This window comes from Lactuca saligna, chromosome 7, assembly GCF_052625555.1.
Source record: "Lactuca saligna cultivar CGN05327 chromosome 7, ASM5262555v1, whole genome shotgun sequence".
Classification (NCBI taxonomy): Eukaryota; Viridiplantae; Streptophyta; class Magnoliopsida; order Asterales; family Asteraceae; genus Lactuca; species Lactuca saligna.
The window spans coordinates 153,223,364-153,295,452 of NC_136423.1; the positions used below are offsets into that span (position 1 = coordinate 153,223,364).

The following is a 72,089-nucleotide window of genomic DNA, read 5'->3' on the forward strand; positions in this document are numbered from 1 at the left end:
AAAAAGTAGATTTGCTATTTCTTGCATTTAATTAATCTATTTACCTTGATAGCTTGGATATTTTTTTGGCTAGCACTTGTGTAACCAAATGTTACAGGGTGCCAAGCTAATGTATTCATTGTTTCTGTTGATTGGTTCCATAAAGAATATGTTAATGTTCTTCTCAACAATTCACCTTCAATCCCCCGCATCTTTATTACAAAAATTGAGAAAGATAACTGTTAGATTTAGCAAGGGCAAAATGGTCATTTACTTAATGAGCATGAAAAGCATGAATAGTTAAGGTGTTGTTTCTTTTTCACGTAATGGATACAAAAAACATCTCTTTTTAAGGTTTTGCTCATCTAACCATAATTTATTTGGCAAGGGTAAAATGGTCATTTACTCTTTCATAGGTGTGCATGATGAAACAATTGTATAGAATCACTAAGATTTCAAGGTTTTGCTTTACCTCAAGTAAGGTGGGAACATAATGTTCATCTGGGATGCAATTGTGTTGCTGTTGCTCTTTCTTCAATATAATAATAATAATAATAATAATAATAAGAAAATAATATAAGAATTAAGAAATAGTAGATGTTAAAAAGTAAAATAATAACATGAAAGCATAAAAAATAGTAATCATTGTACACTTACAAGAGACTCGTTTCCTTTGCTCAAGTCTAAAAGTGGTCGCCTCTATTTTTTATACAGAAAAAAATATATATATAAGAAGGGTATTTACGTCTTTTGCACAAAAAAAAAGAGAGCCTCAAAGGGAACTTAATCTTAATCAATCTTTACCTTGCAGTGTTTGTTAAAGATGGGGAAAACAACATGATCATAAGCAACAACCTCTGCGTGTCTTCTAACCAATGTAATCCACTGAAATCATGTGATTATTTAAAGTTAACTATAGTTGAAAGCCTGAAACTAATGATATAATGATTTAGACGAATAAACCTAAGAAAAGGTTAAAATTACGAAAATGACCTGGGATCCTTTCCGCCATTTGTCTTCAGGTATGTCAGGGGACATTTCTGGATTATAACGTTTTTCTGTGGCATCATCAATAAAGCTGAATAAAAATAAAAGAATACTCAACTTCAGTTGGTCAAAAAGTCAAATGAAATCAAAAGATGCCAAAGTAAATAGTAAATAGTAAATACCTGTCCACAAAGCTTCTTGGAGATGACATTATATATCTGTATATATAACTGAAATTATATAGTGGGACACAACTGCAAAGAAAAGGGACTTCAGATACTATAAGTGTTCTTCATCAAATATAAAGAGAATCAGACATTAACATTTGAACAGGTGAAAGAAACCTGTCAGAGAGGAGTATGAATATCTGATTATTAGTATCTTCAAGGGCTGCTTTGAATAATAGCTTCTCTGCTTCAATCATGGTTGGTTTACCCCAACCCACCTGTACAAATCATGTGTTGGATTATTTGATAATGTTAACATGAAAGTTTAACCAGAATTTAATTTAACATAAATCTGATGAGTTACCTCAACACTGTTTTTCAACTGTCGATTGTAGAAGAAGGCTGATCTTGTAACAGATTCATCGAATACAAAACCAGGCTTAGAGTGTATGTAAATGGTGAAATTTTCAGGATCTGCATTCTGTAAGCTCATCAACTTTAAATGTTCGATTATGTGTCTTGAAACAATTTTGTGATTAGGGACATATACATATATATGAAGTTCACATGGTTTGCAGACAAAAATTAGGGTAAAAATCTGTAGAAAGCAAATGCCACAACAATTATGCAGCCTGAGCTATTAAATCTAATATACAACCAATGTTAAACATTAATCCAGTAGCATTGTGTGCAAGAAGACAATGATTGAGCTTATGAGTTCATATCATCTGCAGTAAGCTCAAAAATGTAGGGAAACATCATTGGCACTCAAATTCCAGAAGATAAGTGTTTACTTATAGAATTTAGTCGTCAGTTGTCTGAACTATATAGTAAACCTAACAATCAATATGACGCAGAAGAGCATAAGCTGGAGTTAATTATAGATTCAAAACATCAAGCGTAAAAGGTAATGTAAGAAAGTTAGAAACAAACGAACCTTAAAGAAGTTGTGCCATAGGAAATCAAGAGGAAGATTATCTCGAACAAGGAAAAGGAAAGCAATCTTCATACGATAATCTTCGAGGCGAAACTCATCAAAACCGAATTCAGTAGATACAGACGACGACTGAAGCTTGAATTGCGAGAAGAGTCCGAAAAAGACGACGAAGCAAAACAGTACCAACAATGAGATCACAAACTTGGAAACAAACGGCGGAATCTGGCGTCTCGAAGCAACGGCAGCAAATCTCTTCTTTGCCGTCATTATCTCCCCGTAAAATCCACCTTCTCAGCGAGAAATGCGGAATCGATTGATAACCGATAGGAACGTTGAAATTAAAGACGAAAGTCGTTTGTGTGTGTGAAATGTAGGTGGAGAGTAAATTGATGGCAGCGTTTAGGTTTGGAGATTGAAAATGGATGGGAGAAAACGGCAGCGCCGACTGCGCGGCGGCGTCGCTACGGTGGCTTGAGTTTATCGACAGAATCGGACAGAAAGTAGGAGAGAATCGGTGGCACGTGAGCTGTTATCATGTTTCCTTCATTCAAATCATTTTTTGGTGAGTATAATCATCAATACATCCAACCGGTTGCTAGATACAAAAAAAAAAGGCAAAACCGATTCCAATATTCTTTTAAACAATTTATATAATTAATTAATTATATTTATACATTGTTTGTAATGAAAATTTCTGATTTGTAAATTCAATACTATTTGTTTCTTATGAAATGTTTATCATTGGTTTTAACTAAAATTAAATAACCCATCATCTTAAGGGGTTTGTCTTTTAATAAAAAAACTCAAAAAATAAAAAGTTTACTTTGATGCTAACTTTTTTTTTTTAACAAAAACTTTGTACCCAAAAGTTACTTCAAATAAAAGCATACAATAAACTTTTACCAAACATGTCCTATAACTTTTATAAATAAAATAATTTAGGAAATTTGAACACATTTTGCAAAATCCTAAGGCACCATGAAAAAGTCTTGAGAATCTACCACTATCAAGTATTAACCAATACATTTTTTCTTTTATACCACAACAGTTTGATACACTTTACAAAGGGTAAATTTGACAATTCAAATAATAATATCTTTTTTTCAATATAATGAGAGCAATGAACGCTTTGCATTAATCAGATGCTTTCATCACGAATGCCACCATAACTCCTAACACCCCCCCTGCAATCACCTGTTTCAAACAAGTTGAACGAGTTCATCATAAGGTAATCCATTACCATATCTTTTGTTTACTTTGATGACATGGATGCCAAGTCATGATTACATGGCTTATCTTTGCCATGTCATCCATTATTGACTCCTTTAAAAGTAGAATGTTGTAACAGAAAAAAAAAAAAAAAAAAAAAGTAGGATGTTTTTTCTTGTAAATAGTCTTTGACTATATGAGTTAGATGGAAGAGAAACCTGTAATGGAGTATGTCCAAGAGAATCACGAAGAGGTCTGGATGTGGATAAAGGGTGTTCAGGAGGAAATTCACACACAATTTGGTTTAAAACCTGCAAAAGTTTAACAAAATAAGATTTCAAATTATAATTTATTATGATTTTTTTAGTTTCTGATATGAAATTAGTTAGAATTTTACTTCAGCTTGGCGTCCAGCATGGAGTCTGACTCCAGATGCATCATACATAACCTGAAAACATTTTCAACATATGAATAAGAAGAAATTGTACAAAAAGAAACACAAAAACTGGAGATAATCATCAGAAATTTTGCTGAAATGGAAGAAGAAGAAGTACATACAATAAAAGCTAAGACAACAGCAATGGCAAATGTTGATGATTCAATTCCTTCATGTAGACCTATGGATACTGCAAGTGCCACCACAGTTGAAGAATGAGATGATGGCATTCCACCTGAGCCAACAATCTTTTTAGGATCCCATCTTCTTTCTTTATACCTGAGCTTCTAAGATTGACAAGTGAAGAGGTCAGTAAATGCATCAATGTTACTCATGTTCTTATTAGAGATCAAATTGATTGGATGCCAAAAGTAAGGGTTTACAAGAACAGAAATAGCATAACAGAAAAGAAAGTAAGGTGTTGTGTTTAGCATGTTTCTGAATCGAGCAAAATCCTCAAGGTTTGAATTTAGCTCTAGCAAATTGCAAATCGCAAATCAATTGCTAACTACATGATTTACCTATCTGTTTCTAGGCTAAGATCTGAGTTCAGCTGCATAAGAGAAACCATAAAAACTGCGAAAATTTGGCAGGTTAATGCTAGTTCAGATAAGATACTTCAGAAAAGTTGAAATGACAAAATAATATGAAGTTCTGGAATTACATGAAGATCTAGTAGGAAAAGTAAAACAATTCAATACGTGTAAAGGAAGATAAAGGTTCCGAATCGATGGAGATCGAACTGACCAGGTGGTGATGACCTTGAGGAATTGGGCAATAGCAAAGGCAAGGAAGGCTGACAACAGTGGCACACTGTAGGAGAGGGCCTGAGCTGAAGGTGAAGGTGTCGCTGCCGTCTCCGTCGCCTTGCTAGCGCGGTACGCCGCGTCGGCTATGGTGATCACTTCGTCCATTGATATTTTCAAATCGATTCACACTCGAGAAATTGCTCCAATTCTCCAACAGAGAGTTGTTGATAAAATCGAAAAATCAACGATCGAATAGAGTTTGAAATACTTACGAATTCCGTGGAGGCGGCCGGACGGCGACGTTGACGGTGGTGCACTGGTCAAACAACGCCTGTTATCCAACGAAAAGGCCGTCTTCGGCTATGCCGTCCCCTACCCGTCAATTATAAGATCCAAAGGTACTAGTTTTGATGCGTTGTGTACAAGTATGACAACGCAGAGTTCATGTAGTTTGATTGGTGGAATCTTTGTCCTTCTGTTACTAGGTCCATTATGTTTGAATTTTAAACGTTACTTTATTTGTTTATGTAAAATCTAAATAATTTAAATTGTATATTAAACAATATAAAAAAAATAAGGTCCAAAGGTATACATACAACGAAGGAGTCACCGACATACGTGGCCAGGAACTACAATCGTGCACACCATCTTAGTGTGTCATGGTCGTGTTGGCTACGACAACAGAGGCAGACGACCAATGAAATTTCGAGACTTGCATTCGACCATTCAGCGGTCATCTTTTTGTAGTTTTTAATTTATAATTTTTTTTACAAACTCAATGTCTATATAAACACAATAAAACCTTCATATTTCATCAAATCTTACATTCTCATTCTTTAAACCAAAAAGCGTAAGGATTTCTTTAAAATTTTTTACTCGGATGATGACAGAGAATTTATCTCGATCTTCTTCAACATTGTGCAACACTTTCACGATGAAGAAAGTTCAAATGTTGCACATTCGAGGCGGTCGTCAATTGTGATCGTGAAGCCATATATGACTTATTGATATGCGATTACTTTGCCGATAATTGTCTTTACAGTTATGACTCGTTCGAACGTCGTTTCCATGTAAATAAGGCTGTGTTTTTACTTATTAGTAATGCATTAGTGGCTCGTTATGATTTTTTCAAACAAAAATTCGATGCTAAAGGAATAATGGGTTTTAGTAGTTTACAAAAATGTGGATGTGTTAGGTATTTGTGATTCGATATAACATTTGATGCATCCAACGAGTATTTGAAAGTATCTGAGAGGACCGCAATTACTTATGTAGATTGGTTTTGTACATGTGTGTATGAGGTTTTTCACCAACAATATTTGTGTAACCTTACTCCACGTTATATTAAGAGATTATATTCGGCTCATGAACAAAGACATGGATTTTCGGGTATGCTTGGTAGTCTAGATTGTACGCATGTGGCTTGGGAAAAATGTCCAACAACATGGTGTGGTATTCACTCGAGGAGATATATGTGAACCAAGTATAATCCTAGAAGCTGTTTGCATCTCAGAATTTGTGAATTTGGCATTCGTTTTTTGGAGTTGCGGGGCTTAACAATGCCATTAACGTTCTTGGTCAGTCTCCCATTTTCAACGATATTTGGATCGTTAAAGCATCTGATATGTCGTTCACGGTGAACGAGCATTCGTACAAATACGGTTACTACATTTGTGATGAGATATACCCGAATTATTCTACACTTATGAAGGCATACTCGGTTTCTCGAAATGAAAATATAAAACTATTCACAAAAAGACAGGAATCAACAAGAAAGGACATCGAAAGGGCATTTAGAGTCCTTAGACATGACATATTGTAAAATATACTACACGACTTTGGGATAAGAATATGATTAAACGAATGATCCAAACATGTATTATAATGCATAATAGGATCGTCGAAGATTAAGGTCGGACGATTTGCATGTATGACCCGGATGACATAGTCATCCCGATTGAAGAGTTTACGCCTGGAACGACTGAATTTTTAGCACGAGTTGTTGAAATTCATAACAGTGAAACGTATTTTAATCTTCGAGAAGATGTCGTAGATCATTTGTATCAACTCAGCATAAACGAAGATTAGTTTTTTTAATGGTTTTTTAGTGTTTTTTTTTATTCTAGTTTTTTTAAGTAAATGTAGTTTTTTAAATTAATGTAATATTTATTTATTGAATAAAAAACTAACTAAAAAAATTTGTATGTATGTATGTATTTTTTTGTATTTAAAAGTTGTATTTTTGAATTAAAAAAAATAAAAAAAATGATGTGAAGTGGAGTTATAGTGGTGGATATCTCATATGTTTAATGGTAGCTAGTTGTGATGATCTGACACCCACCATTATACTGGTTAGTAATGAGTATAACGGATGGTATAACAACTTAACCATATTCCATAAAAATGAGATAGACTGCAGTTTCTAGGTAAGCAATTAAAATTTAAATAAAAATACTCAAAATTTTATAACTTGGAACTTTCTTTATGCAAAAATTTAAATCATTGTTTTGGTAATAAAATTGAAATATATTTATATATAAATCATTTAGAAAATTAATACAACATGTTGATCAATTAACTAACACTATGCATGTTTGTTGTCGATTGTTGGAAAAATGTATTAAGATAAATTTATAAAAGTTTCGTTGTATAATAAAACCTAAAAACTAGAAAGAGAATTTTGTCTTGAGAAACTTCTGAATTCTAAAATATAGGTTGAATATGATGTAGTGTAGTACAACGAATGTCATACCATCACCTCATAGGGATGTCAACGGGGGCAAACGGGACGGGGAGTGCATCCCCCACCCCCGCCCCCGAAATTTCCTCGTTCCTTTGCCCCCGCCACCGCCCCCGGAATGTTCAGCCTTTCTACCCCTGCCCCCGCCCCCGAATCCCCTTTATTACCCCTGCCCCCGTCCCCTTCCCCCGCCCCCGATTGATTTTGGGCTACCTTTTTTTGTGCTAAAAGAAGTTGTTATTTAGGCTAAAAGAAGCTATTTTTAGGTAACAAATAATTATTTATAGTAAAATTTTACATGTTAAAAATAAAAAAGTTATAGCATTTTAAAAATTATATTAACAATTTAAAAACATGTTTTTTTGATGAATTTTGGAAGCTCAAAATCATGTTATTGTTTATTATATTTATATAATTAATATATGTAAATATATGTGGAATTTATTAACGGGGTCCCCATGGGGGTTTCGGGACGGGATTGTCTACCCCCGCCCCCGCCCCCGAAAATAAAACGGGGGTTAACCTTGCCCCCACCCCCGCTCCCGGTTTTTTTTAAAAAAAATCCCCCAAACGGGACGGGGTCCCCACGGGACTTTTTGACATCCTTATCACCTCATGTTCATCACCGGAGGAGGGGGTATCTTGGGGATTTCAAATAAAAAATTACTAGAAAGAGAATTATAAGGCAAAATTTTTGCAGTTTGCGGGCCACATCTGTAGACCTCTGCAGTAGAAGATGAGGATCAAACGTCTACAGTCTGAAAAAAGAAGATTGTTTGTTTTTTTTAACATTGGCGAACTACTAAAATAAACTGAAATCTAAATAAACTGATTTTTTTAAACTTCAAAGTGATTTTTTAATATTTTTTATGACTGTGTTATAAATAATTAACGAATTTATATCAACTTTTATGTATTATTGTATAAAAAATAAAAATAAAAATGGTATGAATCAATGTATATATTTGATAAAAAACCAACTTTGGTTGCAAAGTTATAACTAAACATTATAATTAGTAATCAAAGAATTTGATACATAAATAGATAAAAATAAACTTTAATTTTTTTCAATTAAATCCATTAAAAACGTACCATGCATATTTTTTCGAGAAATTGACGATACTGTATTAAATAATGTTTTACAAAATTTAGCAAAAAAATATAAGAATATATTATGATTTTTTTTTATATTTATATAAAAAACTTGAACGATTATTATTGTAATAAATCTTTATTTATAAATTTGTCAAAAATATCATGTTTGTATTGTCGAATGTTTTGTAATTTTTTTTTCAAATTGTTTATTATTAATAAAGTTGAAAAAAATATAAATTAAAAAAACAACTTAAAAAAATAAAGATATATATATGTTTTTTTAGGCTAGAAGATGTTAGAAGACTCTGGTCCACATCTGCGCCAAGAAGAGGGTGCGCATACATTTTTAGCTTTGCAGTCTTAAAAAAAACAAACCGTATGCAAAGGCTAATGTCTGCGCATGGTCTGCGTGGTGCAGACAGAAGAGGTCACGCAGATCTGTAGACAAAAAACAAAAACTACCTTAGTTTATTTTCATATAAAATTATAATATACGCTATAGTTTTCATTTCATGAAAAAAAACTTTATAGTTTGAAGCTACTATATGGGTGATAGTAATACATCAATAGAAAAATTAATAAATTTAAATGGTATTGAACATTTGGTTTTTGGAAATGTGAAGAATTATAATAAAACATTAATAAATACTATATTGAACACCCTCGTACCAAACATAAAGATGTTTATGCATACATGAGCTCTGTATCAGTTATCCTGTTGATTATTATATCTTAAAGGACAAAATTGCAAGTTTGGTCTCTGTGGTATGTCAAAAATTGGATGTTTGGTCCAAAAAGTTTTGGGGTTGTACTGGTGGTCCAAAAGCTTTGATTTGTTGTGGAATTGGTCCAAAGGCTTAACAGCCGTCTACCCCCTCCGTCTGTGTGAGGGTATTTTTGTCAATTCACGCTCATTCCTTTGATATCTTATTAAATTAAACCTCATCATCCTAATTAATTGATACCTGCCGCCAAATCCTCTGTGCATTTCGTCGATCGACTCTCCTGTCACTTTCATCTTCATTCGTTACCCAGAAGCCCTAACCTCCAAGTTGAGTTTTTTATTGTGATCGGTGTTATTTCAGTGTATGAACATACCAATGTGGAATATAAGGCTCTTAGACAAACCGTTCAACGCAAAGGTGGCTTATGGTAAGGATTTTGTAATTTCTCTGTACATTACATGTTTTGTATGTGAAATCATGCTTCTGAACTTATTTTTGTTGTTGGTTTGAAGATGGCCACCCAACATTATTTACCATCAAGCTATACCATGGAGGTGAGTTCACCAAGTTTCCTGATGTTCAATACATTGACGGAAGTGTGAACTATGTTGACATGGTGGATATAGACACGTTTTCAGTTCATGAGTTGGATGCTATCATGAAAGGGTTCAGGTACGGTGTTCCTCCTGTGATTTACTATCACTTCCTTGTGCCTGGTGGAGACTTCCACTTTGGTCTTAAACCCTTAGGCAATGATGATGATTTACGAACTTTTGCCCAATATGTGTGTGATCACAAAATCATGAGGGTATATACTGAACATGGTGAGACAAAGTTACTTACCTACTTTATGAATCCTAAACCTGTTAAGAAGGTAACTATTGTACAAATGGATGAAATAGATGAAAATGATGACAATGAAAACCACACAGCTGAGGTACAAGAATTTCCAAGCCCACCTAGATCATCCCCTGTTGAGGTTGAGGTACAACCATTACATGTCGAGGTTCATGATAGACAAAAAGAGCTTATTGCCAATGACTTTATGGAGGCAGCTACAGAATTTGATATTGGTTTGTATCAAAAGATGTGACAATCAAATGCAGATGTTCATGAACATGTACAAGTAGAAGTGGAAGAACATGTTCAAGATGAAGTAGAAGAACATGCACAAGTAGAAGTAGAAAAAAATGTACAAGATGAAGTGGAACTGGATCATGGACATGAGGCTGCCGTGGAAGACAACTTGGATAATTACATGGATAATTACATAGACAACAACACGGATGATTACATGGAGACTGAAATGGAGCATGACAATGGGAGCAAATCTGATGGAGAAGATGGGAGCATATCTGATAGGGGAGAGGGTAGTCACTGTGATGAGGAAAATGATAGTGAGGATAGTGATTGGGTGGATGAGGAGAATATCATTCCTGAAGTTGAAGTCGATATGAGGGATTTCCACATGAACATTGACACTGAAGCAGAGTTTTTTGAGAAAAGACTAAGGAATAGCATGGAGAAAGATAGAAATCAGGAGCACGAAGATATGGAGTTGGATGTTATTGATAATGATGAATGGGATTCAACAGATGATGATTCCGAGATGGGCAAGAAGAGAAGACAAGTTATTAAAGAATTAGGTAAGGAAAAAAGGTGTTCTTTAGGAGAAGTTCATAAACCAACATTTCGTATAGGACAAAAATATAAAAGTAAAAAAGAGTTGAAAGACAAAATTGCCCATCATGCCTTGGAAACCAGGAAGAATCTTTTTATTAAGAAAAATGATAAACTTAGGTTGCGGGCCACATGCAAAGGAAAAGTAGTATTCAATGAGGGGCAAGTGGATGGACCTACCACTGGGAAGAAAAGTAAAGGCAAAAGTAAAAAGACAAAGACAAGTACTGAACTGTCTTGTCAGTGGGTTTTACAAGCATCTAGGAAAAGTGAGGAAGAAAGTTGGTGTGTGAAAACCTACCAACCTGAGCATTCATGTCTCAATACAAGAAAGGTAAGAACGGCCACAGCAAACTTCATCTCTAAACAGATTATGGATCTAGTGGAATCTAACCCAACTGTGCCAATCAAAGCTGTACAAGAACTACTTCAGAAAAGATATCAGGTGAGCTTCTCCAAAGACAAGGTATTTAGGGCTATAGCAGATGCCAAAAAACATGTGATGGGAGACTACACAAAACAATATGATGTGCTGAGAGATTACATATTAGAGTTGCAGTCCACAAATCCTGACACAACTGTGAAACTGGAACTGGTTCCAGAACCAAATCTTGTAAATGCAACTTCAAGATGTTTTCAGAGAATTTATATTTGCTTGGGTGGAATGAAAAAGGGGTTCAAAGCATGCTTAAGGGATTTTATTGGTTTAGATGGGGCCTTCATGAAAGGAGCTTACCCAGGGCAGATCTTGACTGCAGTTGGCTTAGATTCTAACAATGGTATATACCCATTGGCATACGCCATTGTTGAGTCTGAGAGCACACAAAGTTGGAAATGGTTTCTAGAGTACCTGGGAGATGATTTGGACCTGTCACAACTTTCAAACTTCACTTTCATAAGTGATAGACAAAAGGTAATAGATTTCCTTGATGTATTTTAGTTTTCTTATTACACTTGTATTATACTAACCACAGTTTAATGACTTTGTAGGGCTTAATTCCAGCCATTGCACAGTTGTTCCCGGTTGCTGAACACAGATTCTGTCTTAGACATATCTATGAAAACATGAGGAAGAGATGGAGAACTACTGAGTACAAAGAAAAGTTATGGAACTGTGCCAAAGCCACAACAGTGCAAGAATTCAATCGTTTGATGAAAGAGTTTAGTGAATATGACATAGAAGCTTATGAATGGTTGAAGAAGATCCCACCACAACATTGGGCTAGAAGCCATTTCACAGGTAGACAACTCTCAATTCAGTGCTAAGTTACACAAATTTGTTGTATGTTGTTCTACATAACAATTATCTTGTAGGTAGACCAATCACAGACATGCTTTTAAATAACCTATGTGAAGTGTTTAACAGTAAACTGATAGAAGGTAGGGATAAACCAATAATCACATGCTTAGAGTACATTCGGGAGTACATGATGAAGAGGATTTGCAATGTGATAAAGGTTCAACAGAAGTGTGCAGGTCCATTGACTCCAACAGCAACAAAGATCATGGAAACAAACACACCAAATGCTTCTAACTACATAGCCAGGTGGAATTCCTCAGACAAGTATGAAGTACAAGGACCATGGCAAGATCAACATGTTGTTGACATGGGCCAAAGGTTATGCAGCTGTAGGAAATGGGAATTAACAGGAATTCCTTGTAGGCAAGTGATTGCAGTCTTATTTGATAAAGCTGACAATGGTGAGGATGTGGGTGAACTTTACACTTATGTACACAAGGTGCATTGGCTTGAAACCTGGAAAGAGGCTTATTCCTACAAGGTAGAACCAATCAAAGGTCGTATCATGTGGCCTGTTAGTGATTGTCCAATAAAGATCAGCCCTCCTCCACATCGTAATCAGCCTGGTAGGCCCAAGAAGAAGAGGCAAAGATCCATGGAGGAAAAATCTCAAAGTCAGAGCCAAACTCAAAGTCAAAGTCAAACAATTGGTGCTAGTGGTATAGATGGTCATGGTCCAGGGGGCAGTGGAAAACTCACAAGGAAGTTCATTACTGTTACTTGTAGCAAGTGTAAAAACAAGGGGCATAATGCAAGAACATGTAAGGGGCAATGAGGAAATTGATGTGTTGTCTTGTTGGATTAAGATGATGTAATGTGTTACTTTTGGGAACCATTGTGTTGTTCTTTTGGGTGTCTGTTTAATGGTTTTGATGTTTTTTGGACAACTTTACCCTCCGTTTAGAATGATGTTTTTTTTGGTCATGTAACAAGAATTTGGTATGTGCAAACAATGGTTATTAACTTTGGATGTTCTTTTGTTTATGCATCATTGTCCTTTACTTTTTAGCATCTTTATGTTACTATTAGGTTATGTTAAGCATTAACAGTTTGTCCCATCACTGCTATGTCTAGTAGAACCAAAATATTTGGATGTTTGAAACAAATAACTTCATTACCCACTAACCATAACAATGCATTCACTTTCATGTCCAAAAGAGTACATTCACAAACATAGCAATTTTCCCAAATCTACCACAAAATAAACCACTAAAACATGGAAGAACTACTTCATCAGAAAAAAAACAAACCCAAAAAAAACCCAGCTACATATCAGGTACAACTTTAGTTTTGATTTTTCTTCCTTTATTTTTCCAATATCATACTTGAACATTTGATTTTCTTCCTTCAATTTTCCAACTTCAGTCTTTAGCTTGTTGATTGATCTCAGCAACCCAGGTATTATTGATTTTGATCGTTCACACATTTGAGGGTCGATCCATCCCACAAACCCACATGTCGAATCCTAGCAAAATATAAGAAGGAATTGAGTGATCAGTGAAAAATCTTCATAACCAACCACATGAATACTAACCTCTTTAGGGCATCCCCAAAAACGTCGACCAGGGTTCTTATCAGTCCAAGCCGTTCGCACTATCGCCATTTGACCACAAAAACACCTCACCATTGTTGATTTTGAGTTTGGAAGACACGATTTTGATTTTAGCAGGAGGAGATATCGATTTAGGGAAAAGATGAAACACATGTTCGATCTATTAATAAGGAGAGTAGACGTTAGGAGGGGTTTAATTTAATAAGATATCAAAGGAATGAGCGTGAATTGACAAAAATACCCTCACACAGACGGAGGGGGTAGACGGCTGTTAAGCCTTTGGACCAATTCCACAACAAATCAAAGCTTTTGGACCACCAGTACAACTCCAAAACTTTTTGGACCAAACATCCAATTTTTGACATACCACAGGGACCAAACTTGCAATTTTGTCTATCTTAAAGCCAATAAATTATTGATTACAAGTCTAATTTAAAACATGACAAATGGTCCTTGTGGTATGTCTAAAATTGCCACTTTGATCCAAAAAAGTTTAGAGTAGCACCAGTAGTCCAAAACTTTAATTTTGTTGCGAGTTTGATCTAAAAGTTTTGAAACATTATTAAATTGACGGATTTGCCCTTGATATTTTCTTTTTCCATTTTTTATTTACTTCTAACACACTTTTAATTAAAAAAATAAAAAGAAACTAACCCCCACCCTCACTCCGTACCCTACTCCAACCCCCCCCCCCCTTTTTTTTTCTCTCTCTCTCTCTCTCTCTCTCTCACAACTAACTTGACCATCATCGGAAAAGCTTGAACACCATTGCTGGAAAAGATGAACGCAACCACCTTCACCAGAAAAGACGAACGCAATCACCACCGCCGGAAAAGATGACCATTTCAACCAGGTCAGCACACAAGTCAACACCACCACCATCTACTAGAAAAACCTTCGATCCGAAAAGTATTGTTTTCCGGCGGCAAAGACAAACAAACCTTCGATTTTCCTGATGGGTTTTGGTCATAAGACATCTTATGTGCTCATACAAACCCTAATGCTTGGATCTAGGTTTCTCTATTGTACATGCTTTGAATCCAAGACTATAAACCCTAATTCTAGCATTCAAGTAATCATATTAATATGTAATTAGGTTTAAGATATTACCTTGATTGTTATGTAGCAATAACAATCCTAATTCCTCCTTGAATTGACTTTGGAAGGCTTAGAGTCACAAGTGTCACTCCTCTAATGGCTTACAAACACCAAGAGCAAATGGAGAAGGTATAAAGAGAGAGGAGAGAGGTAGGAATTCGTCCTTAGGACTTCTTGGGAAGGCTTAGACGAATTCATGAGCCTTAGGGGGTTTATATAGGTGTAAAGATTAGGGTTTTAGTCCTTATCCTTATCTAGTTGCTTGCCCACCAAGTAACCATAAGATAAGTCTTAGAAACCCTTATCCTAGTAGAATTCTAAAGCATTATCTCCTTAAATTCGTTCACCCTATATTTAAGATAATCTTTACCTTATTTTGTAACTATCACATAATTACAAATCAGCCCCTCTAGTTTAATTAATTACACTTGATCACAAAATTAATTCCTAATTAATTATTGACCAATATTAATTAAACAAATATGATTTCTCCTTTAATATATTATTCTTATAACATATTAATAAATCATAATAACCTCTCCCTCTTTATTTATTTCTCCAATCAAGTTGCTTTGGTGAAGGCAACCCAAAAGGACCATGCACCATCGGGTCAAGTACATACCAAAATAGTTATGGACTTAGACACTAATCCAACATTTCCGGCATAGACAGACAAACCTACTATTTTCGGTGAAGATAAAAAAACCCTCAAAAACCTCCTTAAACGTTGTCGATCTGAAAACAATCCCCCTCTTTAGATCTTGCTCATGGTCGTTGTCGGTTTTCAGACAAACAAACTCTTCCCCGTGTCGAAACCATGAAGGTCGTTGGTCTCTGGATATGTTTGTCGAAACGCCGCCTATCCACACACGTCGGAGCCGGATATGTCACCCTTTACCCAAACGATTTAAGGTTTTCACTCCATAAACCCTCGGATCTGAAAAACTTCTCGTCGGATCTCGAGTAATGAACATATATGAAACCCTTCAGTGGTGCTGAAAACCCACCGTCGGAGCCCTTCTTTGGCGCTGAAAACCAACCGTCGCAGCCGCTTGTTATAGCAAACCCTAGCGTCGCCGCCTTTCATAACAAATTGTAACGTCGTTCTTTATCTCTCTCTCACGTGTCCGAGGTGGTTTAGGGTTTGCAAACCCTGATTACGTTCGTATCTCTTCGTTTCACTCCTCTTCCGACGGCGATGGCAGCTTCCGGTGGCGGTGGTGGCTGTACTGCTGACGGATGATGGCAATGTTAAGTGATGCACATATAAAAGGGATGAGGGGTTATTACATTTTGTTTCTTATTTATTTTAATAAAAAAATAATAAAATTAATAAAAGAAAACAGAAAAAGAAAATACCAAGGGCAAAATCATCACTTTAAATATTTTCAAAAAGAATTGGACCAAAACCGTAACAAAATGAAAATCTTGGATCTCTGGTGCTAGTCCAAACCTTTTTGGACCAAAGTGACAATTTTGGACATAATACATGGACCATTTGTGCAGTTTAGTCTTAAAACATCATAGATTTTTAATTCAAATGATGGGCTAATCCTTTATCTAAGAAAAGGAAGATATATTTTGTTATCGGTGAATGCAACCAATTTGAATTTTACCAATTCATAAAGTTTTGTTTCAATTTAGGGTCAAGAATCTGTCATTTGGTATATCATTTTTTATTTTGATAGAAAAATTAACAATCTTTTTTTCTAAAAAAGTTTCTTTTATGAGTCATCTCCCTCCCTCCCCCACAAGGTGTTACATGTTAGGATATATTTGTCATTCTTTCTATGGATCCATAGCACCCGTTAATAACATATACCAGTACTTCATGTTAAGTACTTGGTACTGGCTATGAGGATCAGTGGTTGGATGTAGTTTGAAACGTCCGAATCTACATATCATTGGTCCATTAATCACAATAATATACAAATCATTGGCCCATTAATCACAATAATATCAAAAGTAGAACTACAAACTAACGTTGTGTTAAAAACAAATTTTATTATGCAACTCACGACTATAAATAAGAACTCAACCGATCATATTCATATTTCTTGATATAGGTAGGATTAGTTTTTTCTGGATTGCAACCCATGTAAGGAGGCTAGAAATGTTTTGCTTTGTTATTTATTTATTTTTATGGATTCACTTTTGATGAACTCATTTCTAACAACATAACTTTGTCAAAATCTTAACCAACACATATGTTATAATAATTTTTTTAAAGACTACAAAATATTAACCTGAAACACTTTAAATCATGTCTATGCCATATAAAGTAAAAGTATTTTTTGAAAAGGTAGTCCAAAATGTCAATATCCGAAATACTTTAGTTCCATTAAGTAAAAAAACGTCTAATGTGATTTTGATTTCATCTGAAACTAGCCATTTTGGAATTGTTGGCCATATTTGCAAACACGCAAAATGTTGATCGTTTTTCTATATTCCAAAATTACATTTGGGTTATTTTTGTGGATATCCCCAATATATATCTCCCAAAGATAACCTATGCAAAGATGCTCATTACATGATTGTCGGAGTCCCACATAAACCTGCACCCATTCGTCATCTATAGTGAAAGCTGATAAAAAAACCCTAATCAACACTTACAATTGCGGTCATTTCATCCGAGTTGGTCCAATTTTTTGTGGAACATCAACCAACAAAAACTATCACATGGACCAAGAAACCATGGGATAATGACTTAGGAGAGTAATTAGGTTTCTAGTTTGTCCGTATTAGGTCACTAAGGTTTTTTTGTGCGTATTAAACCAATATGGTTGTTATCACCGTTTAGAAATAGTCATTTTTATCGGTTTCTTTCTGTTTAACCGGTAAAAATGACTATTTCTAAACGGTAATAACAACCATATTGGTCTAATACGTACAAAAAAAACCTTAGTGACCTAATACAGACAAACTAAAAACCTTAGTGACCTAATACAGACAAACTAGAAACCTAATTACCCTCCTAAGTCATTAACCCTAATTTTAAAGACATTGAGAATATATGACCGTCAACAGTAAACTAGTTCGTTTAGAACTCACGTTGTAACATCCCAAGTTCGGAACAAGAAGTGAAGGGTGCTAAGTGTAAATTGTAACATCCGGAATTTCAGATATTATATTTATTCTTTTAAATTTCAAGTTTTGGGAAGGACTCGGCGAGTTGATGAGTAGACTCGCCGAGTAGAGACGCGAATCATTATCCGGGTGGACGGCTGGACTCGGCGAGTCGCCCCAAGGACTCGACGAGTCCACATTGTTTAATGAAACCCTAATTCCTCGGGTTTGGGGCCTATTTAAAGGGCCTTATGGCCGTCATTTGCGGCTACTAGACCCCAGAGAAAAACCATAAGTGTGCTAGAGTGTTTGTGAGAGGGAAAGGAGCTATTTCTTGATCTTTGTTGGTGTTTTTGCAAATAGAAGTGGACCAAGACAAGAGGAGGATAGAGAGGGTGCTAATCTAGTGATTCCAGAGCTCAGAGACTTCATTTTGAGGTATCCATTTGAACCCTCCTTCAGTTTATGATTTGATTCTTAGAGTTAGGGCTTTTTAGCCCCATTAGAGGATGGTTATATGGAGTAATTGGTCCCTTCTCGTGTTGGTGCTGTAGATCTGGACCCAAAGAGGTCCAGAGACCCTTTCCCCTTGAGCTTTATGGGTATTAATGGAGGTTATGAACTTAGGGTGTCACTTTAGAGGTCATATCTTCAAATAAGGCCTTTGATCCTTTGCATGTGCACCAAGATGTTAGATTTACGTGATTATAATGCCTTGGGAAGCTGTATCTATGGTTTAGAGGAGCGGATCTGACCTCATGAGGTCAGTTCAGCTTGAGCATGGCATGGACTCGCCGAGTCCTTTAGCCAACTCGACGAGCATGACGAGGGTTTTCCCGATAATCACACGGTTGTCGACTCACCAAGTTGGGGAAGTGACTCGGTGAGTCAGAGGGAATCTAGAGGACAGAGTGCATGATGGTACTCGCCGAGTCAGGAGCCGGACTCAGCGAGTTGGGTCAGGACATTTCACAAATTGTGATCAGTGATGATTTGCAGAGTTGAGGTTGACTCAGTGAGTCGAATGAAGACTAGGAGAGTGAAGAGCATGTGTGGACTCGCCGAGTCACAGTTGCACACTCAGCGAGTTTGGTCAAGGTTGACCGTTAACTTCGTTGACTTTTAGGGTTAGTCAATGTTTGGACCTTAGAGTCATAGGAAGGGTAGGATAGTCTTTTACCCTTCCTAGTGTATGTATTGAGAGGAAGAGTTGCCTAGCCCTGAGGGTTGTATTAATTAGGGTATTTATTTCATGTGATTAGGCATAGGCTAGACCAGAGTTACCGAGTCAGAGATTTACTGAGACATCCGAGGTGAGTCTTCTCACTATACTTTACCTTGAGTAGGTAAAAAGAGTTATGTGATACAGTGTTTTATATATATTGTTTGTTACATTGCATTCTTCTATGTGATTTATGTTGTGCATGCTTGCAGAGTTAGAACCCGAGAGTTCAAAGAGTTTGGGTGCACGGACCCACAGAGTTATAGCCTCGAGTGGCTAATATGTGTTATATGTGGTATTTTTGGGAACTCACTAAGCTTTGTGCTTACAGTGTTTTGTGTTATGTGTTTCAGGTACCAGTGACGATCGCGGAAAGGTGCCGGTTTGATCAGTACACACACGAGATTTTTATGCTATGAGATCTTGGGATTGATATATGTTATGAATTGAGTTTCAAACAATGATGTTTTTATGAATAATAAATGAATTATATTTTTATAAAATGCGAAATTTTGTTTTGGAAATTTACGTTGTTACATAAATAAAGGAAGGGACACGACGAGTAGGTACGCTTACTCGCCGAGTCGGAGCGGGTTTGGATCGCGAATTAAGTGACCAACTCGCCGAGTCGGAAGCTGGACTCGACGAGTTGGTGCTGGAAGGAGAAAACCCTAATCCTAGGGTTTGCACCCTATTTAAAGGATCTTATGTCCTCTCCACACCCCCCTTATCGGCCAAAAGCTTCTATAAGCGATTCCAAACCCTAATTTGAGTAAGAGGAGGAAGAAAGTGAGTTTGGGGCTTTTGCAAGAGGAAGATTTGGAGGTTTCGACCACTAAGGAGCTGGAGGATTCAACTCTTTGGTTGTGAGCATCAGTTGAAGGTAACAATCTGTCACTTTGCCTTTTTTGCTTCTAGATCTTTCCTTGGATGATGTTTTGAGGGCCATTTTGGCATGTTAAGGAGATATTTCGAGTTAGAGGCTTAGATTTGAGGTTGCTACTTCAGATCTAGGCTTGTAATAGTCCATAATGTCATAATGTTTCAATCATCGAGTTGTTGGTGAAGCCCATTTGTCTAAAACCCAAGCCCTAGTGTGTTTTGAGCCTATATCTCCTTGGTTTCACGTAAAGTTTGCAACTTTATGTGAGGGTTAGATTGTAGAAGGGTGGATCTATGGATTGGAGCCCCTGCATGGCTCGAAAAGCCTCTGAATGTGTCACAATCAGGAATTTTGTTCCTTGTAACTACAACACTTAAGTCAAATTACGAATCAAAAACATAAGAGCATGTATGATGCTTACTCTATGACAATAAAAATTTCAATCAAACACCCCATGCCAATAATTCAAATAGTCGTTAAACAATTGGAAACCCTAGAAGTTCTTGTTTAAGTCCATTTTTGGACTAGGACTTCTTTATTGGGCCCAAAGGACCAATAAGCTTCCAATTGGGTTATCTTGGGCTTAGAACTCTTAAATGGGCTCTAATTGGACCCATTTCCATTTAATTCAATATTTTGGGCCATATTGGGCCTAAAATGAAATAGAATAATTATATGAACCATTTTGGACCATAATTAACCTAATCTAGCCTAATAAAGCATAAAAATCACATTTATATTTTTTTAGGGCCAACAATCATCCAACCTAGCTATAACATGGGCTTAAGGGCAAAAAGCCCAAGAACCTCCTATTACCCTCCCCATTCTCGGCCCAAGCCCAAGAGAAAGAGGAGTTGACTTTGTGAGTGACACCTCACAATTGTTCATTGGACATCCATGCATGAAAACTCAAAGATCCATGCACTCTCATACTTCCAAGCTTAGCCACTATTTTTCTCCCTCTCTCTCTTGCTCTCGGCCAAGTTCAAGCACACACACACACACAAACACATTTCACTCACTTTTCTCTCAAGAAAACTCTCTCATGCCTCCTTCATATTTTCGAGATCTAAGAAGGATTCAAGGGGATTCTTACACAAATTCTTCATCTAAGGTAAGATAAAGTTTGGATCTATGATATAGGTTCTTTGTTTTATCAAAATCTCCTTCTAATCCATGTAAAAATCATGATCACTCTCTTAGAGACCCTCTAAGTTCGAGATCTTCCAAGGAGGGGTACTAAGGCCGGATTTTCTTCTCATTTTCTTCCACAAACCGAAACCACACCCAAAGGTGAGCTTCATACCCCCTATTTTTCTATTTTTATAAGTTTTTGTGGGGGAGAATACAAGCAAATGTGTAGATCTATGAGTTCATGTATGTCTTGTGTGATTTTATGCATGTATGTATGGTTTTTATGTGTTATGTGATGATTATGCTAGCTAAAAATACCTAAAAACCGAGATATACAACATGAAGAATGAAATAAACATAGCTTATACCATTCTACACTAATCAAGTAAATAAAAATGATTTATTTAGTTAGGATGAACATTTTTGGACACAAAACCCATTTTTGGGCCCAAAATGTCAAAAATACAAAACTAAGGGGCCCAAAATGACAAAACATAATTTCTGGAGGTTGAAACAAGTCCAAACAGTTTTTAAGATAATTTTTCTGAATAAAAACACTTTGGAGGGGCTTAAAATGTGAATTTTAAACCTAATGGGCTAAAAAATGGGTTTTTCGGCCCAATAAGCCCCAAATTGCGAAAATCCGGAAATAGAGGGGCTGAAACTGCACATTTATGAAAAACAGGGGATTACTAGTGTAATAAAACTATTTCAAGGGTCAAAAATGTTTTCAAATTAAAAAGGGACTAAAAATGTAAAAATATTCCATTTTGGGCCAAAATTGTAAAAGTTGCGAAAATGGGGGTTTCAGCCGAGAAAATTTCATTTTGAGGGACTTAAGCTTTTTTTCAAGTAAATTTGTGCTAAAAATGTCTTTCCAATAAGTTTTGATACTAAAGTGTCAAGAAAAATAGTTTACGGACTAAACCGGAAATTCTTTTATACACAAAGGGTTAAAAGTGTAAATTTTATCCGAGAAAGGGCTTAAGAAGATAAACTCACATTCTTAAAACAATAGATCCCTTAAAATAAAAGTATGAGTACTACGTCTACCGGCGAAACTTGATAATAAATACACCTTCAACACCAAAATCGTTACCAAACGAATTGATTCGGTCTCGAATCAATAACGAATCAAAAATCAATATAGAACGGTACTACAATACACACGCGGTAATATACGAGAAGTCAATACACATTCTTTGGGCTTAAAAGTTTCAAATCGTGCTTGTTGGGCCTAGCTAGCCCAATAACATGATCTTTAGGCCCGAAGGGAACACGCTTACATGTTATTGGGCCTTACATGACCTAATTCCTTGTAAAAGGACTTTCAATAGCCTTATTGTGCTGTTGGGCCCCAAGGGTCCTTTGGTACTGCTAGCAAAGTCGAGAAGTCAAATGCGAGTCGGACCAAGTGCCTTTCGCATTCACGATAGCCTTGAACGACTTATGGAAATATCGAGGGCTTCGTACCCTCTATTCTCCTCAGTTGTGGGGCTATGAGAAGTCAGGGTGGTTGGATTAAGTGAGTCTTACGGACGACGCCAAAAGGATAGTTTGTAATTGGTAGTTATAAACTAGTCATTTTCATTAATGCGTGATTATAACGACTCACAACTCATAATAAATCAAATGTCACCTGGAATCATCGAATACAAACGTCGCAACGGCATAACAATAGATAAGACACGTAATTTAATGTATTAGGAAAACATCGGATGCGCACCAATTCTAACAATTATTCACACTTACAGAAATCAACAAGCATACTTACGGATCTCCACACTTTTTCTTATATACAACACATTTTTTTTCCAGAAAATATCGGATTTTCTGGTGGTTTTCAAAACAATACAAATCATTACTTTTCAAACATTACTTATGAACTCACCAACATTTCATATGTCGACGTTTTTCCAAAATACTTGTATTCTTAGGTAACAGGTAAATCGAAGAAAATGTATCCAGTGATATCTTGATGTTTTGTTTAATTAATCAAACGATTTATGTTTTGGAAATGTAATGTTTTAAAACAATGTACTGAATGTAAACACTGACGGTTGTAATATTTCAATGCATGGTGATGAATGATGTTATGATTCATGTATATTCATTGTGATGGTATTCAATTAAGTCACAATAGCCCTCGAATGTTTCCGCCGTCTGGTTCGGGGGTGTGACAGAATGGATTGAGAATTGGAGAGACTCGGCAAGTCACATGGGTGTACTCGACGAGTTGTATAAACATGTGCATGGACACGGCGAGTTGGAAGAACAACTCGGCAAGTCTGTTGAAGATTGCCTTGGACTCGGCGAGTCTGTTCTTGGACTCGACGAGTCTGGTTGCAGAACCCAAACTCTTTTGGGTTAAAGCTTTGGATTGTGAGCCGGTTGGCGACTCAGTGAGTTGGCAGGAAGGGACTCAGAGATCGTTGGACTCGGCGAGTCTTGGGGTGACTCGACGAGTTAAGTTGTGATATCAGAGTTTCTGGGTATGGGAACTCAGCGAGTCGACGGGTTGACTAGACGAGTAGAAGTCAACCAGGAAGGTTGACTTTGACTGAGGACTTTGACTTTGACCAAGAGTTGACCAGTTTGACTTCCAAGGGTGTTTTGGTAATTTTGAGTATTTATGGAATTGGTTCTTTGGTAATGTTCTGTGGTGAAGTTCGTGTCGGTGGTCGGAGCAGCTTGGTCTTATCTCTTCAGTCGACAATTACAAGTGAGTTATCCTCGCTATATCGATAGGGTCTACGGCACCAAGGCCGGCCCTTTATCGGATGGAAATTCGGGTATTGTTTGTTATGTTATTGCTTTGCTAGATCTGCATCCTGGTATTTAGGATGGTATTATGTTAGTGACTTGGTTAAGGTCAGTACCCGGTATATAGGGTAATGTTATGCTAATGACCGGTTATGTAGGAATCCTAGTTAGGATGTTGATATGCTACGTGATCTGTTAGACTGTTTGTCTGGTTAAGGATTTGTTATGTGGTTAATTACTGTATGTGCACATGGTTGTTTGGCGGGGGTTGGGCAGGTCCTGCTTTGTGCTATAGGCCAACATACCCAGGGCAGATCGGATATTCCGAAGGCCCAGCGAGCGGTCCGGATAGGCTGAAGGCCCCAAGAGGGCAGACCAGACGTGACAAGGCTCGGAGAGTGGACCAGGCCGACTGAAGGCCCGGTGTGGGCGGACCAGTCATACTATAGACTCAGAGAGTGGACCAGGTGGATTGAAGGCTCGGTGCAGGCGTACCAATCACACTGTAGACTTGATGTACATGGCTAAACTCGGAGGGTTGACCAGGTGGACCAGTCACACAGTAGACCCGATGTGCATGGTTGTTCTATTTGTGATATGTTATAGGTATGTTTATGTGTGGTTGGTATTTTGGGGTAACTCACTAAGCTTTTAGGCTTACAGTTCAGTGTATTGTTTCAGGTACTTTTGGAGATCGTGGCAAGGCGAAGGCATGATCGTACCGCTCCTCATGTTTTGTGATTTATGTGATATGGTTCTGGGGAATACTCTGATGTTTAAACTATTTTGAAAACAAGATGTATGAACTTAATGGTTTTTGAATGAGATAAAATGTTTTAATTTGGCTCAAATTTTATGGTCGTTAGACACGTCGTCCTATATCGATCAGAAGAAGAACCTGTTACTATATATGGCGAAGCTCTTCATCTATAGTCGTCCCTTTCGGGGAAATCCGATAAAATTGGAACAATACAGAGAAGATTAGCATGGCCCATACGCAAGGTTGACACACACAAATTGAGAAATGTTCTAATTTTTTTTAAACCCTTCGTCGTCTTCTCTGAAACCCTAATTCCTTTTTCAAATGCTAATAGAGTTCAATTGCAATTCTTACGTTTTATGCTTTATAAACTTCCATTTATGTGTTGTATATAATCTGTATGTGTTTGTTTATGTGCTGATTTTTCATGTTATGGTTTTGCTGTTTATAAAATAATTGATAATAGACATCCTTTGCAAGTTCCTTAGTGAACATGTTTTCTAAATAATTAGGGTTAATGACTTAGGAGGGTAATTAGGTTTCAAGTTTATCCGTATTAGGTAACTAATGTTTTTTTGTGCGTATTAGAACAATATGGTTGTTATTACTGTTTAGAAAATAATCATTTTTACCAGTTAAACAGGAAGAAACCGGTAAAAAAGATTATTTTTAAACGGTAATAACAACCATATTGATCTAATACGCAAAAAAAAAAAAAAAAAAAAAAAAAAAAAAAAAAAATAGTTATTTAATACGGACAAACTGAAAACCTAATTACCATCCTAAATCATTATTATCCCAAGAAACCATTCTTGTGGGTAATAAATTCATTTAATTATTACATTGTTTTAAAATAAACTATTTATGACTACATATGAATAAATAAAATAATGCACATGTTGGTCTAATACGCACAAAAAAAAACATTAGTTATCTAATACGGACAAACTGAAAACCTAATTACCATCCTAAATCATTATTATCCCAAGAAACCATTCTTGTGGGTAATAAATTCATTTAATTATTACATTGTTTTAAAATAAACTATTTATGACTACATATGAATAAATAAAATAATGCACATGTTGGTCTAATACGCACAAAAAAAAACATTAGTTATCTAATACGGACAAACTGAAAACCTAATTACCATCCTAAATCATTATTATCCCAAGAAACCATTCTTGTGGGTAATAAATTCATTTAATTATTACATTGTTTTAAAATAAACATATAAATAAATAAAATAATGCACATAAGTTAAGGAACACTTGATTATAATTAGCAATTTTTTTTTTCTAGGACAAGATGGCCCAAGTTGCCAACACCAAAAACAAATCCCAACTTTTTGATTAACCAAAACAATATACACATAAAGGCTTCATCTCAAAGTCATTCACAAACACCCCACCCACCAAAACCCTAAAAATCCGATCTTACGGACACGATCTTTCATCAGTAACACACAACAGTGTTCGCGATGACTCACTCCGTTGGCTCCTAACCGGCGTGTTGACCCGCGACTCACGTTTCGTAGGGACAAGCGCCGGTTCTTTCGGCCACTCATCATCACTCACACCATCATCACTCCCATCCCATCTATCTTTGTTACTAAACACCGGGTGAACATACGCATCTTGTAAATAATCCTTCACATTTAAACTTGGCTCCCTTGCTCTTTCTAATGTGTCTTTCATCATAGCTTCCTGTAAAGGGTACCTAACGAAAGCTGGTTCAAATCTTCCTTTACAGAATCTATGAAACCAAAGTGTCAACACAGGGAGTACAATAAGCAATGGGGTTGATTGAGCAGCTTCTTTTGTGCTAAGTAAACCCATTAAAAGCAGCTGTGAAACAACCAGTGCAGTTATGATTCTCCCATGAACATCTGGCCAAAATGCTCCAGCACTTTCGTATTGTTGATTATATACATTTATAATCTGTATATAAATAACTGTCAGTATTTGAAGAATATATATATATTATTTTATTTATATATATATTTATTACCTGATGACGATATACGACGTAGGCTAAGGCAAAGAAGACGACTATGAAAGGAAGAAGAATTGGGGTGACAGAAGCATAAACAAGGCCGAGTAAGTAATAAAGCTGGATTTGAGGTTCACCGGTGTTGAAAGGTAAACTCCCTGGATTCATTGCTTCTTCTCTATCTTTTTCAGTTTTCACTAACAAAAAATTCTTCAAGTGATAAAAGATCAGCGGTTTTAATCTTAAAATCTCTCCTGCAACTCCCGCCCATCCGTCTACCATTATGTAAGTGATGAAGAAGGTCGCCTTCATTGGTATCGATGCACCGATTGTAGCTGGGATCCTGTGATTTATCATGAATTTCAACAATCAATCAGAATTCAGACAGAAGTTGCAGATTTTTTACTTCGACAAATCTTACGTGTTTGCAGATTGGTGGATGAAGGTGTTTAGCTGTTGAAATGCAGTTCCGGTGATTATGCTTCCAAGGAAGACGTTGATGAATTGGAAGATATAATAGCGAGTTGCGGATCTTCTCTCGAGAGCTGAAATGGATGTGAATCCTTCAAATTTAGACATCATCATGAGGATCGAAGGAAGAACAATCAGGAAGATCTTCAAAGCGATTCCAGGAAGAACACCTTGGATCACAGACTTGATAAACCCCCTGCACCACGAAAACACAGTAAATACTAAATAACTTAATGTAATAAGAGCAATATACGAGACAACTTACACTTCGAGAAGAGACTGTAAGAAGGGAGCGGCTTTGACGATTCCATCGATATTAGCTAGCGATTGAACGAATGCAATCGGAATCATGAAGAAGAAAGTAAGGAAGAAAAACGCGACAGCGATTACAAGCCTTCGAATCGTGAGTGAAACGAATGGAATCGCGAGATTATCCCAATAAACATCGCGAGGTTCAGGCGCCCATTCCGTTAACCAAATCGTCGGATTCCTGGATTGTTCGGTTTGTGCACAAACCGCAGCTCCCCATCGTGTTTTAAACGAGACGAATGCAGCTGCCATAACATGTTTCGAGCTTTTCGTGATTATTTCCCTCTCTTTGAATATCTGCAAATTAATAAAACCACGAACTAGGGTTTAGGAAGGACGATGAAAACGTAGATTAAAAGCTAAAACAACACATTTGATTTTGGAGCTTACCTTTTTCGATAGTTTCTCGACTTCAGATTCGTAAAAGTCGATAGCATCCACTCTCTTTCCCCACAAACCAAGATAACCAGTCTGTTACATAAACAAAAGAAAACAAATTCATAAGAAAATGCCATTTAGAAATTAGAAAAGAAAACAAATTCATAAAGGGTAAAATGGTCATTTAATGTCTATTAATACCTTTACTGATGGTCTTTTTGACTGGTTATTTCTATTATATTTAAGTTGATAGTAATCAAGCCAATTTTGCTTTGTTTTCTTCTCGTTTACCAAATCAGAGAGCAAGTGTGCATCATAAACAACCTGAAATGACAATCTGCTTATAAGAAACCTGAATAAATTTATAAAACATATATATATATTTTATAAGAATTTAAAAAAAAAAAAAAAAACAAAACCTGATGAGATAGATAGTGATCAGGATGGTTGACTAGAAAAAAGTGTTCCACGAGTTCGTTGACCGATTCATCAGGGTCAGGGGGGACATTTCTAACTAGCACCTACGAAAATTACAATGTTAAATAATCTTTGATTTATTAAAATATAAATTCAATAAAAAAAAATATACGATTTTATAATAATCTTACTGTAAATTGATCGGGTCTTCGGTTTTCTGAAGCGATAAAATGCAACCTCATTGATGCAACTATCTCATATTCTCTTTTTAAAATATAACATGTCCAAAAGGTAAAAGCATATGCCATGACTATATGTGTAAAGAATCTGCAACAATGATTTTCAGATTCATATTGTAAAAATTATATTGGGATTCAATCTTTTTAAAATATTATTGCCACAAAGTTTAATATATATAATAAGTTGTGATTATTACCTGTTTGATCCAGTTGGAATGTTGGAAATCGAAAGCTTGTCTATGTCACTATATGTTAATTTAGATTCCTCCAAAGTTCGATTGGTGAAATTGACTGGAACCATAACTGAGAAAGCGAGGCATGCTATTGGAACAAAGATCTTCAATCTGATATGAATTATGAACAACATATTAATTGCATCTGGATCTGGTGAAAGTTATAAACAAAATAAGGTGAAGTGGAAGAATACCCTGTTAAGTAAATTCTCAAGTAAAGAACAGAGTCTAATCCGGCATGATCGATAAGCTCAGGCTCAGGCATACGTAATGCAGCAGGCATCCAATTCAGGAACTTTAAGTATGATCTGAAGTCTAAGTTTACAAACTTCTGCACAAATGCACCTGATTGAAGTGGATTGCTCCTTAATCCCCTTAGATACCATTTTGGAAAATATACTCTGTCGTTTATAGGTTGAATCCGAAGTATCGCAAATGCTACCAAAAATGCGAATGCAGTGAGGATGTTTACGGTAGCTGCAAGCCCTATTTCAGTACTTGAAGCCATAATGTAACTTCACAAAATTGTGTATTCACCTGAAGAAGATTGATTAAAAAAAAAAAAAAAAACTGTCAGAATCCTATTTAACACCTAATTTCAAGTTCCAACCACTGAAACTTTCAAATTCAGTGAGAAATCACAATTGTATTGATCATCGATGATATTTTATCGTGTTTCGTTCTTCAAATCGATAATAATTTGTTGTAAATGTAGAAATATGATGAGAAGAGCTTCCTGTTTAACCAGTGAAATAAGTAAATTCTACGCAGCATCAATTGGGGGTTTCAAACGAAGTCATATCGATGAATAATCAAAATCGAACACAAAATATACGGAAAAATCGCGGATACGTACTGATTGTGTTCGGATATCTTCAAAACTTGTGCTCCAATTAGTACTCGATATACTTGTAAAAGTCCTTCAGATGCCGAACAAAACTCGACGCTTTTAGTCGATTTGAAGCCTGTGAAAGATGCTGATGAAGACGATACACAGAGTGTAGGAATCCGTCTGGAAGAAATTGATTATAGCGGTGTTGGACGTGTGAATTGTGTGTGTGTGTGTGTGAGGGAGTGAGTGATTTGGTAAACGTTCGATGAAGATGAAGGGGAAGGCGGTGGGCTTTTTGGGTTTGAAAGTTGTAGAGACGTGGCATCGGATCGTAGTAACGGCTATATTCTATATGGACTTTCTTACTTTCATACTAAGAAATCTTTCACTAACGACAATTGTAATTGTATTGTATTATAATATTTCATAAGGATGAATCAAAATTGTTAAGTCTAAATTTTTAAAATTTGTCATGGTTGATCGGTTGTGATATCTTTCACACTTGGTCACTTACACCCCGTTCCCGAGTTGTAGCAGAGAAAAGAAGAGAAGAGAAAAGAAAGTAAGGAGAGAAAAGAAGAGAAGAGAAAGGAAAAGAAATTTGTGTTTTGTGTTCCCGAGTTGGAGAGAAATGGAAAGAAAGTTAAACATTTTGTTCTTTCTCTCCAAATCCTTCCAAATCGGAAGGAAAGTTAGGAGGGAAAGTGATCCCTCCATTTCCTTCCACTTCCCTCCTTTAATGAAACTCGGGAACACCAATTTCTCTTACTTTCCTCCCACTTCCACCTATTTCCTTTCTTTTCTCTCTTTAAATTGAACTCGGGAACGGGGTGTTAGTTATTTAAGAAAATTTCCATCTTTCCATTTTCTTAATATATTTATTTTAGTTGTTTAATAAAAAAGCCTTATCTACCACCATCATATTCATAGATCTAACCTAAACCAAATTTAAATCCCTTATCTAAAATCAAAACTAAACTGAATCCTAAAGTAAATATATATCTATAAGAGAAAAATCAAAACAAAAACAATGTTCGACTACAAAGCTAACCATAACCCTAACTCTAAATCAAAATGGGAAGGAAAGAAGAAGGGTAGGTGTGACGAGGCCATAGGTGGTTAGAGAGAGCAAAATGATGTTAATTGAGACACCCGCGATCGGTGTTGAAGCCTAACTATCATTATCAACAATCACCACCACCATCATTGGTAGGCCTTAACACCACATGAGATAAAGATACAACAGGAGGAGATGAGGCGGTAAAGAGAGCACATAGGTGTTGATTGGGACATCGACGAAGATGAAGAAGTTCTGAATATGGAGATTGGAGGAGATAGTTGTGGAAGATGGAAGGGTGGCGGTAATAAGCATTGGTTCTACAACTCGATTGTTGAAATCCTTTAGGTGTTGTTTTTATTATTTTATAAATATGATTCCTAAAGTTATTAATAATGTGAATATAAAATATAACATAAAAAGGGATATAATAACTATTATGCATGCATCTAATGGTTGAAAATTAATGGAGTTAGTCTTAGGGACCACACATGTAACTTTTGGAAACCATGGGAGGAACCACATTAATTTTTATAAACTTGGACTCAACTTGCAGATAGCAAAGTTGTTAAAATTATGATCTTGATCGTAAGGTCATACGATCTTATGATCTCATTTAAGTAAATCGATATCGATCTTATTTTGAACGTGTTTAGGTGGGATCACAATAGGATTGTATGATCGAATCGTAATATTGTTACTATTTTCTTTAATTCTTAATAGTTTGATTTGACTAAGTGAGCTAAGTATGAACTTTTGAAAAAATTCATTTGAATTTTTTATTCAGTTACGTATATTGATGTATTTTTCAAGTTTAAACTATATATTGTTAGTAGAATGGTTAATTGATGGATGAATATGTATTTTTTATGTTTTAAAAGATTTTAGTATGATCTTACAATCCCAATTTGATCTTACAATTACGATCTCGTAAAACAAAAAACAACCATAAAATTCCAATCTTGATAGCCTTGATAGATATGTGTGTTTGTAGACACAAAAACAAAAACTGTAATTTAATATTATTTAATAGACAAGTTTAGAAATATGTAGTTGTAAAAATTTGAAGGTATATAATGATAGAAAATATAAAAACTAAAAATTATTTCTATTTTTTTAAAAGTTAATTGAAGTAGCTTTTTAAATTATAAATTTTTGTTTAAAATAAAAGATTTAAGCATGTAATTTTAAACAAACTCATTCTTGTAATTCGAGTAAAAATACCATAACTTGAAATCTTCTAAACATCAAAAAATATATTTTTCTTAAAAGAATATACATATTTAAGAGAATAGTTGCATGTATTAGGTATAACATTACCAAATATTCATTTGCAAGTTTTATGAAACATTTTGTTGATATATAATTTGGTAGGCATTAAATTTACTTCTATTCTTAAATCATATGATGTTTTGGACGCACAAATACAATACATATACTTCCAAAGAAATACATCAACCCCACTACCATCTAAAGTTACAATGCACATGCACAAACAATATTAAACATATAACAATAATGTATTTAAGATGATATTTATATGAGACAATACAATTTTCATGTACAAAGTCAAGATATTTTAATATGTTCATTTAAGCAATGTATTTTAGTAACTTTATGGAAAACAATAACTTATTTTTAAATAAGTTAATATCATAGAATAGCAACATACTTTCATAAATATTTTGTTTTTTTATGTACTTTTTGTACAATATATGTGATTCACGTGTTGTTTAAAACCAACTTCACATATTGATTAATATTTAGTTAGAAAAACCCCGAGATTCAAGATCGAAATTTGGTTTCTTAATAAAATTAATAAGGAACGTTTGGTTTGAAGGATTTGAAATTAAATTCCATTCAAATTTCATGTTTGATTCAATGTTATATGAAATTTCAAAGTGTAGGATCTCAAAAGGTATCTACAAAAAAGTAAAAACCCCTAAAACATAGAATTCTACAAATCTTCCAATTTTGCGGAGGTTTCAAAAATACTAAAAAGAGAAATAGACTTATGAAGGTAATTATTTTTTTCGTTTTGTTTACATTTTGGTAACTTTTTTTTTTACACATCTAGGTAATGAACTTATCGGAAATGTTTACATATAATCATTATGATCGGTTGTAGGTTGTTATAGTCGGTCATAATGGTTATATGTGAATACTTACAAAAAGTTCGTTACTCATATGTGTAAAAAAAATAGTTACCCATATGTGAGGTGACAACCATTTTTATGGCGGAGCAAGTAAAGGAATGGGAGGTGACTGATGCTACCGGAGATAGATATAGTCTGTCAGAAAAGAAAGAGACGTTGTTAGTGATGGATGTGGTGCCGGAAACTGACGCCTGCATTGAAGATGAAGGCTTAACCACATGTATATGTTTTCTTTGACTTGCTGTTTACCCAAATTAGGTTAGGTTTGAGCTATTGGGCCAATGCCATCAATGGACTAATTTAAGTGTGGGCTTCATTTTATTTTGGGTTTTCTTTCTTATGGACTAAAAATTTCAAGGAAATATAGATTGTGGGCTACTTTGTTCCAATGGACTCCCTTTGAAGAGATATGAATTTAAATGGGATAGAAAAATATCATGGGGGTCGTGGCTAGTAATTGGGGTGTATATAATTATAAATTAAATTAACAGAGTCCTTCAAATTCATAGAAAGCGTGAAATTAAGTTTTGATTAAAGACATAAACATTATTTTTGGGTTATATAATTAAGTTGGCCACTTAGCGGTGCGATCGATAATTTGGTTTAATGATTCACAACTTTCATTTTATTAAGTATATGAATATGAGTCTTAGACCGAGGATTTAACCTGATTGGTATCAGGTGGTTTGGGCTAGCAGTTGTTGGGATTTAGCTCTTTGACTCAAGTGAGTTTTCATCATTGTACTTATGGGTCGACGACACCAAGGCCTACCCATTGATTTGATATCTTGATATTCACTGATATGATGAGTATGCAATAGATATACATGATTATGCTAGTTATTGATATGTTAGGCTGGTAGATATGTAGGACTACCTATGATATTGCCTGTTTATATGTATATGATGTTATCTATTATATGTCGACATATTGTGTGGGTTGGGTTGAGGTTGTACTGCTCCATGTGTAGCCAACAAACCCTGAAACATACCAGATATGAACTGAGGGCCAGGAAGGGCATGCCAGACTCATACGGAGGGCTTAATAGCATTCCAGATAAGAGCTGACGGCCGGGGAGGGCATGTCAGACTCGTATTGAGGGTTGAACATTGGTATTTCAATCCGATAACTGATTAGGTTGAGGAGCAAACAAGACATAAGTTGTAGGCCTAATGTGCAAGCCAGACTTATGATGTGGGCTCAGGAACAAGCCAGAAATGAGTTGTGGGCCTGATGGCAAGCCAGACTAATACTGTGGCTCAGGGGTAATCCAGTCTTTTAGTTGTGGACCTAGTACATGTTATTCGTATATATTATCTGTTTGTGTGTTGGTACTTTGGGGGGAACTCACTAAGCTTCATGCTTATAGTTTTGTTTATGGTTTCAAGTTCTTTAGATATTTCGTGGCAAGGCGAAGGCATGACCATACACATCCTTGGTTTTACAACAGAGTGGATCTTGAGAGACTCTGATTTTAAATCATGTTTTTGGAGACAATGTTTTGTAGACACTTTTGTTAATATAATTGTTGTTTTGAAACTTTAAATTTGTTGAAATTTTTGGGAAGTTACAAAAGTTATTTTAAGCTACTCATTTGAAAACTTTTAATGATTATAAAAATATCTTTAGAAAATATTTTACTTAAATTGAGACTATAATTTAGTTTTTGCATTTAGTACTACAATTTATCACTTTTAACTATTCACAAAATATTCTTTGGGTATTTTAAGCGGAATGAAATTTATATTTAAGTTGACAATGTAATGTTATATTTAAATTAACAGTTTAAGTATTTTGTCTAAACCGTTCAAAAGTTGTAGTTTTAAACTGATAATGGTTTACATACAACAACATTTTAAATCTAACAAATTAAGTATAATATCTTAAAAGTTAAATACTTTACTTTATAAGTAAAAGTAAATATATTATTTTAAAATTGAATTTAGTTTATTTATGATTACACTTTAGGTTCGATATTTATTTAATCTTATTAACCACCTTATAATTATTTTTAGAAAGACACTACAATTTATCACTTTTAACTATTTATAAAATATTTTTTGGGTTATTTAAGTTAAACTAAAGTTTATATTTAAATCGACCTTGTAATTTTATATTTAAATTAATAATTTAAATATTTTATATAAATTATTCCAAAATTATATCTTGAAAATGTTAATTACTTACATCCTACAATATATCAAAACTAAGTATAATATGTTAAAAGTTAAAAAACTTTACTTTATAAGTAAAAGTAAATATATTATTTTAATATTAAAATTTGGTTTATATATGATTACACTTTAAGTTTGATATTTATTTAACATTATCAATCAACTTATAATTATTATTAGAAAGAAAATTAAAAAGTCATAAGAATTTTAAAAGAATGTGATGAAAGAAAAAATATATAAAAGTTTCAAACGAATGTAATGAAAAAAAATGATTTCTTTATAAATATATATAAATATAAATATAGATAATTGCTAATATTTATGATAAATATTAAAATATATAAGTTAGTTGATGTGGCAATAACCATCATTTTAAAAAGAAAAGTTATATTGCATTGACGTAGAAATAATCGTAGAGTTGATATAACATATTTGAAATAGGGATAATGACTTGGGAGGGTAATTAGGTTTCTTGTTTGTCCGCATTAGGTCACTTAGGTTTTTTTTGTGCGTATTAGACCATTATGGTCGTAATTACCGTTTACATTTAACCCTTTTTACCGTTTGCTTCTTGTTTAGCTTAGTTGGCAGCTTACGTGTTCGGTGGCATGCCTATAACAACCCCATCGAGTCCACCTCAAACAATGTCCTATTTTTCTTATGCCCTAAATTGAAGAGTTGAAGAAGAACAGAAGAAGATGTCGCAAGCCTCCATCGCCTCCACCTCAAACAACCGAATCATGTGCTACTGTGGGCTCCCGAGTCGGATTCGAGTATCCACGACATCACAGAATCCGGGGAAAAGGTTCAGAACATGCCCTAATTCGTTGGTAATGGCCAATTTTGAAGATTGAAGCTTTTCTCTCTTTAAATCTCTGTTATAAGTGTGTAAGTTATGGCATTTATGCTAAAGTTTTGTTCTTTTTCATTTTTTTATAGAGAGCAGGGAGAAAGTGTGGATTTTGGGAATGGGTTGTTGAAGATCCGTACACAGAGGAGCTTTTGGGTCTTAGTCATTAGCTGAATGAAATGAAGAAGATGATGAAATGGCATAAAGTAGCTTTGATTGTCTTGTTTCTATTGTACTTTGTTAAATTATATTGAATGGAATTATGATGCAGTAGACATCTTTTGAATATAAAGGGTACCCATTATTTTGTTATTCTGATTGTAAGGGTACCTATAATGTAATGAAATCATATATATGAATGCAAATGAAGCTTTTGGTAATGAAAATTTTAATTGTAATGTGTTGAAATCTAAATGCTATTATAGTGAACAACCAATCTCAGTGTAATGCAAAAGCAGTAATTATAATGAACAACCAAGAATCAGTTAAAAGTTTTAAAGGAGAAAATATATTAAAGGAAGAAGCAGTAATTGAAGGCAAAGTACATCTGTAAAGCGCATGATTCAACAACCAAGAATCAGTTTAAAGATTTAAAGCAAAAAATATATTAAAGGGTAATATTGTCATAGCTACAAACACCCTTAAAAAGGTGTCCCATTAAGCATCAAAATAGCATCAAAAGCTGGATAGTTTTGTCCCTTAGTCTAGTACAACATTACATTTAATATCAAAAGATTTGACCATCACATGCTTACCTAACATTTACACCCCACATGCATACATAACAAAAAAAAGAGTTCAACATCAAACCTACAATCAACCCAAATCTACAGGTTTGTTTGAACTACAACCACTACCATCCTTGGGCACCACTTTTTTCCTCAGGCATTTTTTGATGATTCTTTCTGAAGCTTTCCTCTTTCTCAATTGAACTTCACTTTGAACTGGTCTTGCAGAAGTGGATCTTGGAGTTACAGGAGTGGATCTTGGTCTTGGAGTTGCAGAAGTGGATCTTGGTCTTGGAGTTGCCGGAGTGGATCTTGGAGCTGCAGAAGTGGATCCTGGTGTTGGACTTGGAGCTGCAGAAGTGGATCCTGGTGTTGCACTTGGAGCTAGAGTGGAAGATCCAGGAACCGGATCACCTGTTGTTGGGAACCCATTTTTTTTATGCCCACTAACATAGCATATTGAACACCTTTGCACCTGCTTTACTCTTGATACTGTGTGTGTGCTTGATATCTCCCTTTCTGCTGCACTTTTCCTCCTCTTAGTAGATGGCCTACCAGGTAGCCTTCTACTCTTTGGGGGTAAAGGTTTGGTGTACTCACTTTGTGTCCATAAAGAGCTATCATTCAAAGGATGAATAATGTATGCATAGCAGGTGAGATAAGTTGCCTTACTGTAACAGTTAGCTACATAATCCTCTGAGTTTAAGTTCATGGATGAAATTGCAGCCACTCCATGTACACAAGGTATTCCAGTCAACTGCCATCTCTTGCATCCACAAGTCCTTCTGATCAGGTCAATTGCATACCTGTCATTACATAATACCACCTCAAATTGTTGATACCCACAAGGGTACACAGCCCAGAATCTGTACATAAACATAAAACAGGTAAGAACACATAAACACATGTATAAATATTAACAAGTAAATACAAACATTCTTACCTTTGTTTCTCCTTCAAATCTCCTATTTTCTTCCTAATGCTTGGTCATACAGTTAAATCCCAAGCCTCTCCTTTACACCTCTGATGGTATAACCTCTGCATCACATAAACCCTTATATCCTCCAACATTGCTATTATTGGTTTATGTCTAGCCTGAACTATTTCAGCATTAAAACTCTCTAAAATTCCATTTTCCACAGCATCACAAAATACTCTTTCTACTTGAAAAGCCCTGCAATAACAGTTAGGGTCCCTCTCCATGAGATAATCAAATGCCCCCTGTCTAATTCCTTGATCTCTTGCATAGCAGCTTCATGTCTCTGTTTTGTAGTAGCCTTCACAGCTCTCCAAAATGGCTTGATAAAATGCTCACCTTTGAACCTTGTGTTAAAGTTGGCTAGTATGTGCCTAGCACATAATCTATGCCCAGCATGAGGAACCCTTTCTTTGATAGCTTCAATTAAACCCTGAACAATTTACAATATTAATTAATAATTAAACTATAAAGTTAAGAGTAAACATGAGTAGTACCTTGTGTCCATCTGATATAAGAGTAAGCCCATTTCCACTGCCTTTGTCAATATCATCCATGAGTAGATCAAGAAACCATTTCCAAGTGTCTTTGTTCTCAACAGTCACAACAGCCCAAGCTAGTGGGAACATGCTGTTATTGGCATCCCTACCCACAACAGCTAAGAATTCACCCTTGCAAATTCCTTTGAGAAAGCACCCATCAATCCCAATGATTTGTCTACACCCTTCTACCCAATCATCTCTTACACCTTTAAAGCATACATACAACCGTTCGAAAATTAGACTTCCATCAAGGGTATGGTCAACATCCATACTCACAGTTGATCCTGTATTAGCTCTTTTGATTTATATGTCATAGTCCCACAACCTACTATAATGCTCTTTTAGAGTGCCTTCTATCTCAGACAATGCAAACTTTTTTGCATTTCTACATTGTCCAATGCTAACTATGATGTTGTATGTGCTTGAGATTTGAGCTTTCATCTTCCTCAAACTAAGCCTGGGGTTTTCCAGAAGTACATTGAAATATTGTTTCCCTATCCACTTGTAATTCACTAAGCCTATTTTAAAAACTCTACCACAATTGTGACTTGATTTAAGTGACTTAATCTGAAAAGTCCTTTCCTCTTGCATCCAAGAAGCCCACAACCGAAAAGGACATGAGGGTTCTTTGTCTTTGCAACACTTCACTAGAAGTCTGTTTTTATCATTCTTTTCATACCACAAATCATAACCATGCTTAACAGCATAGTTGGTAAGACATTGTTTAAGTTCAGTAGGATTGGTGAATTTCATACCTAACACAGGAGCCATTTCATCCCATTATTGCTCAGAATTGTGCACAGGGTATACAGGTGGTAGTTGCTCAACATTAGAATCTTCTTCCTCTTCAACATTTGGACAAAGTTTGTTCAAAAACCTGTCTTTATTCTGAATAGTTGTTGTTGCCCTTTTCATTGAAAAATTCTCATCATCCACCTCGTGTTCCCAGCAGTCTTTATCTATTAACATTGAATCAACATCTTCATCTGCTTTGGAGTTGGTATCATCTTCAATTTCAGGCTCTTCCATTTCAATCCAGTCGAACAGGGGTTCATGCATATGGTCCACATACAAATTTACTTTCTTTTTCTCATGGAGACACTCATGAAATTCGTGGTAATCACATTCGTTATGCAATGCGGCCAATCCTTGACACAATGTTTGCCCATCTGGACAATAGTATACATCTTTGCATATTCTTCTAGTAATCACGTTGAGGTGCGCAATGAATTCAGCATACCCCATCTTCCTGAAACCGGCGTACATTATCTCCTTTTTATCTGGATCAAAATAGATTAGTGGTTTCTTGATGAACATCCCATTGTACCAGACTTCAACGACCGGTGTATCAGTTTCAGTCATTTGATTGTGAATTGATCGAAGTAAGAACAATGGGTGGGGACGATTGAGTGAGAGTGAAGAGAAAGTGATTGGGATTCGTCTTGCCCTAATTTAAGGAGACCTAGTATACATTAAATGCCACCTAATTATCCACGTAATGGCCTAATAACCACGTAACACCCGTATTCACTTTGTAACCGGTTAAACAAGAAGCAAACGGTAAAAAAGATTAAATGTAAACGGTAATTACGACCATAATGGTCTAATACGCACAAAAAAAAAAACCTAAGTGACCTAATGCGGACAAACAAGAAACCTAATTACCCTCCCAAGTCATTATCCCTTTGAAATACCAATAACATTGCATTGGTATAGATGGTCTAACTTGTATATTTATTTTGTGAATGTATCAAATATTTCTTAACAATCAAGTCTTACATGTTATATATAAGACGTTCCACAAAACTTAATAAACACCAACCAAATTCCATACAAAACCTCCTGTTGGCTTAAATCAAGAAACGAAGACGATCCAAGTGGTTTCACATATAAATCACAGATTTACACCAACACCACAAACAACACCATCAATTTACACAACCAAATTTCCCCTTCAATCAACCAATATCATAAACAATCATACTTTCAATAACAAGCACCAAATCAATTCTTCTGATGAACTGCTATTTGATGAATATCCATTTCTTTCAACATAACCGCCCGCCCACAAGAATCACACGGGGCAGTCCGGGACCCACATTTACTCTCGTGCTCTGAAAGCCCTTTTAACCGATCCCGCACATCAACCGCCAGTGTCCCCGCTTCCACCATATCCCCACAAAATCTACATGTCACCAAACGTAGCGCGCACTCTGACGCTTGATGTTCCACCTATAACAAACAAAACCCTCATCATTATCAACCACCGTAAAAATAACTTCACACAACAGACTAACAGACTGTACTGCATTTGACATGACATATCAGGTTGTACTGCATTTGAAATGACATATCAAGTCGTACCACGTTTGACATGATATATCAGGTTGTACTGCGTTTGATATGTAATGGACAAGGACTGAATTTGTACTCAATAAGACTATTTTATTGTATGAAATATTTGCTTACCATTTGAGTTTTTTCAAGGGTGATACCACAAGGACAAAGTAAAGGCTCATGGAACACTTTCATATGTTTTTCAATCTCTCTACAATGAAAAGCCAAGCCACATTTCACACAATGCACATGATTCTTAACCTCTTCAACCCTAAGAACAACCCCACAACCATCATGCTCACAAACAACATTATGTCTTCTACAATACGCCTCATGAAGCCCTATAGTCCTCAACGGTATATAATGCTTACAATTTCCACACTCCACAGTATCCACCAATGAAGAAGAAGAAGAAGACACACTTTGTTGACCTTGTTGACTTACATTTGTGGTGGGAATATCTTGAATGCTTACTATAACATTGTATTTTGTGGTACCCTTGAACCCATATACACCTACACTATATCCACCAATACCCACATTGTGATCTTTTGACCCGAGAACCAAATTTTTTGAACCCATGTCATGTGAAGACCAACCGTGCTGATGTGTACTTGGGAACAGAAGCGGGTGTCGCGAAAGATAAAGATCGGTGTCGCAATCTTTCGCTTCTGAATCTAATTTCACTTCAATTTCAGCATACCCAGATGAAATTTTCCTCCATGTTTCATCGTTTATTGTGAATTTGTAGTATATGTAATCACCTTGGTTTATGATTCCTGATTCGGGTTTTCCGAATGTTAGTGGCTTTAGAACATGTTGGGTGTTGTTTTCGGGAAGTGAATCAGGACCCACGATGTCGACTTCTATATCAGTTTCAAGAACGGATACACTCGGTGAAGGTTTGAGCTCGAGGACATGGAGATGATAAGTCAACACACCATGTTTGACTGTTAAAATGTCGTTTTGTGAAAGGGTTGCGTGTTGGCGAAGGGTTGTTTCAAGGACTGCTTTGTGGTTGGGTATGTCTGAGAATCCGAGTTCTTGTGATTGAAGCTTTGCGTATGTTCCTTTTGGAAGCCATACGTATTTGACTTCGATTAGAGGGGTAATTGGGTCTTTTTTGGAGTATAGGTTGTTCCAGATGTGAGGAGGGATGATAACAGTACCTTCATCTGCAGTGAATTCGAGGACACCAGCGTGGGTTGTTATGGTTTCTGATGGTGAAGAGTTGTTTTGGTGATGTACTGAAAGTTGGAAATGGAGGGGGCCTTTGTCGAAAGCACCTTCACTGGATAAATCGTTGAAACAGGAAGGAGGGAGTTTGATTTTATCACCGGAGCCTTCGAATGGTAGAGCTTCAAGAACACGATTGAAAGAGATTCCTCTTCCGACAAGTATGTTTTCTTCCATCTGTTGATCTGCCTGAACAATAGCAAAATGATCGAAGGTTAAAATGTTGTAATTTAGTCGTTATTGTGTTTCTGTGCCCTAAATCATCATGAAGTTGGATTACATGAGTCGCATCAAGTAATCAATATGAAAATCGTGATTTCAATCATGAATGTATTTATTCAATGGAATTGGATACCAATTGTTAAAGATGAATGAACAAAAAGGCATTGATTTCAATCACTTGACAATCAATCGAGAAGAACAAAACGGGGGGAAATGGTGTACCTTAAGTTGGGCTTCCATGGCATCGATTCTACGAGCTCTCTGAGAAGCCTCGATCGCCTCACGCTGACGATTAGCTTCTTGTTTGGCCTTTCTCTCTCTATCTAATCTTGCCCTCGCCTTCTCTTTCCTATCCTTTTGCTCTTTCTCCAATTTCTCTCTCGCTCTTCTCAACTCAAAATCCATCTTCTCTAGACTTCACAGATCTCCAACAACTTCAATGTCAATTTGAATCTTCGATACGTTTGATTATCGATCAGATTTGATATACTTTCGAAAATCTGCAAATTAAGCTTTGCCCTGTTCCTCAAGAAACTTGGTTAGGTTTTTCCTTCCTCTTTCCAGTTTGCACTTGATATTTGTAGTTTTACATGCGATCCAAATAATAATATAATGGATCGAGAAGCATCCACTACCTTCGTAGCTTTCCTTCTTCGGTTTGAAGTCTTCAATGGCTGGCCCGGGTTTCTCGAAGCCCAAATTCAAACAGCATGCCGTGTGTTCATACGTAGGTCCGATGATCAAATAACGTTTAAAAATAGACACATGTTCATGTTGGTTTGATTTAATATTTTTAGATGTAGTTTGGTTCGGCCCACAACGAAAACAAAACCAAACAAGTATCTCTCATATTTTATTTTCCTAACAATGTTCGTAAGGTTTATTAAGATCACGATTTTTTTTAAAGATTATTTTATATTTTATAAAATTATGATTGTAAATTTAGATTTGGAAATTATCAAAATTAACTAGTTTTCAAATTCACTCGCAATGTTTTGTTTGTACGTTGACCTGGCAAACGTGTCGTGTCATATCAAGACATTAAACATGATAAGAATGATTGACCATAATCCTACCCATTTATTCATCGTATTTTACATGTGTGACCATAATAAAAGATCTATTGTTGGTCGTGGTTATGTGTCTTTATGCTTTAGTTATGTAAAAAGTATTCTTCTTAAGAATATTATACATGTTCCTAAGATTAGGAAGAACTTAGTTTCTAATGGTGTAATCGATAAGTGTGGTTACAAACAAGTCTATGAATCTGATAAGTATATCTTATTAAAATATGGAACATCTCTTATCATTGCATGTTTAGAGTAAATGTAAATGATAAAGTTGCAGTTTATATATATATATATATATATATATATATATATATATATATATATATATATATATATATATATATATATAGAGAGAGAGAGAGAGAGAGAGAGAGTTAGGTTCATATATAAACTATATTTATTGTGAGAATGTATGGTTAATTCTAGACCAATCATTTGATAAAAGGATAATTTTGTACTTGTATAAAGTAAATTAATTATTATCTAATACTAATTTTCTAATATTATGGTAACCGATTAATGTTTTGATAAAATTAAGAACCCACACGCCAACCAAACCTTTCCATCCACATCTCATAATTACTTCCATATTCCTCTTTTTTATCTCTAGGAACCTGCAACCTAAACCATGGGTTGTAATTGTGTTCATCACAACCAACATCATCTTCATCGGCTATAATAACAGCCACCACCACCATCTTTATACTATCCTTATACCTCCATCTCCAATAACATATATGTGTCCTTCAACCATTAGTTACTGCACTGCATCACACGCCAAAAAAAGGCTAGGGCTAATTTTAAATTTTTTTGATTTTTTTAATGATGTGCGGCCTCACCAGAGTTCGATTTTTCCTACTGCTTAGGTTTCTTCCTTTTCTCCAGTTGATTCTTATCCTTCCCTTTATATTTCTACCACCATCGATAACCATTTTTTCTGTCTCATTCCCATTATCATCATAAATTTTGTTTTCTTAAAGGAATCTCTTTTTATCGCAAGATATAAGAGGGAAAACATTCAAAGGAATGGAACTAGTATTGTTGGGATGTATAAATTTAATGTACTCATCTTTGTTAGTGGCATGTTAGTATTTTTTGAAATATTTATTTTTATATTAACCAATTATTTTTTAAATTAAAGTTATTACTAATGAATTAACAATTGTAGTTTGCGTTGATGACGTCTTAAAGGTGGCATTTATGATTCTTATATGAGACTCTGGTGATGAAGTGAAGCAACAGAGATAGAAATCATGGCCTGATAGTGTCTTTTGATGGTATCAAGTCAAGAAGTGATTCTTGAAGAACAGAGAAGAAATTCTTGAAGAATGCAACAATAACATTTTTGGAACTTATTCTTGAAGAATAGAACGTAGAGGAATGAAATGTGGAATGGAAAAATTTTCAAGAATGTTAAATTATTCTTCTTTTATTTCATGTCTTTTTCTTTAAGAGTTTATTTAATTCTTTCAAGAATGTCCAGTTATTTATCAAAAATACATGTTATACACTTGTAATTAATTTCTTATTCTTCAAAAATGTTTTTTTTTTCAATAATGTTAATATTATTCTTAAAGAATTTTGGTTATGAACTTGTAATTCATGTCTCATTCATTAAGAATGAGAATGTTAAGAATGAAAATTCAGTTTTAATTTATATCCGGAAAAAGTTTAAAGCGACATCCAAGAATCCAACCTGCAAAACTAAATATAAAAAATGTTGATTTGTAATTTTTAAATTTTAATTTGACGTTTTCCCTTAAATTTTGGTTTAGTATGCATTAATATCGGAAATTTCCTAATTTTGTTTTAAAAAAAGTCCAATTTACCCTTATTGGCTTTTTTTAAAATAGAAATTAATTATTTTTTTTTTCATTTAATTACCATCATACCATTGCTCATCATAAGCACTCATTCTTTTAATGGACAAAAAATATCATACATTCACACTATAATTGCAATTCATATTTAATCCTAACCCTATATATATATATATATATATATATATATATATATATATATATATATATATATATATATATATATATATATGGTTTGTTCTAGTATTGATGATTTTTCTTTATAACATGACCATTTAGGATATGTACACTATAAAAGAATGCTTGAAAGTCTAAAAATAGATTAATACCATCCTTTGATATTAACATAGAAAATTATAAAACTTATATGCTAACTAAGATTACTAGACAAACTTTTCTTAAATTTAAAAGGAATTCTATTATGCTTGAATTAATTCATATTGATCTATGTGATTTGCATTCAACTCCATCCTTAGGAAATAAGAAATACATAGTTACTTTTATAGATGACTATCCTCGTCTTTTGCTATTATATTTGTTACATTCTAAAGATGAAGCTCTTGATAAATTTAAAATTTATAAAAATGAAGTTGGATTGTAATAAAATCTACTATAATAAATGAAAGTTTTTTCATGTCCTCTTTTCATTCATTTGGACACATCGCATTTTCTAAAATTTTTAAATTTTGCATTTTCCATTTGTCGTTTTATTGTATTTTTCATTTTATTAAATTAAAATTCCACATTTAATATCTAGGGTAATATATATGTAAGATATTTATTAGAAAGAGTTTATATATATAATGTATTTAATACATTAAAGCCTCATTAATTTTAATAATTCAAAAATTTTCTCATTTTTCTTATAAATTCAAACTTTTCAAATTGTTAAAATTTTATATATATATATTTTTAAATAAACCCATGTAATACATGGGTCTCACACCTAGTTATTTAATCAAAAGACTTCGCGCTGATCGAGGTGGTAAGTATTATGATCATAGTTATTTCCAATCTATTGGAATCATACATGAAATAATTAATGTGTTTTCTAGGTTACAAAACAATTAATTGCATAGTGGAGACATCATAAAATTGGATTTCTCAAAGGAAAAATAGAGTTATAAAGGAAACGGTGAATTGTATGTGATGTGCACAAAAGTACCCACTAATTTTAATATTTATATCCTAACAAACTTAGACTAACTATGCACTTATAGGCAATGTACCTAGTCAGATTACAGTATAGCTTAGATAAGTCGGGTGTCAATCACAGGGAACGGTGGTGAATTAATTTAAAATATTTGATTATCGGTTACAGGTCACACGAAAAGAATTAAAGAAATAGTTTAATAAATCTCAAACTAACAATTAATTAGCAACTCTCGATAAACTAACAGGAAAGCAAATCTCTTCAGGTACTTTGGTTTAGACAAATTACACCTTAAAAACATAGACAATTGCATACACAAATTCATTTATTCATGTTCACCGATTCCTAAAATGATTAGATTCGCGTTCACTATAACTAATCCTTTAGCAAACAAGTCAATTCAAACAGTGATCAGTTGATTAAACTAACATGCTTCCTAGTGTTCAGTTCGTATCAAGCAAGACTTGTAATAATAGTTAATCAAATTACTAATTCAATTAACCTCTTTGTAACAACGCAAATTTTCAAATAAAATTTTCATTTAAAATAAAGTGATTTCATTCAACCAAAAGTATTTATTCCATGTTCCATATCAAATACATATATAAAAATCCCCAAGATCCCAGATAGCAGCAGTGTGTATGCATCATGCCGGTGCCTTCCCACGGTCATCGCTAGTACCTGAAACACATACATAACAACTTGTAAGCATAAATGCTTGGTGAGTTCCCCAGTATACGACTTACACATATACGCCTTTCAAGGCCCTGACCTTCCGGTCCACAATACATTGCCTTCCGGCTCGTAACATAATCGCCTTCCGGCCCGTATCATATCGCCTTCCGGCCCATAGTATATTGCCTTCCGGCCCATAACATTTACAACATATAATACATTTAATATACACACATAGCACATATATCATACATCATACCTGACCATTCTGTCACATAACATATCGCCTTCCGGCCCGTATAAACATACATATCATGCATAACAACTACCTTTCTATTTATAGCATAAATAACACATATCATATACGACCTTCCGGTCTCACAGTCAAACCCTTCCGGGTGAAGTATAGTGAGAAGACTCACCTCGTGGTAATGTAAGCTATCAACTCTTGAAACTACTCGCACTCGATCTGCCGATCTGCAGACTCCCTATAATACCATATACCCTTATTAATACTCTTATCATTCAAGACAACTGACCCTAAGAATTTACATGCAGGTCAACTCCGGTCAACGGTCAACTTGACCGGACTCGTCGAGTGCAAAAGCGACTCGGCGAGTCTAGACGTCCTCCCCATCTTTCCCTGTTGTCCCCTTTCTACTCGTCGAGTATCCCTCTTGACTCGACGAGATCCTCGTGGAAGAATCGCGGGGCCACCTCGACTCCACTCGCCGAGTCTAAAGAACAACTCGGTGAGTCCCAGTAAAACTTCAAGCTACTCGCCGAGCCTGAAGAACAACTCGGCGAGTCCTAGTGAATCTTCAAGCTACTCGCCGAGTCTGATCATTGGACTCGGCAAGTCCATGCCATGCAGTCGATCAACTGCTTCCTGAAATACGCATGGTCCCGAAATATGCAATCATGGGACTTTCTGGACCTCTAAACATTCTATTACTGGGGTATAAATGCTTGGGTAACAACATTATAACCTATCTAATCACCAAATGGGTTTCATAAACCCTAAATCCGTGAACACATCAAAATAACAGGAATGATCTAAAGTATTACCTGAAAAACGTATTCTCTATGTCCCCAAACTTCAGAACTCAATCCCCTTGATCTTCCTTTGGCCAAAACCTTTCCTCTTCTTGCCTAACAATCTCTTCAAGGTCCCAATAGCCTTCCCTTCTCCTCTAGACGTCCACAAATGCTTAGGTTCTTCACAATCGGCCAAAAAAACGGACAATGACGGCCTAAGAGGCGTTATATACGATCCAAACCAAACGGCTAGGGTTTCTGCTGAACAGCGTCGACTCGCCGAGTCCATTCTGGACTCGTCGAGTCCAGTCGCGAACCCGCAACCCAGACTGTGGTCCTACTCGGCGAGTCAGGCACCAACTCGCCGAGTCCATTCCTAAAATCCCCCAAAAATAGTTTTAAAGCAATACCTGAAATTCCGGGCTGTTACACTCTTGTTGATGGTCATCAAACAAGGCTTACACATTAACTTACTTATTCCCAAGTTAATCCTAGTTTCACATTCGTTATTCCTAGACTCATAATCTCGATGGTCATCAACATCATAAGAGACAAGCAATCAAGCAGATGTTCATACAACTCAATTCACTTAACAATTAACAGCAAATAATAATCATTAATACGTAAGAATCTTTTAACAAGCTTGCAAGATAAATTAAACATAAACAAACAATTCAATATAGCAATTAGTTTAATAATCAAAGCTTCATTCAACTATAAACACAAAGTAAAAGGTTTTTACACCAAAATCAGAAACTAAATATAGAATAGTGACACAATGAAATGCTAAACATGGTCACGTTAACAACCAATATGATTACCGACATGTATCCGCTCTCCAACCCTTCCGATCTCCGCTCCCGTTAGCTTAACGGCCTTCCGGCTGCCTTCTAGACCCTCAAAACGGCTTAACAGAAGTTTAATATCGACTAAATTAAGTTGGAAGTCGAATCCCCCTTTCTGGTTAGCTGAAAATCTACTTTTATAACCTTTGTAGCCGACTTACGTACGTTGGGCGTAAGTCGGATTGCGCGGAGCGTACTAAGGATTTATACGCGATTGAGTTTATCCGATGCCAACCATTATGCAGGGCGTAATCCAATATTACGATAGGCGTAATTCAATTTGGTCGTTACGCGGGGCGTAATGGTCTAATCCAACATTTTTAATTTCTTTTAGCTTCTAAGCCCGATTTCCGCTTCAGTCTTTTCTTTTGTGCTTTATCGACAACGAATAGCTGCAAAACATAATTCAAAGCATTATGAGTGCTTTTTAGTTCTAAAAGAGAATAATAAAGGCCAAAATATTAAGATATAGTGCATAAAAATATATATATAAATACACATATCAAAATACTCCACACTTAGCCTTTGCTTGCCCACAAGCAAATTTACTTTTATTTTACCAATATTGCACTAAACAATCCATTTAAAACTCAGCCATTATGCCAAGACCTCAACGCATGCATTTGTGTCTAAAATTTTCCTAAAGTACCCCCCATACTTTAAATACTCACAATATTCATAAACACTCGCCCACTTTTTCCGAACAATGCTCATTTTATGCAACCCTCCGAATCCATCCGCAGAAAACCTCCTAACCTCAATGTATTTTTAGTTGAGCAACCTAAGCATACATAATCTAGAACTACAATTTATGATACCACTATGGAGCTCTTTAGGAATTCTTCACTTTCTTGATAATTTGATCTTTTATTTCTTTGAATTCACCACCTTATTTGATTTGATTTCTTGGTATCTTCGACTTTTTGAATTTCTTGGAATTTTGATCTTTTGATCTTCACTTTATTTGCTCCAAAATTCTTCAAACTTTTCTTGCAATTCTCTCTCTTTTTTTTTTCATGTACCTCACTTTTTTCACTCAAAACCTACATGCTTAAGCAGAAGCGCTCAACCTCAACCTTTATTGGTTAATGATAGTAATTTCCTGGATACATTTCAGGTTTAGGCTGCTAAACATATTGCATCCTTCAAACCAAGTGGGGTTATGTTTTTGTTCCATGATTTCACTAAAATAAGGGAGGCCACAAATGCACTATAACGTATATTGGCTCAACTAAACATTTGAGTTCTCATCGGATCATCTCATACAATATTAGCAAAAATTTTAAATTATCACTAGATTTAGATTTTTCTAAATTAAACTATTATTTCATTTATTATTATTATTTTTTTAATTTTAATTTACTTTTACCGACCCCCTACTCCACACTTATTTAATACAATGCCCTCATTGTATGCTAAAACGAATTAAGAACATAAAAGGGAGAAAAAGGAACAGACTCCCCTGGGTAGTTGTGGCGAGATCGAATGGGGCTGCTACAAGTTGCTTCAAATATTGCTGAAAGACTGGAACTGGAACTGCTGCTTCTGAATTTGCCGAAAAATAAAATCAAGACTGCCGACTTCAAAAATGTGGTGCAAAAGATTGCAAACAAATGCAATGTATAATAACCATGTCGTGGGAAAGTGTCAATCACGTCGTCTCGTCAAGAATGACATCCTCTTCTCGCGATGAAAAATCCCCACAACATAGGAAAGTGTCAACCATGTCATGGCAGCCGGGATGATACTTCTTCCTCGCATCGAAATAAAACTCTATGGTGTGGGAACATCTCATCCATATCATAAGAGTCAAAATATCATAAAAATGCCAATCTTCAAAATAATCGCTCACGAAATCAATATGCACCCCACACTTATGACAAATTGTGGGTCTTGACTATAATCTTCGAACTCCCACACGACTCTCTATAGCTACAGTCGGACCTAGCTGCTGAACTTACTGCCAACTTTCTAAGGACGAAAATTCTGCAGAAATCTAAATAATCAAAGAGCATAAACATGGAAAACAAAAGTAAAACATCCTAAATTAAAGTTTAATTACATACCAAATAAAAATACTAAACTAAACTAAAAATAACACAAAAAACACATAAATAAAAAGGATCACTCATCATCTCCATCATCATGCTGCTGTGTCAAAAGATATAACCTGGTCGCTGATTTACGTTGGGCGTAAAACAATGTTACGCTAGGCGTAACCCCAACTCCATGAAAAGTCTATCCGCGATCCGGGGTTTATCACGCTTGGCGTAAGTTTAAATGAAACTTTTCCTTTTTCTTTAATTTAAATTACTTTTCTTTTAACTATTTAATTAAGGGACTTAAAACTTAATTATTTTTCTTTTTAATTTCTTCAGCAACTAATGACTTCCCGATGAGTGACATAAAAAAAAACTGAGACGTCATAATCACTTATCTTCGTCAAGATCAAACAACAACGGTTGATCAAAAACCTTTGCATGCAAGAATTGGTTTACGAAAACATCCACTTTCGGGACCCATTAGAATATTTCCTTTGTTTTCTTTGAACCTTTAACTAAAAGCGGAACAAGAAGTGACCTAACTAGTCAAGAACAGCAAGAGCTCGGTCTTCCACTTAACCACCACAATACGCCTTGCTCTACTACGCCTCATGAATTGAGTTGGACAAATCAACAAAGTAGTAGGCTAAGCAGGTCAAGAATTCCCTAATCGCTTTCATCCTCGAAACCCATGCAAAAAGTAAAGTCAAGCAATGTGTACAATCCCAAATTCCTGCAAATAACAACAAGAACCTTCTCGACAAGTGAAATGATATCAATGAAAATCAAACTAAAAATAAAAACTAACTAAAAACAAATAACGAATAATCAAATAAACTAAATTAATGACAAGCCGCTCCCCGAAAACGGCGCTAAAAAGTTGATGTGCACAAAAGTACCCACTAATTTTAATATTTAGATCCTAACAAACTTAGACTAACTATGAACTTATAGGCAGTGTACTTAGTCAGATTACAGTATAGCTTAGGTAATTCGGGTGTCGATCACAGGGAACGGTGGTGAATTAATTTAAAATATTTGATTATCGGTTACAGGTCACACGAAAAGAATTAAAGAAATAGTTTAATAAATCTCAAACTAACAATTAATTAGCAACTCTCGATAAACTAACAGGAAAGCAAATCTCTTCAGGTACTTTGGTTTAGACAAATTACACCTTAAAAATATAGACAATTGCATACACAAATTCATTTATTCATGTTCACCGATTCCTAAAATGATTAGATTCGCGTTCACTATAACTAATCCTTTAGCAAACAAGTCAATTCAAACAGTGATCAGTTGATTAAACTAACATGCTTTCTAGTGTTCAGTTCGTATCAAGCAAGACTTGTAATAATAGTTAATCAAATTACTAATTCAATTAACCTCTTGTTGATGGTCATCAAACAAGGTTTACACATTAACTTACTTATTCCCAAGTTAATCCTGGTTTCACTTTCATTATTCCTAGACTCATAATCTCGATGGTCATCAACATCATAAGAGACAAGCAATCAAGCAGATGTTCATACAACTCAATTCACTTAACAATTAACAACAAATAATCATCATTAATACGTAAGGATCTTTTAACAAGCTTGCAAGATAAATTAAACATAAACAAACAATTCAATATAGCAATTAGTCTAATAATCAAAGCTTCATTCAATCATAAACACAGAGTAAAAGGTTTTTACACCCAAATCAGAAACTAAATATAGAATAGTGACACAATGGAATGCTAAACATGGTCACGTTAACAACCCATATGATTACTGACATGTATCCGCTCTCCAACCCTTCCGATCTCCGCTCCCGTTAGCTTAACGGCCTTCCGGCCGCCTTCTAGACCCTCAAAACGGCTTAACATAAGTTTAATATCGACTAAATTAAGTTGGAATTCGAATCCCCCTTTTTGGTTAGCTGAAAATCGACTTTTATAACCTTTGTAGCCGACTTACGTACGTTGGGCGTAAGTCGGATTACGCTGAGCGTACTAAGGATTTATACGCAATTGAGTTTATCCGATGCCAACCATTACGCGGGGCGTAATCCAATATTACGTTGGGCGTAATTCAATTTGGTCGTTACGCGGGGCGTAATTGCTATTTACGCGGGGCGTAATTGGTCTAATCCAACATTTTTAATTTCTTTTAGCTTCTAAGCCCGATTTCCGCTTCAGTCTTTTCTTTTGTTCTTTAACGACAACGAATAGCTGCAAAACATAATTCAAAGCATTATGAGTGCTTTTTAGTTCTAAAAGAGAATAATAAAGGCCAAAATATTAAGATATAGTGCATAAAAATATATATAAAAATACACATATCAGTATGTTATCATATTCAAGTTGAAGTGTTGGATTTTGGGGAGACACCATGTTAACAACTTGTTATCTTTTGAATAAAGTTCCAAACAAAAGGAACAAGATAACTACCTATGAACTTTGGTACAAAAGGAAACCAAACTTAGGATATCTTAAAGTTTGGGGTTGTAGGGTAGTTGTAAGACTGAATGAACCAAAGATGAAGACTTTGAGTGAAAGATGTATTAATACATATCTTCATTGGATATGTTAAGCATTCCAAGGCTTACAGGTTTTATGTTATAAAACCTAATGCTTGTGTTTCAGTTGACACTGTTATAGAATTAAGAGATGAAATATTTGATGAATTTTTTTTCATCATTACCTAGACCAAAAGATATGGTTCCTAGTTCTAGTGAAACTACCAAGGAAGATGTACCTAATTCAAATGAATCACCTAAGCTTAAAAGAAGCAAAATACAAAGGAAAGCTCAACCATTTGGTAATGATTTTCATATTTATCTAGTTGAGGGTTCTAGAGATGAGATTGCATGTCAATATTTATATTGTTTTAGTATTGAAGAAGATCCTAAGACATATGATGATGCAATGAGATCTTAAGATGTTTTTTTTGAAAAAAAGCAATAAATGATGAAATGGATTTTGTTATGGAAAACAATGCTTGGTATTGTCTAATCTTCTTCATGGATACAAGCCTTTAGGCTACAAATGGATTTTCATAAGGAAGATGAAATTTGATGGATCAATTGACAAGTTTAAATCTTGAATGGTCATTTAATGTTTTTGAGAAAAACCAAGCATTTACTACTTTGATACCTATGCTCTTGTTTCTTGTATATCTACCTTTAGATTGTTCATTGTGTGGGTTGAAACAAGCACCAAAACAGTGGCATCAAAAGTTTTATGATTTTGTGTTGTCGCATGGTCTCAAGTTTTGAGTCAATTAGACAAGAGTGTATATAGTAAATTTGATGAGTCCAAAAAAAGAGTGATCATATGTTTATATGTGGATGATATGTTGATCTTTGGTACCAATCAAAGGAAAGTTGACATAACCAAAGAGTTTTTATCATCTCAGTTCTCCATGAAGGATATGGGGGAGGCAGAAGTGATTTTTGGAATAAGAATCAAACGTGAACATCAAGGAATCTCAATTTCACAGTCTCATTACATTGGGAAAGTAATTAAGAAGTTTAATTATTTTAATTGTTCTCCAGCGATACTCCTTTTGATATAACTAAGAAGCTTATGCCAAATACTGGTGGATGTGCCATTTCACGAGCTTTTAAGGAACAAACATGCATCATAAATTCAACTAGGGAATCAGAATTTGTCGCCCTTGCAACCGTTGGGAAAGAAGCATAACGGTTAATGAATTTGATTTATAAAATTCCTTTGTGGACGAAGCCTATACAGCTATATCACTTATTTTTATACACTGTGATAGTGTTCCCACCCAGACAAAAGTATGCAGTTAAGTGTATAATGGAAAGTCATGACATTTGGGTGTTAGACATAGTATGATATGTGAGCTCATTACTCATGGAATCAATTCTGTTGAATTTGTTCGATCTCAACAAAATTTAGTTGATCACTTAACTAAGGGGTAAGCTAGAGACTTGGTAAAGAAGTTAGTTATAGGGATGGTTTTAAGGCCCACTTGGTATCTCTATGGGTGAGATACCCAATTCCTTTTTAATACAATGTTATAACTTGATTTCAATATGGAAGGCTTGCTTATGGAGATTGGAGCACATTTATGTTATAATATCCCAATGTATGTGCTTATAACATATCGAGTTAAAGTAGGTTGATTAAGTTCTTAATAGTTCTTTTGAAAAAGTGAATTAACAGGTGCATGATATAGAAGGACTACCTATGTGAGTGTGAAATGTTGCCTTTTCAGAAAGCTTGGGCTAAGCTTTTATGCACTCATGAATATATAGGACACATGGTTGTAATAGTGTCAAGTATAACACATTAGATTTTGTGTTTACCTTAGGTGTATGATATATTCGGTTGCTCAAATGAGTTAAAGGGTTTAATCCTTAGGACATCCTGATTCTCAAGTAATTGAAATGTACTATACTAATGTGAAAATTCAATCTTAAAGATATTTTCATTTATGCATGACTTTGGTTTTGTGGTTGCTTTTAGTTAATTAAGGATTGCACTAAAATAGGGGAGGAATGTTGGTGATTTTAGTGTTATCAACATATTTTAGTTTAGTTATTATTAATATTGAGATATGTTGAGTTCTATTTAATCACTGAGATTGGACGTGTAGGGTGCACACTCAAAGTGATAAATGTGAACTCGGAAATACGGGGTTCGGGGGAAGCACCCATGGGTACGAGGTTCCAAAAGGGCAGTTCCCCTAGAGGGGTCTAGGGGCAGCACCCCTTGCGGGGTCCAAGGGGCAGATCCCCTGGTGGTGGAAAGACTATGGACATGCAATTTCCTACCAAAACAAGTGGTGACATCATTATGAAGTAAGAATCAGTTATGTCATATAACCACCTCTCTAACCACCATTTTTTGGCGCCAAAATAAATGTAACCACCATTTAACCTCTTTTGTCTCCTATATAAGAATAGAGAAATGTTCCAGAAAAAGGGTTTGATTTTCTCATACTCGAATTTGATCAGATTCTTTCTATCTCTCATGAACACAAAACAACAAGGTATTTTCTGTGTTTCAAATTTAGAAGTGACATGACTTCTAAATTGTTATTCTTGGATTATCTCAAATCTTATTTCGTGATACCCCATTCTATAGGATCGAATGTAACATCGTGGTTTTTATTCAATTTTTTTTTTCATTTATTTTTAAATCCTTTTAACAGAAAATGCAACGGGAAACTTTAAACATTGTTTATTTTAAAAACATTTCAAACCACAATGATACGTTCATTTCAAAACCAAAAGATCAAAAGTATTTAATTTTAGCGGAAGCATAAATATCCAAAATTAAGTAAATAACGTGTCCAAGTGGTATCTTTATTCTAAGGACCAACTACCCAAAAAATGACCCCATCACACCAAACCAAGCTCCTAAGCTACTTGTACCAATCATAGAGACACAAAGCAAAGAAACAAGTATCAGCGAATGCTTCATGAGGCAATAGGAGTTTGTACACAATCAAATAGAAACCATACCATCCCCTACCGGGTCAATCATTCAAATTATAATCATATAAACAAAATTCGCATATCAGTCATTAATCAATCATCTTCCACATATCATTCAATTGTTCGATCTTAAATCAACAATTCATATTTCATTCATTCGTGTAACACCGATCGTATTTCAGGCATAATCATATCATAGTCGTATATCAATCTTAAATCATCAATTCATATTTCATTTATCCGTGTAGCATCGATCGTATTTTAGGCATAATCATATCGTAATCGTATATCGACATATCAAGGAATGTATCATAATCATATAGCCATATGTAGTCTCTTAGTAATACCTAACCCCAAGGGAAAAACCTATTTGCTACTTGTGTGCCCACCCAACTAAATGCTTTAGGTGGTTCGTGACTCCCACCCGTAACACCGACCCCGAGACTTCACTTTCACTATTCCAACTATGCAATGTACAAAGTACATCGTGGTGTCGTCCAGGTGTTGGTACAAGTGGTTCCATTCATCTGACACCTCCCAACACCTACGTGATGCTTGTATAGTCCTCGTTCGAATGGCCAACATCACTCCAGTTTTCAAGCACCGAAAGTGTATGTGTACCATGTGTCGTCCGGACATCTAGAAAGACCGAACAACTCATTAATGGCTTAATCTCTTTTCCTAGAAGATATATTTCAACCAACCAGGCTTGAAGGTATCCTAATAAGGTTTCAAGCTAAGTGTAAGTTTCTACCCTTTCCCTCTACACATAACCCTGCATAATCAATTGTAAATCAAATACAAGTGTGCAATATTCATATAATCATAATCAAGGATCATAGTATGCATACAATATAAGATACTTATCAAAAAACATAATAAAATATCAAGCCTGTAATGCCTGGTTCCTGGTATGTATTTAATTCATAATTATTCATTTTTGTATGGAAACTCGATGAGTTGGAGGCCCCAAAATCATCGAGTAGAGATGAATTGGGACGCGGGTTAAGAAGTCTACTCGACGAGTTGAGAAGCCTCAACTCGACGAGTAGGCTGGCAGAATAAAACCCTATTTTGTAGGGTTTTGCATCATATTTAAACACCTTAACCCCCCATAAGCTAGCCTCATTTCCAGCCTCCATTGTCCCAAACCCTAGCCTCGAAACCCCAATTCACCTTTGAGAGTTTTGAGCCAACTTTTGTGCATTCTTGGTGATTTTGAAGAAGAAGGTACTTGAAGAAGGAGCAAGGACGTGTAGGAGTAGAGTAGATCTAGAAGTTGGGATTCATTTCTGGTTCATTTGAGGTATAAAGCTCCTACATTGTCTATAGCATGCTTAGATATAGTTTTAGGATACTTTCTTCATGTTTTGGTCCAAGTATGTTGGTTTTTGGGATTTGGACGTCGTATGTCGGAAAACCCTTCAGATCTAGGGTCTTGAGGGGACTTCATGGCATAAAGGTGCCAACTTTATGGCCACGGAAATCCCAGGTAACTTTTAGACCATATTTTTGGTCTTTTGAGCCAAGTAGGTCATGCAGGCAAGTAAAGATAGGAACTTTACGTGACCAAACTGTCCCTAAAGTCTAGATCTTTGACCCCATGGCTTATCTTGAAGTTTTGATGGCTTTTGGAGTTGGATCTAAGCCATTTTGAGTTAGGGTTAGAGCTCATTTCTTCTAGGATGGGTCTTAATCGGTAAAGTCGGAAACTTTACCCTCCTAGATGTGTATTCGACCCAGATCTGGAATATAGGATTTAGATTCGAAGAATAATGGCTCAATGCATTAAGAAGGCTTAACAGACTGAAGAATTCGACGAGTTCATAGAGGAACTCGGCGAGTTGAGTTGAAGTGTCCTGATTCTGTTAAGAGAAAGGACTCGACGAGTTCAAGGACGGACTCGATGAGTTGATTTGGAAAGTCCCGATTCTGTTTATAGGAGGAACTCGACGAGTTCATGAAAGAAATTGATGAGTCGAATCGCGATTTCATGATTATGGAAACTCGACGAGTTAAAGAGCAACCTGGCGAGTTGGGTCAACTTGGAATGTTGACTTTGAATTTGACCAAAGTTGACCCTTAAGGGGGTTATGAGTATGAAAGGGTAATTAAAGGAAATATTCTATGTGTAAGAGTTTGAGTGGGGTTGATTTCAGAGCCAGGGACTGTTCGGCTACTTTACAACATTTGAGGTGAGTTACCTTCCAGTAGAAGTGCGTCGAAGGCACCAATACCAGCCCACAAGTAGTTGATTATAATAGAGATGATTGTCTTTGTGATAATCGTCTGGTATGCCACTATCTGTTGAGATTTATATGCTTGTATGCTATGTTATTACGTGGTAGTGGTAGGGGGTGAAATAGTTCCCGTAGCCGGTCGAAAGACCGAAGGGGTAGGCCAACACCCAGATATGCTAGACAGTATGTGATTATGCGTTTATATGCTAGGATATTATATGATAATGGTAGGGGTGAAATAGTCCCCGTAACAGGTTGAAAGAGACCGAAGGGGTATGCCATCACCCAAATATGCTAGGCGCTTAGCGGTTGAAAAAGACCGAAGAGGTAGACCAGCACGCTGATATGCTAGGCGGTTACCGGTTGAAAGAGACCGAAGGTGTAGGCCAACACTTGGATTTGCTATGCAGTATGTTTATTGTATGGTATGTGGTATGATGGGGGAACTCACTAAGCTTTGTGCTTACAGTTTTCAGTTTTGATTTCAGGTACTTCTTCGTCGAAAAGGAAAGGAGCAGACATGATTGCAACGCATCACACCATGATTTCCGCACATGAGATCTTTGGGAGTTATACTCTGATATTGTTTTATCATAACATGTTTTGACTATTAATACATTGGTTTTGATATTAGTTGATACTATGGATGTTTTCAGACAATTGGTTTTATAATTATTAAATTAAAAATGAAATCTTTTGTCTTAAATTTTGAGATGTTACAAAGCCTTTCATATGACACATCATAATTACAAATAACCGTATCAAGTACCAAGATAGATATATTAACCAAATATCTGAAACATACAATTATCACATAAGGCAAACTAGTAGTATATCTCATATAGCAAATATTGGCATGATCAACGATAGATAATTTTATAATTTGAATAACCGAGCCGTTTTTGGAAGGTAGTTTTCGACTATGTACATGATTTATGAAAAATCTATCGACTCACCTTTTATTTCCGGCACCTAGTTGCTCTTTAACCCAATCAAATGCCTAAACAATAGCTTAATAGTATTAACATCGTGTCATACGTGTTTCTTATATTAACAAACTTAGTTTATAAACACTTTTTTTAAAGTATGATCTGTTCACATATTTTCCTTCATAACTTAGATAAACAAAACTTATTATTTTAATATAAACTAAGAATAATATGAGATCAAACTAAAAGCAGTCGATCGGTATAATCATTTTACCACATCAAATTTAGAGGATGACATTTTAACCCAACATAATTATAATTAAATATCTTCTCTCATAAGCTACTAATTAGTTTAGATAGTATATTCAAATATGTATAATATGCCCACTAATGTAATACATATGTTTACATAACTAGATACGTTAATAATATGATTTATTGGCTTCTGTATACACGTACTTATACATTCTCTTTACCCTTTTACAACATTTATTCATTTAGATACATTAGTCGCCATTTGATAATAAATTCTCAGCACTTCACAAAATGGGTTGTCTCACTTATTTGGGTATATGTGGTTGGGCAAAAAGTTCATGGATGCTAATAAAGTGCTAGTGCAGCAGGGGAAGGATCAATGTGGCTATATATATCAAGATGAAATTTGACATTATAGTTCGTGTCGTGTGAACATTTTACGAACTAGTATTTCTATCTTATGTCTGGGTTGTAAGAAATTCAACCTAAAATAATCCAAGAGAACACTTACGAATCTAAGCACAGAAAACGTAAGTCAAATTGCTATAAGGATTCTCTGTTTTTTTGAAGAAAAGAGAGCTAATAATTTTCGTGTGCATCTTCTTAAAGAAAAGAGTTGTTTATATAATAAACGAAATTAGAGTTTGTCTCTTAGGGTTGGCCTTCATGAGTTGCTTTGGAAGCAAGTTAGGGTAATCCGATTTTAATGAGGATTTAGGGTTTTCCAGCCATGGGCTCTGCCCTTGGACCCCGCTAGGGGCACTGCCCTTAGACGCCGCCAAAAGGGCGCTACCCATTTGGAAACCCCGATCCAGGGGCGCTGCCCCCGAACCCCCCGACTTGTCGTCGAACAGGCTTCTCATTCGATCTTAAACATGCATGCACTCCGCACAACCTCGTACATATATTATAGTACAAATTATGAAGCCTCTTAGCTCACATGTTAGTTCTCAATTACATAAAATGACATAGTGACACTAAAATCACCAACATTTGTTTTCCTTTTATAAAATCATAAGTAACTAGCATAAACTTGTCAATGCTACGAGGTAGATAGAGTGGGTGTTAATGGCAGCAAGATCTCGAAATAGAAGGAGAAAATGTCATGTGATGATTAGGGTCGAAAACTTACCAGCAAAACCATGGACAAAAACACAGGAGCAAGACTATACTACTCATTGTTTCTCTCTCTCGTACTTACCTTCTTTCTGTTTCTACCGCTCGCTCCCTCTCTCTCTGTGGTAAATGTCGATGATGAAATAGCTTAAGAGGACGAACTATAAGGAAAGGAATGTAATTAGGGGTTTTAAATTCATGGGATTTTAATTGAAAATTTTCAATATTGTTCACTATACTTTGATACTTATTACAATTATAACCCTAACCATATTGAATATGATTTTTTTTTTAGTTTGAGTATCAAAGGGTATTTGGCCTAAACGGTTAATTAGGAGTGATCCTAATATTACTTAAATACCTTTAATACATTTTAACTATTATTTAAACCTTATAAATTATTTTAATCTCTATTAAATTCTTAAAACGCTAATTAATATGTTTTCGTTTATTTTATTATATATTAAAGCTGATTTTGTTATATATTAAAGCTGTGTAATTTCACACCTTAAATGCAAGTAAAACTTAATTCTACACAATGGAAACTAACTTCACTAAGTGATTGCAATTACAATTGTAGAAATTATCTAAATATATTGATACTGGGTTAAAACTTGTGGACACCACGGATCAAAAAGAAAAAAAAATTATCAATAAATCATAAGATTATAATTGAACAATGATAAGATAAAATTTATTAATTTATAAATTTAGATGTTTTGAATATTATGAAACAATTATCATTAAAGACGTGAGCTTGAAATTTTGTTCCCAATCAAAATAATAAATGTAAATTAGATTGGACATTGAAGTTATTATTATTATTAAAGTAAATTTGAAATTTTCCCATTTTATGTATTACTAACTTGGTAATCGATATTTTTAACTTGGTAATTATCTTAAAATAAAGAAAATATATTTTTTGTTCCTTTGAAAGAACGAATCAGTTAATATTATTATCTTATCATTTATTATTTTTACATTTCAAATAATATATAGAAATTGTTTCAAATAATATATGGAATTGATTATAGACTATTTTGAATTTGATTTTAGGAGTTACACGATTGTGTAATATTGATTTAATAGTTTGACACGTGATACATTGCGATTAACTCTATTCATTTATTAAATATGAATTATGAATTATTATTATTAGACCCAAAATCTAACAAGTGTTCTATATAACATTATATGCCTTCGTTTGCACTAGTGCTTCGAATAAAACTTGTCATTCCGAAATCTTTAGTTGAAGGCACACAACATTGTATTTTTTTATACATTCAACAAATTTAATTGTAATTATAATAATCAAGTTTTATAGGCATATTAAAACGTTAATTATTTAAAAATTAGACAAAAAAATATTTTAGGTCAACCCAATGATCGTAACCCTTTCCAAACATTAAGCACGTTTCGACCCATCTAAAGCGACAAATGCGAATCAAAGTTCAGAAACAAATGAACCATTTTCCATAGCCAATTGCTTTGCAAGATTTTCGTACGCTTGTGCTGCAGCTTTATTCTTCGCGATTGTTTTCTTGTTCTTGTTGTTTCCTATCCCAATTAACTTCTCATCTACATATATTTCAATTTCCTTTCTATCGTCCCACAAATCTTTATATTCTGGTTTTATCCCGAACTTCTGGCACATTTCATTAAACCTCGTAACTGGGTTTAAGTTAAGGTTTTCTGGCATGACCAAAGGTTGCAACAAGTTCTTCACCACCTACAAATCCAAAATCAAGTGAATTATCACAATTCATAGACTCTCAAAATCGTTATATCAAGATACATTTGTTACATGAGCCTAGACTTTCTAGACTTGATCATATATCCCAAGTTATAAAACGAAAGCATGAGTGGGTTGAACGATGTCATGATTTACCTCCCATGTAGCATCGACCGATAAATTGGTGTCAACATACACAGCACCAACTAAAGACTCGAGAATATCCGCAAAGATCTTAGGAGAATGGATCAAACCAGTGGAGTGCAATGGGTATTCCTTGATTCCTTCCATGAGTTCTTGAATCTTCATATAGGTGATAGTGTATATATCAGCTTGATTTCGAGAAAGAATGAAAAAAAAAAAAAAAAAAAAAAAGTTGAAACAAAATCAAGATTACCCGTTCATCAAATAAATGATCTTGGTGCCTGAGAAACCGATGTAAGCCATGTTTGAAGGCAGCACGAGCCAATGCTTCGGTGTCTATATTGGCAGCACGTAGCCGAGTCAACTCACCAGATGTCATATCCGGGTATAGGAGATAGTGTTCTTTGGCAATCATAAGGTTCAGAAACGAGTCGCCGAGGTACTCTAGTCGTTCGTAGGATTTAGAACAATCGATATCTTTGTAAGTAGAATGAGTGAAAGCTTCTTTCAACAAGTCTTTGTTTTTGAATTCATACCCTATAATCTTCTCCACTTCCTGAAAACTCGTCTGTAATGATGAGTCTGACATGATGACGGACTCGTTCATTTAGCTACTAACCGTTAATGCCACAAAAATGCGTTTAATTTGATAGAATTTAAGCTTGTATCCAAGAGAATACACCAAACTAATGCACAGTTCTTCTACATGATTGAACAATAACATAAAAAATATAGTTCAGAATTTCGTGTTTAAACAAGTTGGATTTTAATACTTCATGTTGTTATATATTCTCTCCCATTTTTTAATTTATTATTATGATTTATTTACATACGAATGTCAAAATTTTATTTGTTATTATATGTTTGTGATATCTTGTTTCTAACATAATCATATTTTCTATACTTTTTCATTACTTGATGTTGGAAATTATAGAGGTTTTATAGCAAGTTGGCTAGGTTACTTTTATCCCGTAATTGGTAGGGATCGAAGGAAACATTTTATGGATTTATAAGGTTTTTCTTTTGATAGACTTTTAAAGCTTAAATTGATTAAGAGATAGGGCAAACCTACACCGGCATTGGAAATTCAAATGTTTTATCTAGAATATTATTAAATAGTTTCTTATAAAATCAATTATAAAGGATGAAATCTAAACATTTTATTTCGAAAGAAAAAAAATTAACCCTTTTAAGCTAATTAGTTAGTCCAATAAATATATATAAGAATTACATTCTTGATATAATTGACTTTTTATACATATGAGAACAAGATTGACTTTTCTTTCTTCAAACCTATCTAACTTTTGCTTGATAATTTAGATATTCAGTTACAATTTCAGAATAATATGAACTTATATTCTTAAATAATGTGATATATTATGGTAGTAATCGCATACAAGAAAAAAGAATTTAAAACTAAATTACATCAATAAAATAAACATTCATGAATCATGCTAATGGTCTTAATAAAAATACTATATATTAATATATACTATTAATTCACAAAGGGTGTAGGGAGCAGTAGCATAGTTTATTCCTTTTCACACAGTTGCCACATTAATTTTCGGTTTTTTAACTGGTTTACACATTAGCCACATGGTTTCGCAAATTTGGTCTGCACATATACTCCATATACTCAGTGCCGCCCTTCTCTTCCGATAAGACTCACTGCCGCCCTTCTCTTCCAATAAGAACCTCCATCGCCATTGACTGTCTATCCTTAAGCCTTTTCTTTTACCCACTTCCTTTCGACTTTTAAACTCCGTTCCTGAGTTCAATTTAACGAGAGAAAATAAAAGAAATTGGTGGAAGTGAGAAGAAAATAAAAGAAATTGTTGTTCCCGAATTTCATTAAAGGAAGAAAATGGAAGCATTTGAATTAAAATGCATACAAAATGTCAAATAAAAAAATCTTTCTACCAATTAAAATACATTATATATATATATATATATACATATATATATATATATATATATATATATATATATATATATATATATATATATATATATATAGAGAGAGAGAGAGAGAAGGAAGAGACATCATAACAGGGGAAGAAGCATGTATGTATTTTCTTTTTTCTTTGCAATAGATTTCTCCTCTTTAATTTTGACTACATATGTATCCTCGATGAATAGGGTTGTGTTGGCTGCAATATTGAAGATGTTGGTGTAGGGTTTTATGTGTCAATGTGTGTGTCTTCTGTTTGCAATGAGGCAACAGATGATGGTTGTCACTGTTGTGGTGGTTTTGCTTCTCTCTAACAAAAGTTATATGTATGTTTTCCGAGTATGATGAGAAATGTGAGGGCTTTCAAAGAACGTGCCATTACCAGTTATGATGAATCAAAGAACAAGACGATGGATGAATAGGATCAGCCGACCCTTTGTGGTGTGTGTATATGATGCACAAAGGTTTAATTAGGAGATAACAACTTTCATAGTTATAGAATTTTTAGTTTTGTTAGTTAATTAATTACTCAATGCAATTACTTAACTACCCTTTAGGTTTACTTAGTATATAACCACAACCATTAGATCAAAACTTGATCAATGGGCCCACTTTGTTATACATTCACATGATAATTGACGATTATATATGATCTTAACTCCCCCCCCCCCCCCCCACACACACACACTCTCTCTCTCTCTCTCTCTATATATATATATATATATATATATATATATATATATATATATATATATATATATATATATATATATATATATATGTGTGGTTAGCTTAAAATGTAGATGAGTAGATGACACTTATTGTATAGACGTATGTGGACATTGTTATTCTATAAATATGACCAAATGAATATATTGTTTGGTAATGTGTACACGTTCAACCTCACATAAATATCATCATTATCATGCATTCTAAGTATTTCTTATTCATTTTTGTTCTCATGCATCGTTTTTCACTCATTCTAATACTTACAAAATACGATTATCAAAAACACATGCTGACAGGATGAGAATCATAAAAAAAAGTGTCCATAATAACCTTATAGACGGGTTAATTGGTGAAAATATGTGATAATGATAATATTTATGTGAGATTGTGTAACATACATAACATTCAAGCCAATTTAAAACTTTTTCAAACATTTAATGTCACACCCCAAAACCAAGAATGACAGAAACGTTCTGGGGCGGGGGACGTCATATAAAGTATCACAACACAGTAAATGTAAATAAGCAAACAACATCATCCATTGCATTAAATATATAAAATTTTAATACAAGCGTGTTCTGTACAGTATAGACACCAAAAATAATGTATATCAAAATGATAAGATGAGTCTTGGATGCGCTCCATCTTCTCAAAAGTTGGTCTCGGTACCTGTCTACTGATGACCTGAGAATACAAGTTATTTTGAAAGAGTTTATCAGCATTAAGCTGGTGAGTTCATAAGTATTTTAGTGTCGGTATTTGTCATCCAAAAATGTTTGAACATGTATCAAGTATAAGTTTGTAAAATGTATGTAAAGGTTTGTAAGTGTTTGTAAAAGTTTGAATCTCTCAGAAAAACCTATATTTTCTATTAAAGTAGCCTTCTACCAAGGCTTAACTGTTTTGTATGCTCGTTTGTTGTAAAAGTGTGTAATTTCCCAAGTGTAACTATCATTTAACAAAATATAGTTTGTACATTAATGTTTAAGTGAGGTTGTCACTAAAATATGTAATGGGTAAATCATTGTAGTACTGTAGTTTTGTATTATAGGAACTACTGCTGTACTAACTACCTTAAACCGGATTTATATTAAGGTATCATGTGATAAATTGCACCATACTATCGACTGGTAACAACGACATATGAATGGTCGTAATAACGGAATGACGTTTGGCACCCGCAGACCTACAGGTCCGGCTGTAGCTAGCAGCAAGGTGTAGGATAGTCAATCCAGTATAGATCTATACGCAAACTCACGCTCTCCCTCCAAGAGAATTCTGGCTACAACTCGGGCCATGACAATTAAGGCATGCTCCGATACAGTGGATCACAATTGTTAACGTATTCTTGTATATGTAATGAAATGAACTGTTCTAGTATATTTGTATATGTTCTTTCTCTAGTATAGTTGTACATGTTCTCTGTCTAGTATAGTTGTATATGTTCTCTTTCTAGTATAGTTGTATATGTTCTCTTTCTAGTATAGTTGTATATGTACTCGTAGTAATAAGTATTAACTCATGAATGAACTGACTCATTTATCTAGAAATTGTAGTAGTATGATCCTATGTTACCCCGATGGTAACTTACTGATGATGTACTGATAAGTATGAATATGGAAGTACTTTTATGTCTATATATGTATATTTGATATATAATTAATATTGAAACGACCTTCGGACGGTTACCCGAAATCCCACCAGACCACATCTCAATGCGCGAAAAGGAAATAGGGTGGATAGCCTTCCTAAGCCCTTTAAACATTTCTTATATATCTATACATATATGGGCATGCAATTTATAAGAAGTAAAACAAAGTTTAATAAAAGCATTTGATAAGTAAAAGAGTTTGTAAAACATTTTGAAGTGAAACAGTTTGATAAATAGTTTGAACAGTGATAAAATCATTGTTTTTCTAGTTATTAATCACATGTGATTAATGTAATCACATGTGATTGATGTAATAACTGTAAGTGTTTAACTTGTATCCCCCCCCCATAAAGTATTTAAAACATTTAAAAGCATTTCAAAGGTTAATTTAAGGGGTATGAACTCACTTGTGGTGAGTAGATTGGATTGATGTATCAGATACCGTGCTAGGTGGCAAACGGAGACTTGTTCACACGCACGAGCCTAGTTATCATATAATGAGCATATATATAACTAATTAGCCAAATAATAACTTAACAAAATAAGTTGAGACACTTAGGAACATGTAAACACTTTGTATAAGTGTTATAGGTACTAATGGTTGCATCTAAGTTGTTATGGGACAAGCTAAAGGGGTTTAAAACTTCCAAGAACCTAGATTATGAGTTTACCACCCAACAAACCCCACCTTTGGAGTTTACAGTCGTAAACCCTTGAGTTTACGGCTGTGAACTCCACACTTGGTGGTTTTGGGTGTTTTAAGGTGCTATCTAAATCCTAGAATAAGCCTAGTACTTGTGGAATAATTCTTGAAGTAGTTTAAGGCCCTAGAATGCTCCATAGAGGAGTTTACGGCCTAAAGACCATATCCCCTAGAGTTTACGGCCGTAAACTCCTATGGGGTGTTGGTTTTAATTCTTTTAAGTCACTTGCACATGTAGGATAGCTTCTATGTTTTTGTTTAAGGCTAAAGGGGACTTTAGGCACACAATTGTGCTTTCACTTGGAGTTTACGGCCCAAGAGATGTTCCTTGGCCGTAAACTCCCTTTAAGGGATGATTTTGATGTCATTTTCTCCCCATTCAAGTTACAAGTATCAAAGGGTAATTGTCTTAAAGCCTTAGGGGTGTTTAGGGCACTCTTAGCCCTTGAAAAAGGGGTTTACGGCCCAAGAGCATATCCTTGGCCGTAAACTCCTATAACTTGTGGTTCTTAATTGATTTCTAGCCTCTAATGTTCATACATATTGTCCTTAATTAGATACTTAACATGGAAATGAGACTAGGTAGCTTTTAGGGCTTGTTTTGGAGTTTACACCCCAAGAACGTTCTTGGGCCGTAAGCTCCCGGATCTTGTACTTTAGACATGTAATATATGTTATAAAGCATAAAACAAGTAATAAAACACATCTAGGAAAGTAGACTCACAATCTGGGATGAAAACCCGAAGATCCGTCAGAGAGAAAATGGCTTTTCTCTAGTTGGAAATGTGAATAATGAATGAATATAGTTCAGAAATCTATTTATAGTCCTGAAATATTTTGACAGAAAATATTTTTATCCCGGAAATGATTTCTAATATATCCGATTGTTGGAATAATAGTGTTGCACAAAATCGTAGCGCATCCACTCTCCTGATGTTTACTGAAGTGTAAACCCTAAATTACTCCAACTTATACGAAAAGTTTGAAAATCGACTATAACTGTTATAACTTCTATTGAAGTGATACTGTTTGTATAAAATGGAAATTTCGGGTTGTCACATTTAAAAACCATTATTTATTACAAAATGTTTTCAAAATAGTTTTATATCAGAGTATCCCATAAATCAAATCATAAAAATGTGAGGAGGTGCATGATCACGCCTTCGCCTTCCCGCGATCATCTGAAGTATCTGAAACAAAATCCCAAACTGTAAGCCTGAAGCTTAGTAAGTTCCCCAAAATACCAACGCCATACAACATAACCATATCATAGCAAATAAACAACATGCATATAGAGTCTACAGATCACTGGATTGCCCTCACCGGGCTTGCAGTCTATCTGGCCCACTACCAGAACCTTCAGCATGTCTGGTTCGCCCACCCGGACCTTGAGCCTATCTAGACTGTTCTCCAGGCCTTCGGCCTGACTGATATTGTTGTATTAGTGTCTAAGTCCATTACTATTTTGGTATGTACTTGACCCGATTATGATCATGGTCCTTTTGGGTTGCCGTCACCATAGCAATATGTAGAATGAATTAATGAGAGAAAGGTTTAATTATGATTTATTAATATATTATAAGAATAATATATTAAAGGAGAAATCATATTGTTTAATTAATGTTAGTCAAGAATTAATTAAGAATTAATTTTGTGCTAAAAGAGATTAATTAAACTTAGGGGATTGATATTGTGAGTATAAGATAGTTACAAAGTTGGGCTTAGGATCCATTAGATTGAAATGGACGAATTCTATATGGAGGTCCATAAAGAAATCGTCCAAGGGCCTTCTGGAATGGTCCATTGGACTGCTTAAGGCCTAAGCAGTCAGATTAGGGTTTCCTAGTTGAAAAATCTAATAGCCTACATATATAAAAGACCCTTATGCCCCAAAAACGTGGTAAACTCTTGGATTAGGGTTTCTAGATGATTTTGGCAGCCTCCTCTCTTTTCTTCTTCATCTTGTTGCTTAGTGGTGTTTGTGACTCCATTAGATGTGCAGCACTTGAGGCACTAAGTTTTCTGAAGCCAATCAAAGCAAGGTATTGATTGTTATTACAATATAACAATCAAAGGTAATTACTAAATCCTTATTTCAGTTCTTATATGATAGATCTAGGGTTTATAGCTTTGGATATTCAATTGCATGTTCATTAGACAAACTAGATCCAAAAGCTATTAGGGTTTGCATGCACACCATATGATTGGTGTATTGCTCAAAAACCCATAAGATATACCCTAGTGTCTGCAGTCTATCCGGTCCGCCCTGGGTTTGTTGGCCTTCAACACAAAGCATGTCCGCCTCAACCCAACCCCACGTTTACAATCAACACATATACATATATCGAACGCTAGCTAGCATATACAAACAGTCAAATCGATCTAACATTTCACTAATCATAGCATCATCCTATATACCAAGATACCGACCGAATTGGTCACTAACATAACATCATCCTATATACTTGGATACCGACCTAACATATCACTAAGCATATCATCATGCAATAAACCCGAATACAAATCCGAAAAGGGTCGGCATTGGTACCTTCGACCGTGTTAGTATAGTGATGAAAACTCACCTCATAATGTCGATCAAAACTAAAATATCAAACTCCCGAAACACGGCTCTAAACACCAACACCTATAACCACCAATGATCTACTTCCATGAATACCCAAATTACCAAAGTACCCTCAGAAGTCAAACTAGTCAATCCTTGGTCAAAGTCAAAGTCAACGGTCAAGGTCAACAGTCCATGTTGACCCAACTCGTCGAGTACAACCACTAACTCGTCGAGTTCCTTCAGAACTCAAAGAATCGTGAAAACCCTAGTTGACTTGCTAAGTTTCCAAACAACTTGCCAAGTCCATGCAGTGTCCAAAATATCGGGAAAACCCTAACCAACTCGTCGAGTTAACTCACTAACTCGTCGAGTTCATGCAGAATCTAGAAAGTGGGAAAACTTCATCCAACTCATCGAGTTGACAATTCAACTCGTCAAGTTCCTTTAGCCATTCCTCATTCAGCTCATTTCAGTCAAGTTCACGGCTTCAAACTCCAGATCTGGCTTCCTAGGGTGAAGTTACCACGTAAAGTTGCAAACTTTACGTGTATGCAAGGCCTTAAATGCCAAAACCAAGATAAGGAAGAGGTTTAAGCCAAAGAGATGGGCCAAAGCTTGATAAATTCGATTACCTTATGACTATGAGGGCTTAGAGGAGTCCATATTTGAAGTTACAACTTCAGATCGTGCTCGTTACAAAAAATGACCCACAAACATGCTAGAAGTGACCTTAAACCCTTGAATGAGGAGATCTAACACTAGAATGATCAAGGTAACAACTTGTTACCTTCAAATGGAAGCCAAGACGGAGTAGGTACCGGATCTACAAGCTTTTCCTTGATCCAAGCTCTTGAGTCTTCAAGTTTCTTTCACTAAAACCACCTTCCAAGATTTCACACACCCACACACACACAAAATGAGGAGTAATACACGATTAGGGTTTTCTGAGGTCGAGGGGGGGATAAGAGAGGCATAGGGTGGAAAATGATACTTTAAATAGGGTAAAAAACCCTGGAAATTAGGGTTTCATATTATAGCTCCAACTTGTCGAGTTGGGTCCTCCAACTCGTCGAGTAGGTCCCAAAGTTCACGCGAATTTAACCTTCTCTACACGACGAGTTGGGGCATCCAATTCGTCGACTAGGTCTAAAAACATAAATATAAAACTTTAAAATTTATACTTGGGAGTGGAAGTGTTACAGATTGAATGCATTTACACTACCTACCAAAAAATTCTTTTAGTCACTATCCACACATCTGCACAATAGATATCCAACCACATTTGAACCTAACTCTCTCTCTCTCTCTCTCTCTCTCTATATATATATATATATATATATATATATATATATATATATATATATATATATATATATATATATAATCCTAGGGACCATACAGTCTGCTGCTACTTTATGGAATAAAGTACCATCCAACCTAGTTTATGCATAATTAACCGATGCTTTTCACATCCTATGTATGCTTGACCACAAGCATCAAATGTTTCCAATATATTCGATCATTCACATATTGTGTATACAATGCATAGTTAATTATATCATATAAACCTTTTGAAAGAACCCTTAACATCAATTGTCACTTTATTATTTATATATATATATATATATATATATATATATATATATATATATATATATATATATATATATATATATATATATATATATATATATATATATATATATATATATGCATATGTTATTATATTCTAACTAATTATTGTGTAGATGTAAAAATGATTGTGGACCAATCATTTTACTTATTTTAAGAAAGTGAATAATACATACTATTAAATTAAATATCATTAAAAAAATACCATCTAATTTCATTCTAAGGGTATTTTAGTCAATTAACATAAATTTAAAAAAGGAAAATTGCTTATTTTAAAGGATAATAGATTCTATTAATTTTAAAAATATGATTGTAGGGACGATAATTCTCCTAATTTGAATATTCTGACAGAATATATTTAACAATATATTGAAAAATAACAAATATGTTTGAACCATAAAAGAATATACATGCTGACAGAATATATATTTTGATTTAATGAACTTTTTGAAGAATAACAAAATTTTGGATACAAATAATTTTTTTTCATTACATTCTTGAAAAAGAAAAAAAAATATACTATTCTATGATAATGTTACACTTAATAACAAAGAAACACAATATATAAATTAGGGGTGTTGATCGGGTAATTTTTTCGTATTTCGGGTAATTCGGGTTTTTCATGTTAGAAAAATAGTCGTTACCCTACCAAAACTAAATTCGGGTAATTCAGGTATCAGGTCGGGTTTGGGTAATTCGGGTATTACCC

General features: G+C 34.9%; 6 protein-coding genes and 1 non-coding gene across 8 annotated transcripts in view; 1 reads left to right on the forward strand and 6 right to left on the reverse strand.

The window, feature by feature from the left end:
- LOC145006292 (glycosyltransferase BC10-like) overlaps positions 1–2,640 on the reverse strand; it is a 3,023-nt gene extending 383 nt beyond the window's left edge. The window contains exons 1-9 of the mRNA XM_078965384.1: positions 2,071–2,640; positions 1,498–1,614; positions 1,311–1,411; positions 1,149–1,220; positions 973–1,057; positions 784–864; positions 637–678; positions 452–511; positions 45–191 (exon numbers count right to left, since the gene is read on the reverse strand). Of these exons, the coding sequence (XP_078821510.1) occupies positions 45–191; positions 452–511; positions 637–678; positions 784–864; positions 973–1,057; positions 1,149–1,220; positions 1,311–1,411; positions 1,498–1,614; positions 2,071–2,337 (972 nt within the window). The 5' untranslated portion in view covers positions 2,338–2,640. The remainder of the gene's footprint in view (positions 1–44; positions 192–451; positions 512–636; positions 679–783; positions 865–972; positions 1,058–1,148; positions 1,221–1,310; positions 1,412–1,497; positions 1,615–2,070) is intronic.
- A 443-nt stretch (positions 2,641–3,083) lies between these two features.
- LOC145004617 (uncharacterized) lies at positions 3,084–4,854 on the reverse strand. Its single transcript, XM_078963573.1, has 5 exons — positions 4,463–4,854; positions 3,838–3,994; positions 3,677–3,727; positions 3,498–3,590; positions 3,084–3,264 (listed from the first exon to the last, which is right to left on the reverse strand). The coding sequence occupies exons 1-5, from the start codon at positions 4,627–4,629 to the stop codon at positions 3,205–3,207; spliced, it is 528 nt and encodes a 175-aa protein (XP_078819699.1). The 5' UTR covers positions 4,630–4,854; the 3' UTR covers positions 3,084–3,204.
- A 19,803-nt stretch (positions 4,855–24,657) lies between these two features.
- Positions 24,658–24,761, forward strand: LOC145007655 (U6 spliceosomal RNA). The gene has a single exon (XR_013663029.1). It is a non-coding gene; the product is annotated as a U6 spliceosomal RNA (small nuclear RNA).
- A 971-nt stretch (positions 24,762–25,732) lies between these two features.
- On the reverse strand, positions 25,733–29,664 carry LOC145004993 (ERD (early-responsive to dehydration stress) family protein). Its single transcript, XM_078964021.1, has 11 exons — positions 29,378–29,664; positions 28,716–29,058; positions 28,486–28,632; positions 28,241–28,376; positions 28,052–28,153; positions 27,834–27,956; positions 27,645–27,725; positions 27,211–27,551; positions 26,896–27,141; positions 26,493–26,817; positions 25,733–26,422 (listed from the first exon to the last, which is right to left on the reverse strand). Exons 2-11 carry the CDS (start codon positions 29,027–29,029, stop codon positions 25,919–25,921), a joined length of 2,319 nt encoding a protein of 772 aa, XP_078820147.1. The 5' UTR covers positions 29,030–29,058; positions 29,378–29,664; the 3' UTR covers positions 25,733–25,918.
- A 6,557-nt stretch (positions 29,665–36,221) lies between these two features.
- On the reverse strand, positions 36,222–39,558 carry LOC145004196 (uncharacterized). 2 transcript variants are annotated; one of them, XM_078963084.1, is made up of 3 exons: positions 37,793–39,558; positions 37,263–37,728; positions 36,222–37,185 (listed from the first exon to the last, which is right to left on the reverse strand). In XM_078963084.1, the coding sequence occupies exon 1, from the start codon at positions 39,197–39,199 to the stop codon at positions 38,618–38,620; it is 582 nt and encodes a 193-aa protein (XP_078819210.1). In that variant the 5' UTR covers positions 39,200–39,558; the 3' UTR covers positions 36,222–37,185; positions 37,263–37,728; positions 37,793–38,617. Both variants share the same exon structure in this region, with proteins under 2 accessions (XP_078819210.1, XP_078819211.1).
- A 105-nt stretch (positions 39,559–39,663) lies between these two features.
- On the reverse strand, positions 39,664–42,246 carry LOC145004194 (Ubiquitin fusion degradation UFD1 family protein). The gene is made up of 3 exons (XM_078963082.1): positions 41,855–42,246; positions 40,307–41,599; positions 39,664–40,069 (listed from the first exon to the last, which is right to left on the reverse strand). The coding sequence occupies exons 1-3, from the start codon at positions 42,035–42,037 to the stop codon at positions 39,842–39,844; spliced, it is 1,704 nt and encodes a 567-aa protein (XP_078819208.1). The 5' UTR covers positions 42,038–42,246; the 3' UTR covers positions 39,664–39,841.
- Positions 42,247–61,639: 19,393 nt separating this feature from the next.
- On the reverse strand, positions 61,640–62,841 carry LOC145005834 (RNAse II-like 1). The gene is made up of 3 exons (XM_078964952.1): positions 62,402–62,841; positions 62,161–62,307; positions 61,640–62,001 (listed from the first exon to the last, which is right to left on the reverse strand). The coding sequence occupies exons 1-3, from the start codon at positions 62,753–62,755 to the stop codon at positions 61,717–61,719; spliced, it is 786 nt and encodes a 261-aa protein (XP_078821078.1). The 5' UTR covers positions 62,756–62,841; the 3' UTR covers positions 61,640–61,716.
- Between the last annotated feature and the right edge of the window lie 9,248 nt (positions 62,842–72,089).

What these genes read in the sequence shown, in the direction of transcription:
- LOC145004993 (XM_078964021.1), bottom strand. Translation starts at nt 29,029, where the DNA reads ATGGCTTCAAGTACTGAAATAGGGCTTGCAGCTACCGTAAACATCCTC. An exon ending in CAAAAAGACCATCAGTAAAG is followed by an intron (nt 27,726 to 27,833) that starts GTATTAATAGAC and finishes TTTATGTAACAG; the next exon opens with ACTGGTTATCTTGGTTTGTG. An exon ending in ACGTCGTATATCGTCATCAG is followed by an intron (nt 26,423 to 26,492) that starts GTAATAAATATA and finishes ATTTATATACAG; the next exon opens with ATTATAAATGTATATAATCA.
- LOC145005834 (XM_078964952.1), bottom strand. Translation starts at nt 62,755, where the DNA reads ATGAACGAGTCCGTCATCATGTCAGACTCATCATTACAGACGAGTTTT. An exon ending in ATCATTTATTTGATGAACGG is followed by an intron (nt 62,308 to 62,401) that starts GTAATCTTGATT and finishes ACCTATATGAAG; the next exon opens with ATTCAAGAACTCATGGAAGG. An exon ending in CGGTCGATGCTACATGGGAG is followed by an intron (nt 62,002 to 62,160) that starts GTAAATCATGAC and finishes TTGGATTTGTAG; the next exon opens with GTGGTGAAGAACTTGTTGCA.
- LOC145004617 (XM_078963573.1), bottom strand. Translation starts at nt 4,629, where the DNA reads ATGGACGAAGTGATCACCATAGCCGACGCGGCGTACCGCGCTAGCAAG. An exon ending in CTGTTGTCTTAGCTTTTATT is followed by an intron (nt 3,728 to 3,837) that starts GTATGTACTTCT and finishes AAATGTTTTCAG; the next exon opens with GTTATGTATGATGCATCTGG. An exon ending in ATGCTGGACGCCAAGCTGAA is followed by an intron (nt 3,591 to 3,676) that starts GTAAAATTCTAA and finishes AAACTTTTGCAG; the next exon opens with GTTTTAAACCAAATTGTGTG.
- LOC145004194 (XM_078963082.1), bottom strand. Translation starts at nt 42,037, where the DNA reads ATGGATTTTGAGTTGAGAAGAGCGAGAGAGAAATTGGAGAAAGAGCAA. An exon ending in CCATGGAAGCCCAACTTAAG is followed by an intron (nt 41,600 to 41,854) that starts GTACACCATTTC and finishes GCTATTGTTCAG; the next exon opens with GCAGATCAACAGATGGAAGA. An exon ending in CCCTTGAAAAAACTCAAATG is followed by an intron (nt 40,070 to 40,306) that starts GTAAGCAAATAT and finishes TGTTTGTTATAG; the next exon opens with GTGGAACATCAAGCGTCAGA.
- LOC145004196 (XM_078963084.1), bottom strand. Translation starts at nt 39,199, where the DNA reads ATGACTGAAACTGATACACCGGTCGTTGAAGTCTGGTACAATGGGATG.